General features: G+C 44.6%; 2 protein-coding genes across 5 annotated transcripts; one reads left to right on the top strand and one right to left on the bottom strand.

Moving 5' to 3' along the window:
* The first annotated feature begins 16124 nt into the window (after positions 1-16124).
* LOC311139037 (keratin, type II cytoskeletal 8-like) lies at positions 16125-22807 on the top strand. 4 transcript variants are annotated; one of them, XM_084173880.1, is made up of 10 exons: positions 16125-16221; positions 16406-16901; positions 18701-18909; positions 19041-19101; positions 19238-19333; positions 19507-19671; positions 19828-19953; positions 20154-20374; positions 20497-20552; positions 20705-22807. In XM_084173880.1, the coding sequence occupies exons 2-10, from the start codon at positions 16446-16448 to the stop codon at positions 20899-20901; spliced, it is 1587 nt and encodes a 528-aa protein (XP_084030006.1). In that variant the 5' UTR covers positions 16125-16221; positions 16406-16445; the 3' UTR covers positions 20902-22807. The 4 variants fall into 4 exon arrangements, with proteins under 4 accessions (XP_084030006.1, XP_084030007.1, XP_084030008.1 ...); XM_084173881.1 differs by having other exon boundaries at positions 16128-16250; XM_084173882.1 differs by lacking the exon at positions 16125-16221 and having other exon boundaries at positions 16363-16530; positions 16723-16901.
* Positions 22808-23142: 335 nt separating this feature from the next.
* On the bottom strand, positions 23143-38144 carry LOC311139039 (scavenger receptor cysteine-rich domain-containing protein SCART1). Its single transcript, XM_084173885.1, has 7 exons — positions 38097-38144; positions 28852-29154; positions 25471-25791; positions 24681-25022; positions 24114-24238; positions 23652-23832; positions 23143-23446 (listed from the first exon to the last, which is right to left on the bottom strand). The coding sequence occupies exons 3-7, from the start codon at positions 25631-25633 to the stop codon at positions 23214-23216; spliced, it is 1044 nt and encodes a 347-aa protein (XP_084030011.1). The 5' UTR covers positions 25634-25791; positions 28852-29154; positions 38097-38144; the 3' UTR covers positions 23143-23213.
* Positions 38145-72089: the final 33945 nt, after the last annotated feature.

Here is a 72089-nt window from a genome sequence, read left to right as displayed (position 1 = left end):
CATTCATCCACCTCTGGCCTGCTAGCCCCCCTACCTCTACGGAAGCACAGTTCCCGCTCAGCCCAGTCAAAGCTATTCGCTGCTCTGGCACCACAATGGTGGAACAAGCTCCCCCACGATGCCAGGACAGCGGAGTCACTGACCACCCTACCTCTTCAAGGAATACCTGGAGTAGTATAATAGTAATCCTTCTACCCCCCCCCCCCCCTTTACTACCACTGCCTTTTGTCTAAACTAACACCTGACTTATTTCACCTGCTAGCACTGACTTGTTTCAAGAAATGTACTTATTGTGATCGAGATGTAGTTGTCCCTGATTGCACTGACTTTGCTCACAGCTGCTTGTTTTAAGAAGTGTACTCATTGTGATAAAGATGTGGTTGTCCCATTGGCTATCCTAAGTTGAATGCACCAATTTGTAAGTCGCTCTGGATAAGAGCGTCTGCTAAATGACTTAAATGTAAATGTATATTGTTGGTTAAGTTGAGGTTTGCAGGCTGAGGGCAGCCCACTGTACTCACAATGGCTCTGGCACTACCCCAAGACGCAGCCATTGTAATTGTGAAATTTGTTTTTGCTAAACAGGAAAGAGTCTTATTTCTGTACATTTGGTAATACATACAGATATTGCAAATTGCAGTTGGTGTGGCCTTTTCCTGTAAACCAGAGGACTCTAAATCAATGTGTCAACCTTGCCTTCTGATGATGCTGCTGATTATTATCATTTTAGGGTTTAGAGTTAGGGAGTTCTTCTGGACAGGGCAAGAGTAATTGGAGCATTTTGGGCCACTACGTATTTGTTCATCTTTGTCTTGGGGACCCACAGGGTGTGTTCCAGTGAGGTCCTAACACATCTGATTCCACTCATCAAACCCACCTCAAAAATCATGTGATGAGGTGTTGATTAAGGTGTCAGGCGCAGGAGGGTAAATCACAGAATAACTGGCTTTAATCCGCAAAATACAGGTTTACGCAGAAATGTGTCAAACACACTCCAGGGCACAAAACAGGTGCACTGGAAAATACAAGGCACACGGGGAAAATACTCCAGTCGATACACAATACACGAGCTCCACCGAGCTTCACTAACCTCCACAAACAAACAATCACCCACACAGACAAGGAAGCAGAGGGAACACTTATACCATGACTAATGAGGGAATAAGGACCAGGTGTGTGTGATTGAAGACAAGACAAATGGAGTGATGATAAATGGATCGGCAGTAGCTTGTAAGCCGGTGACGCCGAACGCCGAAACCTACCCGAACAAGGAGGGGAGGCAGCCTCGGCGGAAGTCGTGACAGATCATTATTGGATGTGGACAATGGTAATTGTAAAAATGGCGTACGTTACACTGAGAATGAAAAGCTGCTAGCTACAGCATATTTGGTAACTTGCCCTAAAGTACATGCCTAAAGTAACATATTAACACCTCCAAAGTGGAATTTACGGAGTGGCAAATGTGTTATACTCTATCTATTGAATTTTGACTGAAGGCAATACAGTAACAATGCCAAATACTACAATACTTCTACAAGTACCTTTATGGTACAATTTACACTATATATACGTACTGAAGAGCTCAGTGACTTTCAACGCGGCACCATCATAGGATGCCACCTTTCCAACAAGTCAGTTTGTCAAATTTCTGCCCTGCTAGAGCTGACCCGGTCAACTGTAAGTTGTGTTATTGAGAAGTGGAAACATGTAGGAGCAACAACGACTCAGCCGCGAAGTGGTAGGCCACACAAGCTCACAGAACGGGACTGGCGAGTGCTGAAGCGCGTAGCGCGTAAAAATTGTCTGTCCTTGGTTGCAACACTCACTACCGAGTTCAAAACTGCCTCTGGAAACAACGTCAGCACAATAACTGTTTGTCGGGAGCTTCATTAAATGAATTTCCATGGCCGAGCAGCCGCACACAAGCCTATGATCACCATGCGCAAAGCCAAGCGTCGGCTGGAGTGGTGTAAAGCTCGCCGCCATTGGACTCTGGAGCTCTTGAACAGCTTTCTGTTCCAAAGATTTATGGAAAAGCAACCAATTATTTTGTAAGTTAATAATAATAATAAGTAAGTTCCACCAATTTAACCACTTCAGAACAAAAACTTTGCATGGACAGTTCGTTATACAATATGCCACTTCATTTATGTCACGATCGTCTCGGAAAGGAGTTGTAGACCAAGGCACAGCGTGTGAAATAAACATGACTTTATTTAATTAACGTCCTAACCAAAACAAAACACGATTCGTGAAGTCCACGGTTAAACACAACGACATGGAACAAAAACCCACAAACACAAGGTGAAAACAGACAGTTTAAATATGGCTCCCAATCAGAGACAACGAGCCAACAGCTGACACTCGTTACCTCTGATTGGGAGTCACTCAAACAAGGAAATACAATAACCTGAAACAACCCAACCAAGAAACAGAACACAAAGAAACGAACACACCCTGGCTCAACATACAGAGTCCCGGAGCCAGAGCGTGACAGTACCCCCCCCTAAAGGCGCGGACTGCGACCGCGCCTCAATAAGGGCTAAACAAGGGAGGGCTGGGCGGGCATACCTCCTCGGCGGCGGGTCTGGCCCTGGCCTTGCCCACCACCCTCCAAACAACCCCCCATAGCGCCCCTGGTCCGGTCTGACCCCACTGGCTGGATCTGGACTGGACAATGACGGAGCGGATTGCTTACGCTCCGTTGTGGAGCAGCTGACCGGTCTTACCAGGCTGACGACTCGCACCCCGGGCTTGGTGCGAGTAGCAGGAACGGGCTGAACCAGGCTGACGACTCGCACCCCGGGATTGGTGCGAGTGGCAGTAACAGACCGGGCCGGGCTGGCGACTCGCACTCCTGGCTTGGTGCGAGTGGCAGGAACAGACCGGACCTGGCTGACGATGCGCCCCCTTGGCTTGGTGCGTGGAGCAGCGACGGGCCGGACCTGGCTGACGATGCGCCCCCTTGGCTTGGTGCGTGGAGCAGCGACGGGCCGGACCTGGCTGACGACTCGTACCCCTGACTTGGTGCGAGTGGCCGGAACTGGCCGGGCCGAGCTGGCGACGCACACCGTAGGTTTGGTGCGTGGAGCAGGGACATGCCGGGCTGGGCTGGCGACGCACACCGTAGGCTTTGTGCGTGGAGCAGGGACAGGCCGGGCTGGGCTGGCGACGCACACCGTAGGCTTTGTGCGTGGAGCAGGGACAGGCCGGGCTGTGCTGGCGACGCACACCGTAGGCTTTGTGCGTGGAGCAGGGACAGGCCGAGCTGGACTGGCGACGCACCCCGTAGGCTTGGTGGGAATGGCAGGAACAGGCCGGGCTGGGCTGACGACGCGCACCACTGACTTGGTGGGAATGGCAGGAACAGGCCGGGCTGGGCTGACGACGCGCACCACTGACTTGGTGGGAATGGCAGGAACAGGCCGGGCTGGGCTGACGACGCGCACCACTGACTTGGTGGGAATGGCAGGAACAGGCCGGGCTGACGACGCGTACCACTGACTTGGTGGGAATGGCAGGAACAGGCCGGACCGTACTGGGGACACACACCACTGGCTCCACGCAGGGATCAGGAACGGGCCGGACCGGACTGGTAACACACCCCAGTACCTCTCGCCGTGCCTCCACACTTTCCCTCTCCTCTGTGCCCAGTGGCCCCCATAACCTGGCGGCCTTCTCTGCCAACGCTTTGCACCACTCTACCCCGTACACCTGCTGCCCCGACGTCGTGAGCCCCCCCCTAAAAATGTCCTGGGGGACTCTCCCCGCGGCCAAGGCCTCTCTCCCTCTTGCCATACTATCAATCATCTCCTGCCACGTCCATCCTCTCTCCTCGTCAGGCTAGGTGGTTTTTTTTGTCACGATCGTCTCGGAAAGGAGTTGTAGACCAAGGCGCAGCGTGTGAAATAAACATGACTTTATTTAATTAACGTCCTAACCAAAACAAAACACGATTCGTGAAGTCCACGGTTAAACACAACGACATGGAACAAAAACCCACAAACACAAGGTGAAAACAGACAGTTTAAATATGGCTCCCAATCAGAGACAACGAGCCAACAGCTGACACTCGTTACCTCTGATTGGGAGTCACTCAAACAAGGAAATACAATAACCTGAAACAACCCAACCAAGAAACAGAACACAAAGAAACGAACACACCCTGGCTCAACATACAGAGTCCCGGAGCCAGAGCGTGACAATTTAGGCATTGACCAATTTAAGTAGCATTTAAAAGGCACACTAACTGTGCTTTACTATATTTTCTGTAGCCTAAATGGCGTAGAGGTAATGTCCCGTGTTGCTCAGTTGATAGAGCAAGGTGCTTGCAATGCCAGGGTTGCAGGTCCAATTCACACAGGGAACCAACATGAAAAAAGTAAAGAAATATATGTGAATAAGAGCCTATGCTAAATGACGAAAATGTCATGTTTGAGCATTACTTAAAGTGAATGCTAACATCCCAGGGCTGCGTAACATTTGGAGTATGCATAGGCCTGCCTGTTTGTAACTTCTTGTCCGCTCACTTCACAAACAATATTGGTACTGGTGAGGATGATGTCAAGTAGGTTAGTTCAATATTGGTTTTGCTACACATGTCAATGTTAAAATATGCCCGACTCAGCATTTGGGCATTAAAGATGCTCCCACCAAACTTCATATCAGGCAGGTACCTTCTTGACCATTGAAGCAATGGCTCTTGATTGTCACCATACTGTCAATTATGTATTAGTGTGGTATCTCTTGTTTTGTATTGAATTAAATCTCTAGCAAAAGGTCCCAGGATTACTTGATGCAAAAACATACGGAAATCCAACATTCAAATCATTTGTTACAGCTATAACACTATAACTAAAACATGTTGGTTTCGTCATTGTATTAACAGGCGAAACCCACTTCATTTTTGTAATGCAACGCTACAAAATGTCATTCATACACCTACAGTGCATTCGGAAAGTATTCAGAGCCCTTGACTTTTTCCACATTTTGCTACGTTACAGCCTTATTCTAAGATGGATTAAATAGTTAGTTTTCCTCATTTATCTACACACAATACCACATAATGACAAAGAAAAAAAAGGTTTTTAGATTTTTTTGCAAATGTATAAAAAATAGAAAACGGAAATATCACATTTACATAAGTATTCAGACCCTTTACTCAGTACTTTGTTGAAGCACCTTTGGCAGCGATTACAACCTTGAGTCTTCTTGGGTATGACGCTACAAGCTTGGCACACCTGTATTTGGGAAGTTTCTCCCATTCTTCTCTGCAGATCCTCTCAAGCTCTGTCAGGTTGGATGGGGAGCGTCGCTGCACAGCTATTTTCAGGTCTCTCCAGAGATGTTTGATTGGGTTCAAGACCGGGCTCTGGCTGGGCCACTCAAGGACATTCAGAGACTTGTCCCGAAGCCACTCCTGCGTTGTCTTAGCTGTGTGCTTAGGGTCATTGTTCTGTTGGAAGGTGAACCTTCGCTCCAGTCTGAGCGCTCTGGAACAGGTTTTCATCAAGGATCTCGCTGTACTTTGCTCTGTTCATCTTTCCCTCGATCCTGACTAGTCTCCCAGTCCCTGCCGCTGAAAAACATCCCACACAGCATGAAGCTGCCACCACCATGCTTCACCATAGGGATGGTGCCAGGTTTCATCCATACGTGATGCTTGGCGTTCAGGCCAAAGATTTCAATCTTGGTTTTATCAGACCAGAGAATCTTGTTCCTCATGGTCTGAGTACTTTAGGTGCCTTTTGGCAAACTCCAAGCGGGCTGTAATGCACCTTTTACTGAGGAGTGGCTTCCGTCTGGCCACTCTACCATAAAGACCTGATTGGTGGAGTGCTGCTGAGATGGCGTCCTTCTGGAAGGTTCTCCCATCTCCACAGAGGAACTCTGGAGCTCTGTCAGAGTGACCATCGGGTTCTTGGTCACCTCCCTGACCAAGGCCCTTCTCCCCCAATTTTTTAATTTGGCAGGGCGGCCAGCTCTAGGAAGAGTCTTGGTGGTTCCAAACTTCTTCCATTTAAGAATGATGGAGGCCACTGCGTTCTTGGGGACCTTCAATGCTGCAGAAATGTGTTGGTATCCTTCCCTAGATATGTGCCTGGACAGAATCCTGTCTCTGAGCTCTACGGACAATTCCTTCGACCTCATGGCTTTGTTTTTGCTCTGACATGCACTGTCAATTGTGGGACCTTATATAGACACGTATGTGCCTTTCCAAATCAAGTCCAATCAATTGAATTTACCACAGGTGGACTCCAATCAAGTTGAAGAAACATCTCAAGGATGATCAATGAAAACAGGATGCATCTGAGCTAAATTTTGAGTCTCATAGCAAAGGGTCTGAATACTTATGTAAATAAGGTATTTGTGTTTTTTATTTTTTAATACATTTGCAAAAATGTCTAAAAACCTGTTTTCGCTTTGTCATTATGGGGTATTGTGTGTAGATTTATGAGGATTTTTATTTATTTAATCCATTTCAGAACAAGGCTGTAACGGAACAAAATGTGGAAAAAGTCAAGGGGTCTAAATACTTTCCGAATGAGCTGTATTACTATCACATTAATACTAACTCTTCCGAGACCTGATTTGCCTGCTGTAACTTTCCCTTTCACTCACTCACATAATGAACATGCCTTGGCTGGTGTGCATGAGTATACTGTCTGTAGATAGGGGTGGTCAGGGTGTTGCGGAGGTGAGGAATGATGGTAGCTGATTTGAAGACTGTACTCTCCCTGTCACGCACCCTGGTGTGTAGCCACCCATAACACAGGTTACTGCCAAGAAAGCAAATAGGGTAGCCCATGTGTCAACATAGAGTAGAGTGGAGTATTTATTATCCCCGAGTGGCAATTCATTTTACAGCACATAGTAAAAACAATGGACATATGACAATAAATAGGTAGATTATATATTGTAAACTGTCATCAAAACAGTAAATGTCATGGAACGTACCATTTGGATAATGAACTGCACCCCATTTTTGACCTACAGTATTGACATTTAAATATGCTCAGGAAGGTACTTAGGCACCATAACTGTTAAGCACTGAAGCTGAACACCACCATTCAGAACAGGTCAGGAAATTATTGTGGGGATACTGACAGTCAGAGAAACAGACAGGCAGAGACTTCTACCATACTATACCTGTTCCATTCACACCAGAATGTGTGCACATAGCTAGGCCACAAGGTGTATATCAAACATAATCCGCTTCCCCCACCCAGTTTTTACATACCAGAGTGCAAAAAAGGCTAGCAGTGAGTGACTCATTTTGCTTGTTAGACACACCAACATGCATGCCTGCATGTACACAAGCGCACATTCTCGCACACGTATAGGTTGATGTTAATCAATGGATTTTTATCCGAATCACACACTGACTACATATCCCAGACTAGATTAGACGTACTTTGTGTGTATACTAGCCTTAGTGTTCTTGTTTTGATGATCAATATTAGAAATGAGTACAGTTGGAGGCTGGTTATTTTCATGGGACGCTTATGACAAAAAGATGCACATCTCATTCGATTGTATGACATACCTAATCATTGGTGTTTTGGCTTGGGTGTGCCACTGTTTAGGTATTCCCAGATTAGGTGTAAAAGAGACTCAAAGAGATGACATAGATAGCAACGTAAAACCAAGTCCTGAAACCAGCATCCACAAAACATCACAAACAACGTATTTGCGTGACAAGACTGCCAGACTGACTTAATATTAATGATTTATCATTTTGAATTACTCATCCAGTATCTTGGGACACTAATACACTACTATAAACGTATTGTGTTTTTAGGTGCAATAATATCGTGACAGTGGCACTGATACAGTATGTGAAAAGTTTTGTTCCAAAACGCTATATCCACCCCAAAGAATTCATCAGAAATGATTGTGTCACGCTCTGGCTCCGGGACTTTGTATGTTGAGCCAGGGTGTGTTCGTTTCGTTGTGTTCTGTTTGGTTGGGTTTGTCTATGGTGTTGTTTCCTTGTTTGGTCGTGTGACTCCCAATCAGTGGTAACGAGTGTCAGCTGTCGGCTCGTTATCTCTGATTGGGAGCCATATTTAAACTGTGTGTTTTCACCTTGTGTTTGTGGGTTTTTGTTCCATGTTCTGTCAGTGTTACAGAGGACTTCACGTATCGTCATTGTTTGTTGTTTTGGTATTGAGTACTTTAATTTAATAAAGTCATGTTCGTATCGCACGCTGCGCCTTGGTCCACTCATTTCGTAGACGATCGTGACAGAAAAACCCACCTTAAAAGGACCAAGCAGCGTGTCCAGGAATCGGCAGCCTGGACGTGGGAGCAGCGTCGGAGGGTCGAGAGGCAACCCCAAAATTTTTTTAGGGGGGGGCACACGGCAGGGGCGACTGGGCAGCAGGAGGCTGCCACAGGGCGATTAGGTGAGGAGGCCACCAGGTTAAGGGAGCTACTGGCGAAGAGGGAGCAGGAGTTAATGTTGCAGAGGATGGAGCTATTAGAGGCGATTAGGGAAAAGGTGAGAAATGAGGCACGGCGAGAGGAACTCGGTAGGCAGCTGAGGGAGCGGAGGGTTATGATGAAACCCAGTCCCGCTCCTCACACCAAGCAAGTGGTGTGCGTCACCAGTCCGGTCCGGCCCGTTCCTGCTTCCCACACTAAGTGTACGGTGCACGTCGCCAGCCCGGTCCGGCTCGTTCCTGCTTCCCGCACTAAGTGTACGGTGCGCATCGCCAGCCCAGCCCGGCCTGTTCCTGCCTCTCGCATCAAGCCTACGGTGTGCGTCGCCAGCCCAGCCCGACCTGTTCCTGCTCCACGTACAAAGCCTACGGTGTACGTCGCCAGCCCAGCCCGGCCTGTTCCTGCTCCTCGCACAAAACCTACGGTGTGCGTCGCCAGCCCAGCCCGGCCTGTTCCTGCTCCACGTACAAAGCCTACGGTGTGCGTGGCCAGCCCAGCTCGACCTGTTCCTGCTCCACGTACAAAGCCTACGGTGTACGTCACCAGCCCAGCCCGGCCTGTTCCTGCTCCTCGCACAAAACCTACGGTGTGCGTCGCCAGCCCAGCCCGGCCTGTTCCTGCTCCACGTACAAAGCCTACGGTGTGCGTGGCCAGCCCAGCCCGACCTGTTCCTGCTCCACGCACCAGGCCTACGGTGTGCGTCGTCAGCCCAGCCCAGCCGGTCCCTGCTCCACGCACCAGGTCCACGGTGTGCGTCGTCAGCCCAGCTCGGCCTGTCCCTGCTCCACGCACCAGGCCCACGGTGTGCGTCGTCAGCCCAGCCCAGCCGGTCCCTGCTCCACGCACCAGGCCCACGGTGTGCGTCGTCAGCCCAGCTCGGCCTGTCCCTGCTCCACGCACTAGGCCCACGGTGTGCGTCGTCAGCCCAGCTCGGCCTGTCCCTGCTCCACGCACCAGGCCCACGGGGTGCGTCGTCAGCCCAGCCCGGCCGGTCCCTGCTCCACGCACCAGGTCCACGGTGTGCGTCGCCAGCCCAGCCCGGCCTGTTCCTGCTACTCGCACCAAGCCAAGGGTGCGAGTCGTCAGCCTGGTCCAGCCCGTTCCTGCTACTCGCACCAAGCCAGGTGTACGAGTCGTCGGCCTGGTCCAGCCCGTTCCTGCTACTCGCACCAAGCCAGGGGTACGAGTCGTCGGCCTGGTCCAGCCCGTTCCTGCTACTCGCACCAAGCCAAGGGTGCGAGTCGTCAGCCTGGTTCAGCTCGTCCCTGCTACTCGCACCAAGCCAAGGGTGCGAGTCGTCAGCCTGGTCCAGCCCGTTCCTGCTACTCGCACCAAGCCAGGGGTACGAGTCGTCGGCCTGGTCCAGCCCGTTCCTGCTACTCGCACCAAGCCAAGGGTGCGAGTCGTCAGCCTGGTTCAGCTCGTCCCTGCTACTCGCACCAAGCCAAGGGTGCGAGCCGTCAGCCTGATCCAGCCCACTCCTGCTACTCGCACCAAGCCAGGGATGCGAGTCGTCAGCCTGGTGAGGCCCGTTCCGGCTCCACGCATCAAGCCTAGGGTGCGTATCGTCAGCCAGGTCCGGTCCGTTCCTGCCTCACGCGCCAAGCCAGGGGTGCGCGTCGTCAGTCCAGATCCTACCAGCTGGGTCAGATCGGACCGGGGGCGCTACGGGGGGATTGAAGAAGGGTGGTGGTCAAGCCCGGAGCCGGAGCCGCCTCCGAGGAGTAATGCCCACCCAGCCCTCCCCTGTTTGGGGTTTTTGAGGCGCGGTCGCAGTCCGCGCCTTTAGGGGGGGGTACTGTCACGCTCTGGCTCCGGGACTTTGTATGTTGAGCCAGGGTGTGTTCGTTTCGTTGTGTTCTGTTTGGTTGGGTTTGTCTATGGTGTTGTTTCCTTGTTTGGTCGTGTGACTCCCAATCAGTGGTAACGAGTGTCAGCTGTCGGCTCGTTATCTCTGATTGGGAGCCATATTTAAACTGTGTGTTTTCACCTTGTGTTTGTGGGTTTTTGTTCCATGTTCTGTCAGTGTTACATAGGACTTCACGTATCGTCATTGTTTGTTGTTTTGGTATTGAGTACTTTAATTTAATAAAGTCATGTTCGTATCGCACGCTGCGCCTTGGTCCACTCATTTCGTAGACGATCGTGACAGATTGCTTATGGGTACCTTCTTGTGTGTGTAAAATATTACTGTTCTCAGATTTTTAATTCAGAGATTTTAGATTAAATGGGTTTTAAAATGGGTTTTGTTGCAAAATGCTATATATCCATTGTTTAGCTGGAATGGAATGTTCGTATCCTGTATATTTGACTGTGATATGTGGTTGTCTCACCTAGCTATCTTAAGATGAATGCACTAACTGTAAGTCGCTCTGGATAAGAGCATCTGATAAATTCCAAAAATGTTTTACATACAGATATCATATTACTGTAATGATTACGTTTGAAAACATATACAGTATATTTTTTATATTGATGTCACAAATGTGTCATTTGACTGTGTAAAACCTAGCAGTACTACTTATTTCTATGAGAGTGAGGCGGATACATAGCGTTTTGCATCAAAACATGATTATTTGTCTCTCTGAAATGAAACCATCAAGTGATTGATTTTAAACAAATACATGTCTGTCATTGAACAACCCCATGCACCAATGCATTGTTGTTGCATTGTCGAGAAGGAACCTGCAAGTAAGCATTTAGTTCAACGATATATACCATGCGTATTCTGTACATACGACTAATAAAACTTGAAACTTGAAACAACCCCATGCCATGATTAGATGGTGAAAATACATACCAATGGCTTTCATAAGTTCCTTAAACAGTAAAAGCTGAAATGGATATATAGCATTTTGGAATGAAACCCTTCATGCTACTCTGTTTATTATCTATCCTGATTGCCTAGTCACTTCTACCCCTACCAACATGTCACTGGAGGTTGGTGGCACCTTAATTGGGGGTAACATGCTTGTGGTAATGACTGGAGCGGAATTAGTGTAATGGTATTAAATACATACATTTTTTTTTGTTGCTAATTTGCATTGTTGGGAAAGGGCTCATAAGTAAGCATTTCACAGTAAAGTCTACACCTGTTGTATTCGGCGCATATGACAAACAATGTATTTATTTATTTGAATTGACATAGCTTTCAGTTTGCCATGCTGCATTGGCATTTAAACAAAGAGTGTCGCTGGCAATCAATAATTCAGTACTGTAATGTTTCGCACCAAAGAGTGACACCTGCAAAGGCAAGAGTCATCGCAAAGATTGATAGCTGAAACTAGGATTTGATCTAATTTTTAGGTATTTCTTAGTCATGGTTTTCAGGTGTTTGATGCCATTCTATTCGCTCCATTCAGGCCATTATCAGTATGTATCATATTATCAATATGTACATATTATCTCAATTACCTCAACTACCTCGTACCCCTCCACATTGGCTCAGTACCGGTACTCCTTGTATATAGTCTCGTTATTGTTATTTTATTGTTACTATTTCCTTTGACACTTTTTAATTAGTAACAAAGAATGAGCAAGGAGGATCACTTTTTAAAACAAAGGAGGGGAGAGAAAAGGAGGAGATTATTGTAAAAATGAATGGTTAAGAGAGTACTTTTCTCCCCTAAGGGACTCAATCACTCATTCACTCTAACTGTTCCAAAGGAAGGCTTATGTGTACTCGTGTTCTTGGCAAGCGTCCCTGTTTTCTTTGCAACATTTTTTCTGGCAGACATCTTTTCTCTTTATTAAGCGCTCATAGTTTTCACAATAGATATTGTTTTCTTGTTGCATTTTATTTCTGTTTGGGAAGGGAGAGCTAAGACTCACTAATGATAGGTATATGTATCCAACACACCAAAGCAAAACTAAAGCAAGTCAGGACACGGACACTACCTTTTTTTGTCTTCTTAATGGTGCATGATGGCCTAAGACACTTTTGGCTCCACAATAATTCATACACAATTCACACATATCTATTGTAAGCCTACATGCATGCACACATACAGTACACCCATACAACCAGTAGATACACCCACCCATTGTAAAACACACACACAGACTATTACTCTCGTGTATGGCTTTATTACAGTATAACAAACTGCTCTTAGGCACAACACCTGAATTCCGTTCTTTGATTCCCTGAAAGGCCAAGCCCATCTCTGCCTTGACCTGCCGAAACTCACCCTCACACCCTCTCCTCTGTGTGTGTGTCATTGGGCTAGAAAATCCCAGACAATCACAGGATCACCACAACAGACAGAAACTACACCCTGTCAGATTGATGAGCATGACTTCATCTTTTTCTTTTTTCTTACCTCCCATATCTCTTACTCTCTTTCTTTCTTCCCATATCTTACTGACTTTCTCTCTCTTTTTACCTCTTTCTATACTTTTCTTCTCTGTGTCACTCAGGCTTTCATTTTTTCCCTTTCTTTTTCTATTTCGCTCTCTCTTTACATGCATTTCCTTCCTCTTACTGTATGTAGCCCTGGAGGTGAACTCTTCTACCCACTAGGCTTGTCAGACCATTATGATATACAGTGTTATATACAGTGCAGCCATTACAACCACCTTTCTTTTCTCTATACTATAGCTCTGATTCCATCATACATTCTTTAGTATTGACCTAATGGAGAGATAAATTAGCATGTGTTTGTGTGTGTGTGTGTGTGTAATGTACAATATGTAAGATGTATGTTTATACCATGGCATTGTTGAATACTTGTTTCTGATTGTCTTGAAGGGCATTCTAGAGCGTGCATTATTTAAGTGATGACAGAGAAGCCGGTGTTTGGAGGATATATTGGCACGGGTGTAGTTAGGCCCGAGATGAAGTCACGTTATATTTGCAAGGTCGAATTCAGTGGCTATGGTTCATTCTTCCATGTGCTATGTTTGAGCTGCTTCTGAAAGCAAAAGTCACATTGAAAATATGATTTGCATTGTTGAATTAGATTTTCATAATGGCAAGCTAGGACTGATGGTTTGTTTGGTTACCACGGCGATGACTGTAGCTCTCTAGTAAACTTGCTAGTTACTTCAATGGATGTTGAACACGTTTCTAGCGGCAAATGTGTTAAATGATGGTATGAAAGGGATAATCAACTAGGGCCTCTACGCGTTCTCTAGAAAATAATGCAACTCCTTGGAAGGTCACTCCGCTAGCATGTTGTGGAACACACCTTCCACAACTGTGTTGGGACAGGTTGATGAGTCAGAGTTTACTCACACACACACACACCCACCCACTCACTCACTCACTCACTGGCAGTAAATGATGTGACTTTTACCAAAAGAGGTCCTGCAGGCCGCAAAGAGTCAGGAATCTAGCATACATCACTGGCCCTGTTGTACCATCATTAAGTTTGCCGACGACACAACAGTGGTAGGCCTGATCACCGACAACGATGAGACAGCCTATAGGGAGGAGGTCAGATGACCTGGCAGTGTGGTGCCAGGCTAACAACCTCTCCCTCAACATGATCAAGACAAAGGACATGATCGTGGACTACAGGAAAAGGAGGGCCAAGCACGCCCCCATTCTCATCGACGGGGCTGTAGTGGAGCAGGTTAAGAGCTTCAAGTTCCTTGGTGTCCACATCACCAACGAACTGTCATAGTCCAAACACAGCAAGACAGTCATGAAGAGGGCACGACAACGCCTATTCCCCCTCAGGAGACTGAAAAGATTTGGCATGGGTCCTCAGAACCTCAAAAAGTTATACAGATGCACCATCGAGAGAATTCTGACTGGTTGCATCACCGCCTGGTATGGCAACTGCTCAGCCTTCGACCGCAAGGCAGTACAGAGGGTAGTGCGTACGGCCCAGTACATCGCTGGGGCCAAGCTTCCTGCCATCCAGGACCTCTATACCAGGCGGTGTCAGAGGAAGGACCTCAAAATTGCCAAAGACTCCAGCCACCCTATTCACAGACTGTTCTCTCTGCTACCGCACGGCAAGTGGTATCGGAGCGCCAAGTCTAGGTCCAAAAGGCTTCTTAACAGCTTCTACCCCTAAGCCATAAGACTCCTGAACAGCTAACTAAATGGCTACCCGGACTATTTGCCTTGAACCCCCCCCCCCCCATTTTTACACTGCTGCTACTCTCTGTTTATTATCTATGCATAGTCACTTTACCTCTACCTACATGTAAATATTACCTCAATTACCTCGACTAACCTGTGCCCCCACACATTGGCTATGTACCGGTACCCCCTGTATATAGCCTCGTTACTGTTGTTTTATTGTTGCTCTTTAATAAAAAAATCTATTTATATTTTCTTCTATTTTTCTTTTTTTTAAACTTTAGTTTATTTGGTAAATACTTTCTTAACACTTATTTTTCTTAAAACTGCATTGCTGGTTAAGGGCTTGTGAGTAAGCATTTCACTGTAAGGTCTACACCTGTTGTATTCGGCGCATGCGACAAATAAAATGTGATTTCATTTGATTTCATTTGTACTGTTTCTATCATATGTTTTCAATGCACTTTAAATAAAGTTTGGTTTGATTGAATATGTCTTGATTTCAAATTCAATTAATCACTCAATCAACCTAAGGAACGAGTCAGGAGTCGCACAACACACTGTCTATGAGATATAACTCATGCATCAACATCTGTTGCCAAGAAGAGTCATGCACATGTCTGGTCAACATTGCTATGAGACAAAGTTCGCAGACACTTTCTCACACACATTCACAAAATTCAAGAGACAGAGCTAAAATTCCCCTCACTGAAAGTAGGTGTATACTGTATGTTGAAAATAAATTGTAGAGTTTCCAATTGCCAAAGGAGTACAGTATACTGGCAATTATATCACTGGAACCTAAGGCATCAACTTGTCTGTCATTAAAATCATCCACTGGGTGTGGTGAACTAAAGTTGGCATGATCAAAGCGAGTAAGCGATTATACTACTGAAAGAGGTTGTAATATACGTAATTCATTCATGTGCAAGACTGTACTCCAAAGATTGTGAACTTGGCCACGCTGTAGACATGTATAAACTTTAATATATGCATTTGCCCTAAGCAAATCCTTCTGTGCCAGCCTCTTCAAGCCTCTTTCGCTCCCCCTAAGGCTCTGCATCAGTAGACTGATAGTATAACAGCTTATGTCAGAGACTAGGGTAGTTTTGTATAGTGACTGAAAATAACAAGTACATGCACCTAGGCTTTACATGTGGTTTGGGTCAATCTAATGAGCCACTCTGCTGCAGGTCCGACAAACATTGGATATGTGTGACTGTGTGTGTGTATGCATATGGGTGTGTGTTGTGTCTATACAGTAGGCTTGCCTTTTCATATAGGGTATGTTTATTTAAGTTATGTAAACACATCAAAATGTCCACCATACATAGTGAAGACATAGTGACACAACAATAAAGTATCTCAAAGTAACCACATTTTACTGCATTTCTCCTTCACTTTCTCATAGCTCTGTAACTACTCTCGTAGCTCTGTAAGCTAGTGCACATTCATTCTCTTGAAGAGACCTCTCGTAAAATGCAATTATTCCCAAAGGTTAAAAGACTCACCCTACTTGTCTACTCACATTCACCCCCCCCCCCCCCCCCTCTCTCTCTCCACAACTCTCTCTCTCTCTCTCTCCCCTTTAGCCAGAATCAGGGTGTGTCATGGGCTTATCTCCTCTCAATCCTTCTCTACCAGTCTGACAGGACGGGCCACTCCTGCCAGCCACAGCCTCAGAGAACCAAGGGAGAGGAAGGAGGAGGGAAAGAAAGAGAAGGGGGAAAGAGAGAGAAGTGCAGGTAAAAGTGGGTGTGTCAACCTGTTCCAGGTAAATGCTCCTCCCCTTGGCTCAAGAGTAGGATAAAATCCGTCCGGCGTCAGCCAGATCGTCACTTGAGGGACTTGACTCTCCTTTTGAAGCCTCCTTGTCCTCTGTCCTTCTTCTGTTGCTCTCTACCTCTCTCTGTTTTTTCGAGAATTCAGGCTTGTAAAGCAGAGTCAACTCCACCCTAAAGTTTCAACCATGAGCTTCAGCAGGACAAGCTACTCCAGCGGCGGCAGCAGCATGGGCGGCAGCAGCATGAGCGGCGGCATGGGCGGCGGCATGGGTGGCGGCACCAGCATTCGCAGGAGCTTCACCAGCCAGTCAATGATTGCCCCCGGATCCACCAGGATGAGCAGCGGATCTGTCCGCCGTTCTGGCGCCGGGTTCGGTGGTGGCATGGGCATGGGCGGAGGCAGCAGCTTCGGCTACAGCAGCAGCAGCAGTGCAGGTGGCTACGGTGGTGGTCTCGGTGCAGGATTCGGTGGTGGTATGGGTGGTGGATTTGTTTGCGCCCCCATCACAGCTGTCACAACCAACCAGAGCCTGCTGGCCCCCCTGAACCTGGAAATCGACCCCAACATCCAGGTGGTCCGCACCCACGAGAAGGAGCAGATCAAGACCCTCAACAACCGCTTCGCTTCCTTCATCGATAAGGTCAGTTCCTGTTAACCCTATGTGACTCCACCTCGCCTGCACTACAAACACTGAGCATTCACATTGATATCGATTGCATTCTATCTTACTGTATATACTGTAATGAGCAACATAAGTACCAGTACACGTTTCCATTGACTTTCTCATACACTGAATTTATTCTTAAAGAAAGTGAACTTAAAGCCTGTGTTCAGAATGATATTATGGTGCTTTGCTCGTGTAGAGCTATACTATTTGCAGGCTTCCTTGTCAGACTGTTGTTAAGTAACCAAATAGATATTTGACATTGACTACCAGGACATGATGAGATACTTGTATTTTGTATCACTATGCAATGATCACAATCAATGGAGTTAACCAGAAAGGTGACAAATACAAGCGTTTGCTCTCACCTCACATATTAGCATCCTAATATAAAAGGATTCCCTGGCTGTATATAGCTGAGAAAAGCTGATTTCAATATGCAGGCATGTTTCATTTTCTGCTGACAAAGCCCTTATGTCACAACTCCCCTTATGAGCTCAAGAATATTACACTCTGGTTCAAAGAAAGAGAAAGATAGGACGCCAAGGCAGCTATGAATCTTATCTCTAATGCTGCATCCGTCAACTGTGCAGAAGCTGTTTCTGACTCTGCCCCTGTGTTTAACTTTCACAAAAGGACTCCACCCAGGAGTTGCAAAAAAAAAAAAAAAGATAGCCCATGGCCTTGTCAGGGCCTGTGACTGTAGTGGACTCTGTGGCTGCTATCTAAACAAGGGTGGAGACCCGTCTCTCACCCCATGACTCACCCCATCTCATACCTGCGGGGTGTGGTCATGTGGACCTAGCCACAGAGTCCAAAGTCTATGCCTGTCGCTGTTGTTCTGGGAGATGAGTATGTTGGGTGCAGTTGCAGTAAATCAACTTTCCCTACTGTCTTTTCCAAGTGAAGATGAACTCCATGTTTCCACCAGCCTATAGGTATTTTCACCTGCACACCCCCTATATGCCTTGCTTGAGGTAGAGAATAAATTAAATCCCCTTAATTGGCAGAGAGTCAACTCTCACAAGCAAGGCAAACAACAAAGTAAACACCCCTTCAAAGCTGCTTTTGTCTTCAGTGGTTTATCTGCCACACCTAGTTCTTTATGGCTGGAATGAATGCGTGGCCTTCACAGTGAAATGGAGCAAAAGAGATATGAGAGATAGGTAAAACATTTCAAGCCATACACAGTGAGCCTCTCCTAGGCAGAGAAAGTCTGGATATGCTTTGGGATGCCGATAAACACTCTTACACTTGCCTACAATCTTTTGTTTTGAGAGTGAACAATGAGAGCTACACATCTCAGGGCAGATTATCGATGGGATCAGGTTTCATCTTGCCTCCCAGGATGTAAGCTTCTCAGACTGGATGTATACCCATAGATTACCATATGTCATCATCAGTTAAATGAACAATGTCTTGGACAGGGAGTGGCTGTTCAAGCCCAACCCTGTGATGCTATCTACACAGCTATGCAGGTACTGGTGTGGCTTTTACTGCAAGTCCACTACAAGGTCGACATCAGTGAAGTTATTTTTTTGCCACACCATTGGAGCCCAATTCTTTCTACTCCCTTTTAAAAATTGACAGAACTTTTTTTTGATCACCAAGTCTACTCAGAAGAAAGGCTGACAACTGAATTTGAATTTAGAGTCTATAAAGCCTTATTTATGGATCCATCCATCTATCCATCCATCGCCCATCATCATTCATTAATGAACACATTCATCCATTTATTCACTCACTCACTGACCATTTCCCTTTTGTCCCTGCAGGTGCGTTTCCTGGAGCAGCAGAACAAGATGCTGGAGACCAAGTGGAGCCTCCTGCAGGACCAGACCACCACCCGCTCCAACATCGACGCCATGTTTGAGGCCTACATCTCCAACCTGCGCAGACAGCTTGACGGCCTGGGCAACGAGAAGATGAAGCTGGAGTCGGACCTGCACAACATGCAGGGTCTGGTTGAGGACTTCAAGAACAAGTAAGTGTCGATATGTCGGATGTGCATCAAAAGTAGCCATATTAGTATAAGCAATAACCTTTAACCTCAGTGTAAGAAGCAACCCAGAGTGATGACTTTGCATGAAATATTGCCCTTTGCTTTGTCACCAGGTATGAAGATGAAATCAACAAGCGTGCCTCAGTGGAGAACGAGTTTGTCCTGCTGAAGAAGGTGTGCAGGATATAACATGATGTCTCGTCATAACTCATGTCAGAGTTAGAACCAATTTCAATTCCATTCCATTAACTCCTCTCTCCCTCCCTCTCCCTCCCTCTCTCTCTCTCTCTCTCTCTCTCTCTCTCTCCAGGATGTTGATGGTGCCTACATGAACAAGGTGGAGCTGGAGGCCAAGGTTGACGCTCTTCAGGATGAGATCAACTTCCTCAGGGCCGTCTACGAGGCGGTACGAACCATTCATTAACTTTTTCAACATTCATTAACTTTTTCACATTTACCATACAACACATAAGTCTTCCATATCTGAATCTTGGAGAGCTTCAACACTACATGATAGTCAGTGAATCAGATGCGGGCTGAAATCTAAAGGCTTCTCTCCATCCTATCTTGGTTCTTCAGGAGCTGCGTGAGCTGCAGGGCCAGATCAAGGACACCTCTGTCGTGGTGGAGATGGACAACAGCCGTAACCTGGACATGGACTCCATCGTGGCCGAAGTGCGCGCTCAGTACGAGGACATCGCCAACCGCAGCAGAGCTGAGGCCGAGACCTGGTACAAGCAGAAGGTAAGCCAAGTCCAGGTTTCAAGAGCAAGGTCAAAAGACATGAACATAGTTTACCAGGACATGTTCAGGCAAAATAAGCAACATTTCTGTGAGCGCTTCCTCAATCTTCACCTCCCTCATTTTAATTTTCTTAAATTTCTTCCTCACTTTTCTCAGTATGAGGAGATGCAGAGCTCTGCTGGACAGTATGGCGAGGACCTCCGCTCAACCAAGACTGAGATCGCCGAGCTGAACCGCATGATTTCTCGTCTCCAGAATGAGATTGAGTCTGTCAAGGGACAGGTGAGGGTGCCATCTCATTTTAGAACCTCCTTTATGAGGATTGTCTGTAAATGGCTGATGTCCAAGCAAGATGGTTCATAGCACTAGTGTATTACCATTAGCCGCTAATCCATGTTTCTACAGTGGATACAGGCTAATGTCAATGAGCAGTTTGCTAATATTCGAGGTTAATGCTAATGCACCATTCTCTTTTACCACAGCGGGCCAACCTTGAGGCTCAGATTGCTGAGGCAGAGGAGCGTGGTGAGATGGCGGTGAAGGACGCCAAGCTCCGCATCAAGGACCTGGAGGATGCCCTCCAGAGAGCCAAGCAGGACATGGCCCGCCAGGTGCGTGAGTACCAAGAGCTGATGAACGTCAAGCTGGCCCTGGACATTGAGATTGCCACCTACAGGAAGCTGCTGGAAGGAGAGGAAAGCAGGTGAGTTAAAGCTGGATAGTTGAGACGTTAGCCTCTTAGCTTAGCATGTTATCAATACCAGTTAGCATCTTTTATCAACTTTCCAACCAAACTTCAATAACATTGGTGTTATCTATTCACAGAATATCCTCCGGTGGTGCATCTGCAACAATCCACGTGCAGCAGACCTCTGGCGGCAGTAAGTACCATTTTGATTTAATTTCTAATTGTCTCACCAGCTTTTACGTTATGCTGAGGAATACACATGGAGTTTGCCATGCATCATTGAAACCGAAATATCCTCTAGCTTTACAGCAGATTAAACTGATCCCACTCTCTCTCTGTACGCAGACTACTCCGGCGCAAGCTCAGGTGGATTCGGCTATGGCGGTGGCAGCGGAAGCTACGGCGGTGGCAGCAGCTTTGGCGGCGGCAGCAGCTTTGGCGGCGGCAGCAGCTACGGCGGTGGCAGCAGCAGCTACGGCAGTGGCGGAGGTGCCACCATCACCAAGTCCGTGACATCCACCAGCTCCAGCAGACGTTACTAGTGTCCTTCAACTCTCCACCCAAACCAGACTTATACCAATCCACGATGGTACGCAGTACTCTTAGTCACAGCAATATCCCTGTTGAGTTAAAAGTGATGGGGGAACATCTAGCAAACCTGATGATTTACAATGAGATTGATGAAATGTATTTACGTTTCTTTTTCAATCCCTCACAAGACAGAAAGATAAGAAGAAGAATACGGAAGTTGAATTACAGTGCCTTGATAGTGGTTCACTGGAAAACAATGAATGTATCAATGTGTTAATCCAGGCTCAATAGCTGTTCTCCCCTCATTCACATCTACTCTTTACCATAATTAGCAGGTAACCCAGAATGTAAAAGTGCCAGGTCCTCACAAGGCCTAAATTCCTAATTTTCTGCACTGACGATTAAAGGAATAGAAAAAGGAAAAAAAGAAGAAAAACATTTTAAGATCTTGAGGGAAAAGTTTAAACCAACCATAAAGAAAGCTTGCTAGGGATCCTCCTTGTATCTTTGTCAGCTTGTATGTTGCATCTAAATGCATCAGTGGTTGTTGGGCATATTGTTCTAGTGTCACACTCATAGGCGGCAGTGCCATGGTCATAATCAATCAACTATGGACACTTGCTGATTTGGCAGCTGAACGGAGAAAACCCTCCCACCCTTGTGGGAATACCCTCATATTCCTTTAAGGGGATTTATGAATGCTATGAAAGCAATTACATAATGTGTTCACGTAAACAAAAATAGGCCTTGTTACTAACACATGGCCTGTCTCTTTCATAGTGTACTGAAGTAGCCATACAGAAGCACCTGTAGTCAATCTTCACTCGCATAACTCTAAAGGAAATACATTTTTCTCAGAAGTTTACATTCTGTAAATAGTTTTCTTCTATGCTTGGTTTTGATTTTTATGACCATTAGAAGGAAACCAGATTTATTTGTGAAAGTTTTCTCAACAACCTACGTAATTTGTGACAATTGACTTTTTAACACCAAAAAGAACAAATTGAATAAATCTGCGATCTAAAATCACTGTCTGCTGTCTCTTTTACTATTTTTTCTTTTTTAATGTTTGCCTTTTTTCAGAATTTTGTGTGCTTCACATGCGTCTCTGGCACCATCTAGCACCTCCTTTGATCAAATGAAACTACAATGTTGAGCATTTTGGAATTTCAGAGTATTAAACCACATTAAACTGATAACTGCGTATTCATAAAATACTGATCATTTGACAAATACAACAAGCACTCAAAAACCCAGTTAGTTATCAGTCATTGTCTTATGAAGGGACACAACACTCAAACACATAATTAAAGACAACATCCAATGTTTTATTTCACATTCATTTCATATACAACAATTGAGTTTGATTGAACTATTTATGACTTCCTCGCCTACTCAAGACAGTCTTATTAGATTGCAATAAAGAAGCATAATCACAGACATATGAATGATTCCTCATGAAACTAGAACAAAAAAAGACCATAGAAGCATCCTTTGGAGGAAGGATTGTTGACATATATTTGACACTTGTGTCTTAAAATATAACTGGGAAATAATTAATTGAAGTTAGAATATTTGTGACATTTAGGCCTTACCCAGGCCTCCTTTAAGACTCCATAATGTTTAATCTGTAGGTGCTACAAAGCAAAAGTTGGCGTCATATGAAGCTTTACCACTTGCTCTGTAATATGAGTAGTATTTTGATTTCAATAACACATTTCTAATATAAATGTATAAATATTGAAAAATACATTACAGAGTGGGATCTCTGCTACTTTTAGAGTTATGATCCAATTTGTAAGCATTACCAACAGAGTGAACATGAAAACTGATTTAACAAATTGTCGCCCTCTGTGCTGGTGATTTGCAGGATGTACAAGGAGGGCTGTGATTGGTTACATTGCCTACAATGCCAATTTCTCTGTATAAAATGGGCCATAACTTTAAGACCAGCAGAGATCCCACTCTGGAACTTCGATATGCTCGTAGAGTAAATGTAATGAAAATCCCAAAAATCATTGTATTTTTTTTGTTCTAGTTTCATGAGGAATCCCTTATAGGGCAAATCACAAATGTCACCCTACTCCCCCCTGAGCACAGACGTAAATTAAGCGTCATTCCACGTTGGTTCAACATAATTTAATTTAAATGACATGGAAACAACGTTGATTCAACCAGTCTGTGCCTAGTGGGTCCCTTTATTGTGCACAACATCTTCACCATAGTCACATGACTGGTAGAAAGTAGGGCACTATATAGGGTTTAGGGTGAAGTTTCAGACAGGTCCATACATTTAATTGAATTGTAAATACACAAAAACGATCTACTGCACAGGGGTTGTATGGAGGTTTTCGGAGAGAGCTTCCTGCATGTTTCTGGACACTCCCTCCATTCCTGGTGCCTCTGGGCCAGCTGTGGACACCCCCTGAGAAGTGACAGCATTTGTTGTCTCCCCCTTCTGGACACGATAGACACACATATACACTAATATGGCCACTCCAGATACGGTTGTGAGGAGAGCTGTGATGATGAGTCCAACATTTGGTTTGTGCCATTCTGTTGAAAGGGAAGAGAGAACACAACAGTTACAGTGAACTGCGAGCATTGGGTATGGAGTGTAAGATCATTCAGACACAGTCATTATGTGGATTGCACTGTAGTACTCGATTACAGTACAGAGGAGGGGAGAGGCAGACATACTGTGATTACCTATATATAGATGGAGTTGCTTTTAGTAAAGCAAGAAAACGTAGGTACTCACTGCTCACGAAGATCCTCACTGAGGACCCAGTCTGTTCAGACTCTATAATTCTACAGGCATACTCCCCTGATATGACAGGGGCATGAAGCATGGTCCTCAACTCCTCTCCTGAGGCGATTGGCTCATTGTCGATTATGTTAATGTACGACTCTGTGGAGACCCTCGTCAAGTACATGGAAAGCTGAGGAAAATGATGTGAAGAAACATCACCAATGGAAATGTTGTTGACATATACAGTACTTGCATACACCCAGTAGCATTTTAGGGTTCATAGGTCAGATCAGTGGGCATGGTTGATATGCATAATAATTACTTCATAATAGGATGATACATCAATGCATTATCACTTATCTACCTACAACATATTTGGCTGGCTATCAAAAAAACTTTGAAGCCATTTTTCTCAGTTTCACTGTTAGCGAAGTTACTGTAGGGCAGTATTGTAAGGAGCTACAGTATTACCTTTTCCGTACCAAACCAAGGGGCATTGAACATGCAGGACAATTCCAACGAGTGCTCATCACTGATGTCGACTCTAGATACCTCTCTGTAGCCTGTGACTGAGATCTTGGGAGTTGGCAGAGCATCTACAGGCAGAGGGAGAGGATTTGAGATTGGAAAAATAGTACAGAAAACAAGACCTTAGGCTCTTACTGTGAGAAAAATCCATACAAAATATAAAAAGCAACAAATCTTCAAAATACAAGTATCTGGTCAAAACAGTGTCACAAAACATTAGGTAACACCCTTACAGAGTGTTTCCCAATCCTGCGGACCCAAAGGGTTGGATTCAAAACCAACAATAACACACCTGATTCAACTTATCAAAAGCTCGATGAGTAGTTTTTAAGTTGAATCCGCTGAGTTAGTGCTGGGCTATCAACAAACATGTGCAGACCTTTGGGTCCCCAGGACCAGGATTGGGAAAAACCCTGCCCTGATGGCAATTTAATAACCAACAACCTGTTAAAGAGTAGTACAGCATTAACACCAACCAACACATCTTGATGAAGAATGCACTCTACCCACCTGAGCAAACCATTTTCACCCCCTTCCTAAAGCTACAAAGGGGCTGCACCTCATCAATCTGACACTCCCTGAGTCGTCCCTCGCTTCCTCTGCACAATATGGACCCCATGGAGAAGTCATCAACCTTACGGTTGTAGTCTTGCTTCGTCGAGACGGAAAATAGTGTCCCACAGCCCAGCTCTCGACAAACCACGCTACCCATTGCCCGGTTCCAGCTTTCTAACTGTTGGACAGAAACTCTGTCTTGGCACACAGGGCCCCAGCTGCCTCTGACCTGCACCTCCAGTTGTCCCAGACACTCGGAGCCCTGATACTGGGGCACAAGACGGATAGGGGCCTCCTCTGTGAGAAGCAGGGTGGAGGGTCAGAGGACATATTACATATTCAACAGGTTACTTTTTAGTTAGTCATTTTAATCTGGTCATATACAGTATAAAAAATAAAGAAGAAAAGTCACATGCATATACTGTTTGCTCACAACAATTTACTAGATAAACCGACGTTTCGACTCACAGTGCCTTCTTGAAGAGGGCACTGAGTGCCAAAACATTTGTTTACCTATTAAATATACAGGTGTCGACTTTCTTTCGTATTTTTATACAGTTTACTCTCCTTTAGTTAACACCTCTACAAACAGTTTTTGGGTGTGCGTCAGCTCATGCTTTTTACTGGACTCTGGTCATATTCAGTGCCTGCAGACTGCCAACACATTACGTTACATTACAGTACAACACAGCATCATTACTGTAGGCCAATTGACTATTATCTCTTCCTGAGCTCATACACTGACCTGCAATAGCTGGGAGGGGACTGGAGGGAGGAGAGAGGTAAATATGCTGGTTGAAGTCCACAATCTCCAGTCTGCAGACAAACTCAAAGGTTTCTGTGCCGTCCACTAGCCACCTGCTCAGTGTTATGGAATCGTGGATGTCAAGCAGGGCCGCTAACCCCATAAGCTTAAAGATCTCATTTCCCACAGTAACAGGCAGCTCTCTGTAGTAAAGGGCCAGGGTTCTGTTGGGGAAGTGGGTGGTAGTTTGGCAGTTCACGGTGTAGTTTCCTCCAATGGGTATGAAGGCGGGCACAACCAAATTCGGCGCTGGGAGAGAGGCTGTTCGAGTGGAGAGGACAGATGGAGAGAGATAAGAGGGTGAGAGAGATAGGACAGTGAATGTCATACATTTATTGATGGACAGTTCTCTCTTTAAGTCTTCATCTCTTGGCTATTTGTTCCTTTGTAGGTTTCAGTAATCATAATGACTTAGGGATCGATTCAAGCCGTATTGCGACAACCCCTGATGGCCACTAGATTATTGCCAACTGATCTCTCGTTAAACCATCAATACGAGGTAAAATCACCCGCACAGCTGATCTCAATTGCAACCATTATCCACCACCAATTTACCGCCCGATAAAGGCGCTTGCAGACGGGCCACGGTCAATGGCAATTGAACCGTGAGAAAATCTGCCTACCGTGTGTAGAGACCAGCGGTCCTGGTTGTTGTCAGCTCGAATGCTGTCATTAAAACATTGTTTGATTGGTTGATGAATTCTGCTCATTGGTCAACGATGTGCATCGGCCGCACAAGACTTCAGCTAATTTAATCTTTTGGCGCCCCGAGCACCGATCCAGCAGTGCCGCTCACGGGGGCGAGCACCCTGAACTGTGCCGCTTGCAAAACTACTTGCGTTTTGCTGCCTGACTTCCTACTCCCATTAAGTCTATGAGACCTTCGCCAGTTACCGCGGCTCGTCTATAAGTGCCTTAACACGGACGTCGGTGTTATCGTTCATCAGGGACACTGGACATAATGACGAGAAGCTTGTGCCTCTGGCCTAACAATAGGGTTTGTTGTCCACAGAGTGGAACGGCTGGCTGCCCCCGTCTATTCCTTTCTTTGGATTGGTGGATACATCTCGTTATTTTAATACTTTTTTGAATATTCAAAGGGTGTTGACGTCAACCGCCTGTATTCAATGGAGAGTGAGATGCTTGTCTCATAAATATGCACAGTCTCGAATTCCGATATAAAGTGCTTTTTCTCAAAGTTGCCGGGATGTCACGTGCATCACACTTACACTCAACGGCCAGTTTATTAGGCACACCACCCCGTTCACGAAAACGGATCGCTCCTACAGAAAGTGAGTCACGTGGCTTGCTATATAAAGCAGGCAGACAGGCATCGAGGCATTCAGTTACTGTTCGATTGAACGTTAAAATGGGCAAAACAAGTGATCTAAGCAACTTTGAGCATGGTATGATTGTCGGTGCCAGGCACACCAGACCCAGTATCTCAGAAACGGCCACCCGCCTGGGCTTTTCACACATGACAGTGTCTAGGGTTTACCGAGAATGGTGCGACAAACAAAAAACATCCAGTCAGAGGCAGTCCTGGAAAACAGCTTGTTGATGAGAAAGGTCGAAGGAGAATGGCAAGAATCGTGCAAGCTAACGGGCGGGCCACAAACAGACAAATAACGGTGCAGTACAACAGTGTTGTGCAGAACGACAGCTCGGAACACACAACTCGTTGATCCTTGACGGAATGGGCTATTGCAGCAGATGACTACACCGGGTTCCACTCTTATCAGCTAAAAACAAGAAGAAGCGGCTCCAGTGGGCACACGATCACGAACACTGGACAATTGAGGAGAGGAAAAACATTGCCTAGAACATGACAGCAAGATCAGTTTATTTGAGTGGCCTGAGCAGTCCCCAGACCTCAACCCAATAGAACATATTTGGGATGGGGTGGAATGGGTTGTTTGCAGCATGAATGTACTGCCGTCCAATCTGCAGCAACTGCGTAATACCATTGTGTCAGCATGGACCAACATCCCTGTGCAACATTTCCGACACCTTGTAGAATGCCCCAAATAATTCAGGCTGTTCTGGGTCCGACCCGGTACTAGATTGTACCTAATAAACTGTCCGGTGAGTGAATATCAGTACACTCGTAACAACCTAAGCATTACGAAACTTCTACTAGATCAAATAAGCCTGACGTTTCAAAATAGCAATTCATTTTTTTTATTGACTAAATTCGACATTCTCTCATTGCCCCCCATACGAAAACTCCCCACTAGCTTAATGATTAATGATCTGCTTAACATGGACAGCTTTTGGGCGGAGTAAACCCTCTCGCTTCACATCTTCCTCTGTCTTTTAGTCCTATTTGCAACCAACATTTTTCAAGACAATTTTGCCCTCTGGTAGGTATCATCATCGGACCATTTTAATCTTGATATTTGAGCAGACTAACGGCGATGTATCTATTTGACAGTCATTCCATAGCCCTACAACTGAATGACAATGAGCCATACCTTACACATTTTATGTATGGCAGAAATCATGGTGTAGGACTAATTCTGCAGGAGTAGTGAATACAGACAATGAACATTTCCGCTGTCTTGTATCAAGCTTGACACCATAACAGCATCAGATCAGCTGGCCTGCTAGTTTTATTCCGCTGTTTTTTCGTTGCAACCAAGTAATTTTTTGCCTAGCTACCCAGACTCCTTGCTCCGGCCAAATGCTACGCCACGCCCACAGCATTAGTTTCTTCTCTGGATCTGAGTACACCCCCGACCCTTCCCCAAATGCGAACACATTTGGGGCCGTCTGATTGGTCCAGAAACCGATGGGTTGGGCCAAAGCCAGAACACACGTGGGTAAAGCGGCAGTTTGAAAATCTGTCATTGGCTTAGATACTCTGATTGGTTAGAGATGGTTTTACACTGCTGATACTCACTGTTTATTATCTATGCATAGCCACTTTACCCCTACCTACATGTACAAATTACCTCGACTAACCTGTACCCCCTCACATTGACTCGGTACCGGTACCCCCTTTATATAGCCTCGTTATTTTATTGTGTTACTTTTTATTGTCTTTTTTACTTTAGTTTATTTAGTAAATATTTTCTTAACCCTATTTCTTGAACTGCAATGTTGGTTAAGGTCTTGTAAGTAAGGTCTACACCTGTTGTATTCGTCGCAATATATTTTAGCCTCTTGGGGAGGCTAAAAGATGCATAGTTCAGCCATTATCCGAGAGGAAGTTGTATATCTGTTATATATTTTTTATTTTTTTTAAGTGAAGAGGGGCATCTGTTAAACATTACATGATGATCTGTAATAAGAGAGTTAGAGACATTACGACACACTTACAGATGGTGAGGTTGGCTGGATTGCTTGTTCCCGACACGTCTCCAGTACTGGTGGCATTGTACCAGCATACGTAGATCCCCTCATTGGCTGCAATGGCTTTCGTGGTGAACCTGACATTGTCTCTGGATTGTATAGTGAGGGAATCTATCGCAGAGAGGGATTGGTTGTCCCAGCCAAAAGAGACAGTTACTGGAAAGCGAACATTTATCGGAAGAGTGCATATCAGCTCCACGTCTGAGAAAAGTTCGATGTTGCGGCCAGAACTGGAGCGGTGGAAAGAGAGGGAGGGGGCTGGAAGAGGGCCTGTGGAACAGTGAGGAAATGTGTTCGATACTTTTCAATTTATTCTGTACCAGACCTTATTAAGACCCCGTCCTCCCCGCCTATCACACGCACACCTTGTTTTTTAATACATCATATTGCCTATGGGTTACACAGTGCCATGCAAAAGTACTTGGTTGCACCATTGTCACATTTCATAGAGTTAGATGGATCCAGCCTTGCAAAACTTTTATGAAACCAGGAAATGTCAGAACACCCCTTTACACTGATGCTTGCTACATAGGTTACCACACTACAGATCTCCATCACAACACATGACTTGTGAAGAGGATGTTGCTTTATAGAAGGACATTCTGATACAATGCAAAGTATACCACATTCTTAAGGGAAACTGTTACAACCTGTTTCCCTGTGTGTTATAGTTAGGGCCAGGGGTGTAATCATTACTCCAAACAGTTGCAAAACGTTCCTTTTTGCAACGAAAACTAGCGTATCTATTGGACAGGTTCAGCAAACAGGGAGGGATCTACCTGAATCTGAGTAATGACTACACCCTAGTTGTTATTATTTTCTCCTGAGTGGCGCAGTGGTCTAAGGCGCCGCATCGCAGTGTGCCACTAGAGATCCTGGTTCGAATCCAGGCTCTGTCGCAGCCGGCTGTGACCGGGAGACTCATGGGCGGCGCACAATTGGCCCAGCGTCGTCCAGGGTAGGGGAGGGAATGGCCGGCAGGGATGTAGCTCAGTTGATAGAGCATGGCGTTTGCAATGCCAGGGTTGTGGGTTCGATTCCCACGGGGGGCCAGTATAAAAAAATAATATGTATTCACTAACTGTAAGTCGCTCTGGATAAGAGCGTCTGCTAAATGACAAAAATTTAAAATGTAATTTAAATTTTGTTGTTGTTGTATTTCCATCATTCTCCACTAGGTTTGCTACAGGTATAAAATCCTAGGAAATGTTATTTAATTGACACAAGCTGTCTCCAATCAATCAATGAATATCTGATTGTGCATGAGTGTTTGGTGGGGGGATCGCCTAAGCCAGTGGAGGTGTAGCTTTACGAATCTTAATTGCACAAATTATTTGGAAAGGAATACTATTTGTAGAGGAGTGATTCTTCACCTCACTTTTCTCAAGCTGATCCTCTCCCAAAAAATGTGGGGTCAATTAGGGGCAGTTTAAGGCAGTGTTTCCCAAACTGTAGATTTACATAATAATAAATAATAATTTATTAAACTTCTATAGTGCTTTTCATTACACATATTTTTTTTGAAGCGCTGGAAAAAGCTAAACAAACCAGAATAAAATAAAACTGCTATAGGTTAAAGTAGGTCTGGACAGTGTTGAAAGTTTTGAGCGTTTCAAGCATCCACAGATGGCACTACAGTCAAAATGGAACCACGAGGCTTGAGCAGAGAGAGGTCAACAGGGGGAGATGAGCAGGTCCTCCGAAGGTAGGCCGGCAGCACAGTTCACTCTCCATTGAAGGTGTCTCACCTTGCCGTCCCCGCCATCTGACTGCCTCTTCTCCGTAGCAGTTGACTCTCAGGTCTTGTAGCGTAAAACGAGAAGTTTGTTTTTGAGCTCTCCAGTCTCCACTCACTCAGGATATTATGATGGCATCCCACTCATAACTTACTTCGGAGGAAACTTCCCGAGTGAAGAAGACATCACTGCCAGCTTGCCATGCATAAGTCCTCCTCATTGGGTCAGGAGACCGTAGAAACAACAAAACATAGGCTGGGGGTATTCAAATCAAAATACAACATTAGCTAGCCAGCCTGGTAGTATCGCTACCTAGCTATCTTGAGAAAGCTGATTTGTCATAAATTCACAGGCAGGAAACAAATAGCTGCAATCCAGACTTAATCTACACATAAAATTAAGTAAAAAGATAAACAAATAACACTTAAAAAGTATTAAATATTTACCAAATGTACAGGAGCGCTCTGCCTAGGCGACCTCATGGTGCAATGGTAACGATGGAACAATCAAATACATGTATTGTGTTGGTGTGTTGAAAACAGGCCCCCAGTGTCCGATCTCGAGCGTGAAGTCACAAGCTCTGCTTGTAGCAACCTAGCGGTGCCAAAAGCCCTGATCTGCCCTAGAAAGCCTATGTAAATTGAAATTATTTAAGATACTCTTTGAAGAGGTATGGTGTCAGATGTTTTGGGGAAATGGGCAGGGACTCTGCTGTCCTAGCTTCAGGGGGAAGCTGGTTCCACCATTGGGGTGCCAGGGCAGAGCTTGGACTGGGCTGAGCAGGAGCTGCCCTCCCGTAGGGGTGGGAGGGTCACGAGACCAGAGGTGGCAGAATGGAGTACTCAGGTTGGGGTTTAGGGATTGAGCAAAGCCTGAAGGGAGGGACAGTTCTGCTTGCTGCTCTGTAGGCAAGTACGATGGTCTTGTAGTGGATGCGAGCTTTGACTGGAAGCCAGTGGAGTGTGTGGAGGAATGGGGTGACATGGGAGAATTTGAGAAGGTTGAACACCAGGCGGGCTGCAGCATTCTGGATAAGTTGCCGGGGTTTGATGGCACAAGTGCCTGGATTAAGACCTGCGCAGCTTCCTGTGTGAGGTAGGGTCATACTCTATGGATGTTTTAGAGCATGAACCTGCAGGAGCGAGTCACTGCTTAGATGTTTGAAGAGAACGACAGGGTGTTGTCCAGTGTAACGCCAAGGTTCTTTGCACTCTGGGAGAGATCCTCTCCACATCACCTGGTAGGAGTGGCCTGCCAGGTAGGATGCAATCCAAGAGTGTGCAGAGCCTGAGATGCCCAGCCCTGAGAGGGTGGAGAGGAGGATCTGATAGTTCACGGTGTTGAAGGCAGCGGATAGATCTAGGAGGATGAGAACAGAGGAGATAGAGTCAACTTTGGCAGTGCGGAGAGCCTCCGTTACACAGAGAAGAGCAGTCTCGGTTGATTGACTCGTCTTGAAGCCTGACTGGTTAGAGTCAAGAAGATCGCTCTGAGAAAGATAGCGAGAGAGTTGGTCAGAGACAGCACGCTCAAGTGTTTTGGAAAGAAAAGAGGGGAGCGACTCGGGCCATTTTGAAGTAAGAGGGGATGCAGCCAATGGTCAAGGTTGAGTAGATGAGGGAAGTGAGGAATGGGAGGTCTCCAGAGGTGGACTGGAGAAGAGAGGAGGGAATTGGGTCGAGCGGGCAGGTTCTCGGGCCGCCCGATCTCACTGGTCGCAAGATTTCATCTGGAGAGAGAGGGGAAAAAGAGGTCAAGGTGTAGGGTAGTTCTCTGTGAGTGGGACCAGTGGATTTAATAGGCTGAGTGAATGTCGTCAACCTTCTTTTCAAAGTGGTTGACAAAGTCGTCCACAGAGAGGGAGGAGGGAGGGGGTGGAGGATTAAGGAGGGAGGATAGTGGAAAAGAGTTTCCTAGGGTTAAAGGCAGAAGCTGGAAATGTAGAGTGATAGAAAGTGGCTTTAGCAGTGGATACAGACCTTTTTTTTGTGTGCATTTTATTCATTTAGCAAACACTCTTATCCAGAGCAACTAGGGTTAAGTGGCTTGCTTAAGGGCACGTAAACAGATTTTTCACCTAGTTGGCTCGGGGATTCAAACCAGCAACATTTCAGTTACTGGCCCAACACTCTTAACCACTAGGCTACTTGCCAGGATAGAAAGTGGCTTTAGCAGTGGATACAGAGGAAGAGAAAGTAGAGAGGAGGGAGTTAAAGGATGATATGTCTTCCGGAAATTTAGTTTTCCGCAATTTTCGCTCAGCTGCCCGCAGCCCTGTTCTGTAAGCTCGCAATGAGTCGCGGGGCTGAGCCGGCCGGAAGGAAAGGAGACAATGGGGGTCATAGGATGCGGAAAGGGAGGATAGTAGGGTTGAAGACGCAGAATCAGGAGACAGAATGGAGAGATGATAGGATAGAAGAGGAGAGAGTAGTGGGAGAGAGAGATTGCGACGGCGCATGACCACCTGGTTAACGGCTGAGTGGCTAGGTTTGGAGGAGTGATCAGAGACCTGGAGGGGGGTTGCTGTGAGATTAGTAGGCGAGCAGCCTCTAGTAAAGACGAGGTCAAGCGTATTGTCTGCCTTGTGAGTGGGAGGGGACTGGGAAAGTGTGTGGTCAAAAGAGGCAAGGAGGGGAAAGAAAGAGTTGGAAAGATTATGAATTGAAGGCAGACATCGAGAGGTTGAAGTCGCCCAGTATGAAGAGCGGTGAGCCATCGTCATGAAATGATCTTATCAAGGTGTCAAGCTCATTGAGGAACTCTCTAAGGGCACCTAGTTTGCGATAGATTACAATAATGTTAAGCTTGAGTGGACAAGCTTGGAGTGACAGCATGGAATTCAAATCAGGAGATGGACAGGTGAGTGAGGGAGAAAATAGAAAATCTCCACTTAGGAGAAATGAGCAGCCCTGTGCCACCACCGCGATGACCAGATGCTCTCGGACTATGAGAAAAAACGTAGTCAGATGAAGAGAGAGCAGCAGTGTTCTCTGGGGTGATCCATGTCTCTGTCAGGTCCAAAATGTCTAGGGACTGAAGGGCACCATAGGCTGAGATGAACTCTGTATTCTTGACCGCAGATCGGCAGTTCCAAATGCTGCCGGAGACCAGGAATTCCACATGGGTTGTGCGCGCAGGGTACACTAAATTAGAAGGGTTGCCGCCAAGGGGTGGGGAGCGTCTGTAAAGCCTACAGGGAGTGGAGCAAACTGGGATAGAAACACACACATAGTTGCCAAAACTACAAAAGAGATAAATGAGATAATCTGAAAATAACTAGGTAAAATACTAAGGTAATAGAGTGGTGTGGAGACTTTCTCTCTTTCCTTCCTCTAATAACTTGTCAGAACCGCCTTTGTTTCGGCGACGGTCTTAGTTTTGATGACGAGACCGCCGCTGACACTGATTACCAAAACCACAACTGTCACAAATTACCTTGCCACTTAGTCCTGGTTGATGTGTCAACAATCAACTGCAAGTTATGAGCAGTCAGCAGTTCACACACCAAGTAGGATGCTCGGAAGACAGGCAGAACTTAAAGTAGATGGTCCTAGCTCGCAAAAAGACAGTACTAGACAACATGTGTGTAGGTTTTAAGTAGTAGGTACCCAAAAGCTCAGTAGTTACACAGTAGTCATTAAGGGAGAATTATATAGTGATTTGTGTAGGAAATAAGTAGTGTTCACCAGTAGTGAAAAGTCCCAATTTATCACTCATTACTTCTTAATTTACTACACATCTCAATAGCAATCAAGTGGTAAACCTGTAGGTTTTATGTAGATATTGTGTAGTAGTGATGAGTAGTAATTCAGTAGTACCTTTTCATGAGGGGCGGTCGCTGCTCCCCCCCGAATTCGCCACAATATACTTCCAGGGTTGGTTTCACTGACTCCCCTTAAACTTCCCCTAATTGACCAATTTTTAGAGTCCGTTGGAGAGGACTAGCTTGATCAAAGTGAGGTGTAGAATCACTGATCTACAAATAGTATTCCCTGCCAAATAATAGGCTTTGTGCAATTAAGAAAAAGATGTTGGATAAATGAAGTTCACTCAGGCCGTTTACCATATATATTTTTGGGCAGTTCCAGTTTATATTATAACTTTTATTTATATTCTTACTTCTAATTTGTATTCTATTTTCTATTATTATTTATAATATTATTATCATTGCATTGTTGGAAAGAGGTCTCAAGGTTAAGAATTTCACTGTAGTCTTTTACACTTGTGCTTATGGCGAATAAACATTTATAACTTGAAACTTAACTGGGTGTGTCTCCCATAGATGGGATTCGCTGAAAACGTCACTCAAAAGATGTGCGCGCATTGATGGGGCCGGAAGCCGTGCATTGTTATGATTCTGAACGGTCAGATAGCTAGCAACAATGACAAGAAGCTGCCATTTGGGGAATCGTAGGTGGCTCGTTTCAGCTAGTTTTATCTTGTTCCTGGTACCATGTCTTGTTTCGAGGTGTTTTGACTTATTTCATGTCAATGCTAATATCGCTATAATTCACTAGCTAGCTAACCAGCAACTGTAACAATGTATTTGAGAGACAACAAGTGCTCATTGTGCAATAGTTGCCCCATAGTTGCGCTCCCATTGGTTTTGTTGCTAAACAACCAACCAGTCTATGAAATAGCAGTTGGGTCTGGTCTACTTAGTTAAATGACTTTTATTCAATCAGAAACAAAACTGCTAAAAAGCTGAGTGGGGTGTCTCGCTTCCTCTTCCGTCTCTGAATAAGATTCGTAGAACTACGCGTCCCCTGGTTTAAGGCGTCCACATACATAGGTTTGGTTTGCACCTAGCAGACCTCTGCTAGGCAAAGCGAACATCTGTGCTCGCATAATCCCTAAAGAGCTTCACTTGGAAAACGAGAAAAAAGTGTCAATATTACTATTGTTTGTCCCTCTTGAGCCATAACATAGCCATAACACTTCCTCAAAATAGTCAGAATTAATCTAAGATAAATCAAGAAATCTGTCATTAATTTTGACGTTTTTGCCAAGGAGGTCTTTTCGCACAATTTGACATCTAACTAAGATGTTCGGTGCAGCATTTCTAAAGTGAAAACATTTGCATGAAAACTAGTTGTCTCTCGTTGAATGACAAAAAAACACTTAATTGAAGAATCCCGTACATAGTTTCCACTCCTACTGTTGACCTATCACCAACAGAGGGGAGTAGACTTAGGATACCGAACTTCAACTTGCCTCAAGAAAGCCGAAAAACCCTGCAGAAGACCAAAACGCACAGAAATGTCACAAAAATGTGTCATAATACAGTTGAAGTCGGAAGTTTACATACACCTTAGCCAAATACATTTAAACTCAGTTTTTAACAATTCCTGACATTTAATCCTAGTAAAAATTCCCTGTCTTAGGTCAGATAGGATCACCACTTTATTTTAAGAATGTGAAATGTCAGAATAATAGTAGAGAGAATGATTGATTTCAGACTTTATTTCTTTCATCACATTCCCAGTGTGTCAGAAGTTTACATACACTCAATTAGTATTTGGTAGCATTGCCTTTAAATTGTTTAACTTGGGTCAAATGTTTCTGGAAGCCTTCCACAAGCTTCCCACAATAAGTTGGGTGAATTTTGGCCCATTCCTCCTGACAGAGCTGGTGTAACTGAGTCAGGTTTGTAGGCCTCCTTGCTCACACACACTTTTTCAGTTCTGCCCACACATTTTCTATAGGATTGAGGTCAGGGCTTTGTGATGGCCACTCCAATACCTTCACTTTGTTGTCCTTAAGCTATTTTGACACAACTTTGGACGTATACTTGGGGTCGTTGTCCATTTGGAAGACCCATTTGCGACCAAGCTTTAACTTCCTGACTGATGTCTTGAGATGTTGCTTCAATATATCCACATAATTTTCCTTCCTCAAGATGCCATCTATTTTGTGAAGTGCACCAGTCCCTCCTGCAGCAAAGCACCCCCACAGCATGATGCTGCCACCCCCGTGCTTCACGGTTCTTCGGCTTGCAAGGCACCCCCTTTTTCCTCCAAACATAACGATGGTCATTATGGCCAAACAGTTATATTTTTGTTTCATCAGACCAGAGGACATTTCTCCAAAAAGTACGATCTTTGTCCCCATGTGCAGTTGCAAACCGTAGTCTGGCTTTTTTATGGCGGTTTTGGAGCAGTGGCTTCTTCCTTGCTGAGCGGCCTTTCAGGTTATGTCGATATAGGACTTGTTTTACTGTGGATATAGATCATTTTGTACCTGTTTCCTCCAGCATCTTATAATAATAATAATAATAATAATAATAATAATATGCCATTTAGCAGACGCTTTTATCCAAAGCGACTTACAGTCATGCGTGCATAAATTTTTACGTATGGGTGGTCCCGGGGATCGAACCCACTACCTTGGCGTTACAAGCGCCGTGCTCTACCAGCTGAGCTACAGAGGACCACACAAGGTCCTTTGCTGTAGTTCTGGGCTTGATTTGCACTTTTCGCACCAAAATCCGTTTATCTCTATGAGACAGAACAAGTCTCCTTCCTGAGCGGTATGACGGCTGTGTGGTGCGATGGTGTTTATACTTGCGTACTATTGTTTGTACAGATGAACGTGGTACCTTCAGGCATTTGGAAATTGCTCCCAAGGATGAACCAGACTTGATTTTCCCATGATGGCAAGCAAAGAGGCACTGAGTTTGAAGGTACGCCTTGAAATACATCCACAGGTACACCTCCAATTGACTCAAATTATGGCAATTAGCCTATCAGAATCTTCTAAAGCCATGACATCATTTTCTGGAATTTTCCAAGCTGATTAAAGGCACAGTCAACTTAGTGTATGTAAACTTCTGACCCACTGAAATTGTGATACAGTGAATTATAAGTGAAATAATCTTTCTGTAAACAATTGTTGGAAAAATTACTTGTGTCATGCACAAAGTAGATGTCCTAACAGACTTGCCAAAACTCTAGTTTTTTAACAAGAAATTTGTGGAATGGTTGAAAAACAAGTTTTAATGACTCCAACCTAAGTGTATGTAAACTTCCGACTTCAACTGTATATGCGCAAACTGTTTCGACTGGGAAGCATACGGTAAGCTTTAGGCGATCCCCCACCAAACACTCACTCACAACCAGACATTGATTGATTGGAGACAGCTTGTGTCAATTAAATAACATTTCATAGGATGTTATACCTGCAGCAAACCTAGTGGATAATGCTGTTCTAAAAATAACCCACATAAATCTACCAAAACAACTGGCCCTACTTATAGTGTACTGTATGTCTGCTGTCTGATTACTGTATCAGCTACATTACATAACATGTTTTTCAGTGATACTCTACTAATTATGCATAACATATAATACATAATGCGCCTTATTCACTCTCAAGTCGGGAACATAGATTAATTTACAGGGGGTACAACTGTGTATGGAGAGAAACAACTAGTTTTAACAAGCACATTTGGAAATATGCAAGAGAGAGCATGCTTACCCTGAGTCCAAACCACCCTGGCTGATTGCCCAAGCCACAAGATGGTGAGTACTGGATGAGAAGGAGAGAAAGGGACATTTTAGTGTTATGTAACTGCTCCAACTTCCCTCCCCACAACTTCCTGATAGTGAATATTATTTCAACCATACACTGACTGTAACATACACTATCGGTCAGAAGTTTTAGAACACCTACTCATTCAAGGGTTTTTCTTTCTTTTTTACTATATCTACATTGTAGAATAATAGTGAAGACATCAAAACTATGAAATAACATATGGAATCATGTAGTAACCAAAAAAGTGTTAAACAAAATAAACTATATTTGAGATTTGAGATTCTTCAAATAGCCACCCTTTGCCTTGATTACAGCTTTGCACACTCTTGGCGTTCTCTTAACCAGCTTCACCTGGAATGCTTTTCCAACAGTCTTGAAGGAGTTCCCACATATGCTGAGCACTTGTTGGCTGCTTTTCCTTCACTCTGCAGTCCGACTCATCCCAAACCATCTCAATTGTGTTGAGGTCGGGGGATTGTGGTGGTCAGGTCATCTGATGCAGCACTCCATCACTCTCCTTCTTGGTAAAATAGCCCTTACACAGCCTGGAGGTATGTTGGGTCATTGTCCTGTTGAAAAACAAATGATAGTCCCACTAAGCTCAAACCAGATGGGATGGCGTATTGCTGCAGAATGCTGTGGTAGCCATGCTGGTTAAGTGTGCCTTGAATTCTAAATAAATCACAGACAGTGTCACCAGCAAAGCACCCCCACACCATAACACCTCCTCCTCCATGCTTTACGGTGTGAAATACACAAGCAGAGATAATCCGTTCACCCAAACCGCGTCTCACAAAGATACGGCGGTTGGAACCAAAAGTCTCCAATTTGGACTCCAGACCAAAGGACACATTTCCACCGGTCTAATGTCGTGTTTCTTGGCCCAAGAAAGTCTCTTCTTATTATTGGTGTCTTTTAGTAGTGTTTTTTTTTGCAGCAATTCGACCTTGAAGGCCTGATTCACACAGTCTCCTCTGAACAGTTGATGTTGAGATGTGTCTGTTACTTGAACTCTGTGAAGCATTTATTTGGGCTGCAATTTCTGAGGCTGGTAACCCTAATGAACTTATCCTCTGCAGCAGAGGTAACTCTGGGTCTTCCATTCCTGTGGCGGTCCTCATGAGAGCCAGTTTCATCATAGCGCTTGATGGTTTTTGCTACTGCACTTGAAGAAACTTTCAAAGTTCTTGAAATGTTCCATATTGACTGACTTTGTCTTAAAGTAATGATGGACTGTCATTTCTCTTTGCTTATTTGTGCTGTTCTTGACATAATATGGACTTGGTCTTTTAGCAAATAGGGCTATCTTCTGTATCTATCTTCAAATGCATTAAGAAGGAAATAAATTCCACAAATTAACTTTGAAGAAGGCACACCTGTTAATTGAAATGCATTCCAGGTGACTACCTCATGAAGCTGGTTGAGAGAATGCCAAGAGTGTGCAAAGCTGTCATCAAGCCAAAGGCTGGCTATTGGGTTACTACATGATTCCATATGGGTTATTTCGTAGTTTTGATGTCTTCATTATTATTCTACAATGTAGAAAATAGTAAAAATTAAGAAAAACCCTTGAATGAGTAGGTGTTCTCAAACCTTTGACCGGTAGTGTATATACTGACTACACCTATTTGTTGAATATTTAAAAAAATATTTAAAGAACTGTGAGGTCCAAAATATTTGGACAGTGACACATCTTTTGTTGTTTTGTCTCTGTATTCCAGCACTTTGGAATAATAATAATTTGAAATAATACAGTGCAGACTGTCAGCTTTAATTTGAGAGTATATACACTACCGGTCAAAGGTTTGAGAACACCTACTCATTCAAGGGTTTTTCTTAATTTTTACTATTTTCTACATTGTAGAATAATAATGAAGACATCAAAACTACGAAATAACCCATATGGAATCATTTCACATCGGGTGAACCATTTAGAAATTAGAGCACTTTTTGTACATAGTCCCCCCCATTATAGGGAACCAAAACTCTTTGGACAATTCACTTAAATACAGTGGGGAGAACAAGTATTTGATACACTGCCAATTTTGCAGGTTTTCCTACTTACAAAGCATGTAGAGGTCTGTAATTTTTATCATAGGTACACTTCAACTTTGAGAGACGGAATCAAAAAAAAAAATCCAGAAAATCACATTGTATGATTTGTAAGTAATTAATTTGCATTTTATTGCATGACATAAGTATTTGATACATCAGAAAAGCAAAACGTAATATTTGGTACAGAAACCTTTGTTTGCAATTACAGAGATCATACGTTTCCTGTAGGTCTTGACCAGGTTTGCACACACTGCAGCAGGGATTTTGGCCCACTCCTCCATACAGACCTTCTCCAGATCCTTCAGGTTTTGGGGCTGTCGCTGGGCAATACGGACTTTCAGCTCCCTCCAAAGATTTTCTATTGGGTTCAGGTCTGGAGACTGGCTAGGCCACTCCAGAACCTTGAGATGCTTCTTACGGAGCCACTCCTTAGTTGCCCTGGCTGTGTGTTTCGGGTTGTTGTCATGCTGGAAGACCCAGCCACGACCCATCTTCAATGCTCTTACTGAGGGAAGGAGGTTGTTGGCCAAGATCTCGCGATACATGGCCCCATCCATCCACCCCTCAATACGGTGCAGTCGTCCTGTCCCCTTTGCAGAAAAGCATCCCAAAAGAATGATGTTTCCACCTCCATGCTTTTTGGTTGGGATGGTGTTCTTGGGGTTGTAATCATCCTTCTTCTTCCTCCAAACACTGCGAGTGGAGTTTAGACCAAATAGCTCTGTTTTTGTCTCATCAGACCACATGACTTTCTCCCATTCCTCCTCTGGATCATCCAGATGGTCATTGGCAAACTTCAGACGGGCCTGGACATGCGCTGGCTTGAGCAGGGGGACCTTGCGTGCGCTGCAGGATTTTAATCCATGACGGCGTAGTGTGTTACTAATGGTTTTCTTTGAGAATGTGGTCCCAGCTCTCTTCAGGTCATTGACCAGGTCCTGCCATGTAGTTATGGGCTGATCCCTCACCTTCCTCATGATCATTGATGCCCCACAAGGTGAGATCTTGCATGGAGCCCCAGACCGAGGGTGATTGACCGTCATCTTGAACTTCTTCCATTTTCTAATAATTGCGCCAACAGTTGTTGCCAACTCACCAAGCTGCTTGCCTATTGTCCTGTAGCCCATCCCAGCCTTATGCAGGACTACAATTTTATCCCTGATGTCCTTACACAGCTCACTGGTCTTGGCCATTGTGGAGAGGTTGGAGTCTGTTTGATTGAGTGTGTGGACAGGTGTCTTTTATACAGGTAACGAGTTCAAACAGGTGCAGTTAATACAGGTAATGAGTGGAGAACAGGAGGGCTTCTTAAAGAAAAACGAATAGGTCTGTGAGAGCCGGAATTCTTACTGGTTGGTAGGTGATCAAATACTTATGTCATGCAATAAAATGCAAATTAATTACTTAAAAATCATACAATGTGATTTTCTGGATTTTGGTTTTAGATTCCGTCTCTCACAGTTGAAGTGTACCTATGATAAAAATTACAGACCTCTACATGCTTTGTAAGTAGGAAAACCTGCAACATTGGCAGTGTATCAAATACTTGTTCTCCCCACTGTATGTGTATTAAAATAGTCAAAAGTTTAGTATTTGGTCCCCGTATTCCTAGCACACAATGACTACATCAAGCTTGTGACTCTGCAAACTTAAAGAGGCACAAAGACCATTCCCCCAAGACATGCTAACCTTCCACCATTACAAATAACATGGAATGATAGCATTTGTAGGGGGGTATGATATTTATGGCTCTAACTTTCTCACTCATCATTATTCACGATTAATTCAGGATTAACTGTAATCATGGTAGCAGCCACATTATTGTAGAGGTGTTCAGAAACATATTCTGTTCTTATTTACAATAAAAGTGATTCCAGAATTACACAATACAATATTTACCATTAATTTCTGTTGGGCACAAAATAATCAGAATCACAGCAAAAATAAACTGCAAATACATCTAACAAGTTTGTAGAGTCACAAGCTTGATGTAGTCATTGCATGCTAGGAATATGGGACCAAATACTAACTTTTTACTCTTTTAATACACATACCTGTATATTAAAGTGAATTTGTCCAAATACTTTGGTTCCCTATAATGGGGGGCTATGTACAAAAAATTCTGTAATTTCTAAACGGTTCACCAGATACGGATGAAAATACCCTCAAATTAAAGCTGACAGTCTGCACTTTGTATCATTTCAAATCAAAAGTGCTGGAGTACAGAGCCAAAACAACAAAACATGTGTCACTGTCCAAATACTTTTGGACCTCATTGTATATAAAACTTGTCATTATTTAAAGATATTAAAAATAAGTGTAGCTTTGTAAATTAAGTGCAGACAAAGAATAATTGGGTGCCAACAAAGTTATTTTGTCCTGTTTATGTTCTTGCTGTAAGACAGTACATGTACAATGTATGTGTTCTTATGTAGGGGAAATAAGTATCTGTAAATATGAATGCATTGAAAGCTGACATTTTTATATTAAATCAAACCATTTACAAAAGAATTAAAGTTTACAAAATTATAAATGCGAACATTTGAATTCGTCAAGTCCTTAGCATTGTGGTTAATTGTTTAAAAAATGCATGTCCATCCATATAAATGTCAGTTTATTACAAATACATAGATATATTGACATACATAAAAACCTTACCTGTTACGCTGAGCATCGACATAGTGAATGAAACTGACGAGAATAATTGGTCCATAAATTCCAGAAAATGGGGAAGATATTAACTTCCTACTCAAAATGTCAGTACTTTACATAATACTAGAAAGTTAGTTATTCACAGAGTTAGCGCTGTTGGAGGAATCGAATAACAGATTAATTCAGCACGTATTGTATTTTGAAGCCAGTGTAACATCTTTACACTTGTTTATCCAGTCATTGATCATTGTAACTAGAATGGTTTAGAATTTAGAGTTATATTAGTTTGACTTTCTTGTCAAGAAATATTCACATCTGATGATGGGATTTTACAAAATGTTGGTACAATTATATATGTTGAAAAAAGTTTTTTATGGATATGATGATTTTACTAATTGATAATTCTATTCACAACTCTATACTGTAGCCCCTGGGTAAGGCTTCTGTGGATTATTCCGTTTCTCATTGTTTTCCACAAGAGGGCAGTGTTGTTCTGCTTTTCTTTGAGAGCTTCTCTGTGTCGATATGATAGCACAGCAACTCACATTTGGACTAAAATACCACAACTTGCATCGGGCCTACAAAGTACTTATTCAACACTAAGTAAGGAATCAAAAAAGTAATACACTGAACTGTCTGAACAAAACAATATCCCCATTGCAATTTGTAACACAGTTGAGATGTAGACTGTACAATTCTTTGTTTTTGTAATGCAAAAGAGTGAATTAAAGTCCTATAAATCTTCTCATCCTAGCTAGGAGTGAAAATAAGAAATAGATATAGCAATATGTGGCTCGCTATATGTGAATATTGCTATACGTAAAACTACCTTGAAGTCATTTGAATGCAGGGAGCTTTTGGGGTTTTGTCATTCAGTCACAGGCATACTGCCTGTGGTCAACAGAAAAAATGCTTTGGCATTTCAATAATTATTCTCATAAACAATGGTTGGCTTTGAAGAGCAACCATTGCCAAGGGGACTCATTGGTAGGCTTTTTCTATGGCCAACTGTACATTTGAGACAGAAAGATCTTGATTGAAACAGCCGAGGATGGGGAAAAAGAGAAATAGTGTATCTGGCTTTGTCATTGTGGATTCTGTATGTGAGTGTTATTGTCTACACCCGTGTATGTAGGGTGTGCCTGGCTGTCTTTGTGTCCGTACTGTATATATATATATATATACATTGTAGAAAAAATACTATTAAACAACTCAAGTAAACACCCTTTTACCTCTGCAGTTATTGTCAATGTTTTGGCCAAATAACTTTTTCAAGAAATACTCCAAGGAGACCTGTGGGCAGAGGAAAACACAGCATGGGCCCCAGGCCCTTTGCTCATTAATAGATTGCTCAAGCCTTTACCTGACAAGAGGTCTGCAGCAGGCAGCTCTCCATCAGCCTCTCCCCCAATTGAGCTGCCTGCCCTCGCCAGTGGCTGGTGAGTGTGAGTGTGAGTGTGAGTGTGAGTGTGAATGTGAGTGTGAGTGTGAGTGTGTGTGTGTGTCTGTGAGTGGTACAGTGTGTACTGGTGTTTGCTTGTAGGTTGTCCTGCATTCACATGAGCTAGTTACAACAGTGTGTGTGTGGATGCATATGGACCATCAGGGGAATGGGACTGGCTCGATCAGTGCTTAGACTAGTTCAGGAAATCATCAAATATTTACTGCATCTCTTTTATCCCTTCCCTTGGCTTCTAAGGAATCGTTGAGACCAAGAGAGATGAAGTTTCTCTGTAGAAATATAAAGGCATAGTTCGCAGATTTAGGTCTCTTTCTTAGACAATAAAGGGCTGTGTGTATGAAAGTAAGTTGAATTTGGTTAGTTAGGTGATGTTATATTGATATAGTGTCTATCTCAAACCCAAGAACACATGCCAGAACGGACCACATTCCATAAAAACACAATACGCAGGTGAATATCAAAAACTATAAAGGACAAAAAAAGCAAGACAGAACAGAACAGACAACAAAATCTGATTATTCTGATAGAACCACAAGACAACAAATGGCACAGGGAGAATATACTATTCACAGTGTAGGCCTACCGGCCTTATATGCATAAGAGGGAACTATCCCCCTGGGCACACACTGGTTGAATCAACGTTGTTTCAATGTAATTTGTCAACGTATTGTGATGTGGAATCAACGTGGTAAATACACTGGATTTGAAATAAGTCTTCAACCAGTACTGTTTTCATCTCATTTCAACCAGCATTGTAAACATTGAAATTAGGGTAAAACTTCAACTTAAATACATTGACTTAACCTGACTAACAAGTTGTTACATCAATTGAATTTCAACATAATCATCAGAACTATGTATACGTTGAAATTGCATTGAAGTTCCACATAGAAACGTTAAAAATATTTTTCATCCTATTTTCAATATATACACTGCTCAAAAAAATTAAGGGAACACTAAAATAACACATCCTAGATCTGAATGAATAAAATAATCTTATTAAATACTTTTTTCTTTACATAGTTGAATGTGCTGACAACAAAATCACACAGAAATTATCAATGGAAATCAAATTTATCAACCCATGGAGGTCTGGATTTGGAGTCACCCTCAAAATTAAAGTGGAAAACCACACTACAGGCTGATCCAACTTTGATGTAATGTCCTTAAAACCAGTCAAAATGAGGATCAGTAGTGTGTGTGGCCTCCATGTGCCTGTATGACCTCCCTACAACGCCTGGGCATGCTCCTGATGAGGTGGCGGATGGTCTCCTGAGGGATCTCCTCCCAGACCTGGACTAAAGCATCTGCCAACTCCTGGACAGTCTGTGGTGCAACGTGGCGTTGGTGGATGGAGCGAGACATGATGTCCCAGATGTGCTCAATTGGATTCAGGTCTGGGGAACGGGCGGGCCAGTCCATAGCATCAATGCCTTCCTCTTGCAGGAACTGCTGACACACTCCAGCCACATGAGGTCTAGCATTGTCTTGCATTAGGAGGAACCCAGGGGCAACCGCACCAGCATATGGTCTCACAAGGGGTCTGAGGATCTCATAATAATAATAATAATAATAATAATAAGCCATTTAGCAGACGCTTTTATCCAAAGCAACTTACAGTCATGCGTGCATACATTTATTTTGTGTATGGGTGGTCCCGGGGATCGAACCCACTACCCTGGCGTTACACGCGCAGTGCCCTACCTGCTGAGCTACAGAGGACCACATCTCGGTACCTAATGGCAGTCAGGCTACCTCTGGCGAGCACATAGAGGGCTGTGCGGCCCCCCAAAGAAATGCCACCCCACACCATGACTGACCCACCGCCAAACCGGTCATGCTGGAGGATATTGCAGGCAGCAGAACGTTCTCCACGGCGTCTCCAGACTCTGTCACGTCTGTCACATGTGCTCAGTGTGAACCTGCTTTCATCTGTGAAGAGCACAGGGTGCCAGTGGCGAATTTGCCAATCTTGGGGTTCTCTGGCAAATGCCAAACGTCCTGCACGGTGTTGGGCTGTAAGCACAACCCCCACCTGTGGACGTCGAGCCCTCATACCACCCTCATGGAGTCTGTTTCTGACTGTTTGAGCAGACACATGCACATTTGTGGCCTGCTGGAGGTCATTTTGCAGGGCTCTGGCAGTGCTCCTCCTGCTCCTCCTTGCACAAAGGCGGAGGTAGCGGTCCTGCTGCTGGGTGTTGCTCTCCTACGGCCTCCTCCACGTCTCCTGATGTACTGGCCTGTCTCCTGGTAGTGCCTCCATGCTCTGGACACTACGCTGACAGACACAGCAAACCATCTTGCCACAGCTCGCATTGATGTGCAATCCTGGATGAGCTGCACTACCAGAGCCACTTGTGTGGGTTGTAAACTCCGTCTCATGCTACCACTAGAGTGAAAGCACTGCCAGCATTCAAAAGTGACCAAAACATCAGCCAGGAAGCATAGGAACTGAGAAGTGGTCTGTGGTCACCACCTGCAGAACCACTCCTTTATTGGGGGTGTCTTGCAAATTGCCTATAATTTCCACCTGTTGTCTATTCCATTTGCACAACAGCATGTGAAATTTATTGTCAATCAGTGTTGCTTCCTAAGTGGACAGTTTGATTTCACAGAAATGTGATTGACTTGGAGTTACATTGTGTTGTTTAAGTGTTCCCTTTTTTTTTTGAGCAGTGTATATTGGGTTGTTGAAATACATTATATATTTGATTAGACATATTTTATTTTACTTTCTTTCAATGATGATAGTAAAATTGTATATTTGAATCAACGTCATTGTTTCAACGTCATGCCATGAACCTAAATAAAGAGGTATATTGAAATAAAATGTGAAGCCACTGTCCAACGATTCCTGCCTGAACAGTGACTCTTACTGTTATATGAGGGGTAATGCACTTCAGTGAGAACGAGTCTACCATCCAGATGCCTATCTCTATATACTGTCACGGATACAGCCGAGGCTGCCCCTCCTCCTTGCTCGGGCAGGCTTCGGCGTTCCTCGTCACCGGAGTACTAGCTGCCACCGATCGATGTTTCTGTGTCACACTAGTCCTGTCTTTATTATTCAGACTTGTTACTCATTAGGCTTATTGGTTTCCCTATATTACCTCTGTTTTCCCTGCTGGGTTTGTGCGTGATTGTTCGTTGTTACGTCGTCTGTTGAGCTGTTGTTTTGCTCTTCCCTGCGTGGAGGGTTTGCTATGGTTTACTTTGTGTTTAGTAAAGCCATACTTTTCTCAGTTCTGTGTCCTGTGCCTGATTCTGTTTCACCACTTCACCCAGACGCTGACATATACCGTGCTTAGCTTTGGAAACAAGCTGTGTCCTTTTCAGCTAACATATCATGTCGATACATTTACACATTGATCAGCTTCCATACTCATTTGCGTAGACTACCTACAGTAAATACAAAGCATACGGAGACCAGCTGGCAAGTGTCTTCACAGACATTTTCAATCTATCCTTGTCCCAGTCTATAATCCCAACATGTTTCAAGCTGATCACCAGTGTCCCTGTTCCCAAAAGCTCCAAGGTAACCTGCCTAAATGACTATCACCCTGTAGCACTCACATCTGTAATTATGAAGTGGTTTGAAAGGCTGGTCATGACACACATCAACACAATCAAAACCCTTGACCCACTCCAATTCGCATACCGCCACAACAGATCCACAGATAACGCAATCTCAATTGCACTTCACACTGCCCTCTCCCACCTGGCCAAGAGGGGAAAACAGTAACTACGTGAGAATGCTGTTCATAGACTACAGCTAAGTGTTCAACACCATAGTCCCCTCCAAGCTCATCACCAAGTTAGGAGTCCTGGGACTGAACTCCTCCCTCAGCAACTGGATCCCGGACTTCCTGACGGGCCCACCCCAGGAGGTGAGGGTAGGCAACAACACTTCCGCTATGCTGACCCTCAACACGGGGGTTCCTCAGAGGTGTGTGCTTAGTCCCCTCCTGTACTCCCTGTTCACCCATGACTGCATGGCCATGCTCAACTCCAACACCATCATCAAGTTTGCTGAGCACACGTTGGTGGTTGGCCTGATCACCGACGGTGATGAGTCAGCCTACAGGGAGGAGATCAGAGACTTAGCAGTGTGGTGCCAGGACAACAACCTCTCCCTCAATGTCAGTAAGACCAAGGAGCTGATCGTGGACTAAAGGAGAAAGAGGGGAGAGCACGCCCCCATCCACATCGATGGGGCTGTTGTGGAGTGGGTTGACAACTTCAAGTTCCTTGGCGCCCACATCACTAAGGACCTAACCTGGTCCAAACACACCCGCACAGTCGTGAAGAGGCCACGACAGCGCCTCTTTCCCCTCGGGAGCCTGAAAGGATTCTCAAGAAGTTCTACAGCTGCACCATCGAGAGCATCTTAACTGGCTGCATCACTGCTTGGTATGGCAAATGCCCTTGATTGCAAAGCACTACAGAGGGTGGTGTGGTCAGCCCAGTACCTCACTGGGGCCGAGCTCCCTGCCATCCAAGACCTCTAGAGGACTGTTCACTCTGCTACCGTCTGGCAAATGGTCCCGTAGCATTGGCTCTCGGACCAACAGGCTCCGAGACAGCTTCTACCCCCAAGCCATAAGACTGCTAAATAGCCAGACTGCTAAATAGTAAATTAATGGTACCCAAACTATCTGCACTGACTTTATCTTGCACTGACCCAACTTATGCTCACTAGACTATATGTACAGTGGGGAGAACAAGTATTTGATACACTGCCGATTTTGCAGGTTTTCCTACTTACAAAGCATGTAGAGGTCTGTAATTTTTATCATAGGTACACTTCAACTGTGAGAGACGGAATCTAAAACAAAAATCCAGAAAATCACATTGTATGATTTTTAAGTTATTAATTTGCATTTTATTGCATGACATAAGTATTTGATACATCAGAAAAGAAGAACTTAATATTTGGTACAGAAACCTTTGTTTGCAATTACAGAGATCATACGTTTCCTGTAGGTCTTGACCAGGTTTGCACACACTGAAACAGGGATTTTGGCCCGCTCCTCCATACAGACCTTCTCCAGATCCTTCAGGTTTTGGGGCTGTCGCTGGGCAATACGGACTTTCAGCTCCCTCCAAAGATGTTCTATTGGGTTCAGGTCTGGAGACTGGCTAGGCCACTCCAGGACCTTGAGATGCTTCTTACGGAGCCACTCCTTAGTTGCCCTGGCTGTGTGTTTCGGGTCGTTGTCATGCTGGAAGACCAACCACAACCCATCTTCAATGCTCTTACTGAGGGAAGGAGGTTGTTGGCCAAGATCTCGCGATACATGGCCCCATCCATCCTCCCCTCAATACGGTGCAGTCGTCCTGTCCCCTTTGCAGAAAAGCATCCCCAAAGAATGATGTTTCCACCTCCATGCTTCACGGTTGGGATGGTGTTCTTGGGGTTGTACTCATCCTTCTTCTTCCTCCAAACACAGCGAGTGGAGTTTAGACCAAAAAGCTCTATTTTTGTCTCATCAGACCACATTACCTTCTCCCATTCCTCCTCTGGATCATCCAGATGGTCATTGGCAAACTTCAGATGGGCCTGGACATGCGCTGGCTTGAGCAGGGGGACCTTGCGTGCGCTGCAGGATTTTAATCCATGACGGCGTAGTGTGTTACTAATGGTTTTCTTTGAGACTGTGGTCCCAGCTCTCTTCAGGTCATTGACCAGGTCCTGCCGTGTAGTTCTGGGCTGATCCCTCACCTTCCTCATGATCATTGATGCCCCACGAGGTGAGATCTTGCATGGAGCCCCAGACCGAGGGTGATCGACCGTCATCTTGAACTTCTTCCATTTTCTAATAATTGTGCCAACAGTTGTTGCCTTCTCACCAAGCTGCTTGCCTATTGTCCTGTAGCCCATCCCAGCCTTGTGCAGGTCTACACTTTTATCCCTGATGTCCTTACACAGCTCTCTGGTCTTGGCCATTGTGGAGAGGTTGGAGTCTGTTTGATTGAGTGTGTGGACAGGTGTCTTTTATATAGGTAACAAGTTCAAACAGGTGCAGTTAATACAGGTAATGAGTGGAGAACAGGAGGGCTTCTTAAAGAAAAACTAACAGGTCTGTGAGAGCCAGAATTATTACTGGTTGGTAGGTGATCAAATACTTATGTAATGCAATAAAATGCAAATTAATTACTTAAAAATCATACAATGTGATTTTCTGGATTTTTGTTTTAGATTCCGTCTCTCACAGTTAAAGTGTACCTATGATAAAAATTACAGACCTCTACATGCTTTGTAAGTAGGAAAATCTGCAAAATCGGCAGTGTATCAAATACTTGTTCTCCCCACTTTATATTCAAACCATATACACATTCACAAACACTACATTGACACTCCCACACGAAAGCCACACACATTCACATACATTACATACGCACACACACATAACACACACACAGACACAACATAAACACACATACATACACATTACACGCACGCACACTCACACTTTTACACTAATCATTTGCTGCTGATACTCTGTTTTTTATTTCACTCTTATTATTATCTGTCTGGATGCCTAGTCACTTTACACTACCTTCATGTACATATTTACCTCAAATACCTAGTACCTTTGCACTGGTACTCCCTGTATATACAGTAGCTCCATTCTTGTGTATTTTATTTTATTCCTTGTGTTACTATTTTTTAACTCTGCATTGTTGGGAAATGCTCGTAAACTGTTGTATTTGACGCATGTGACAAATAAAATTTGATTTGATAACATTAAATAGTTGAAAGTAACTCCTCTAACATTTCTTACACAAGCTGTATGTGAAAGTACATTTGGAGTGAGGTTGGGTTTATGTAATCTACATTGACATCTGATTTGCTCAACAAAGGACACCACCATTTCAACGTGTTGCTAGGTATACTATCATTCATGGTTGATTGGATCTTTGGAAGTTTATAAGTAGTTAGGGACTGTACGTTATTTATATTGAGGGATACCTGGAGAAAATCTGACCTCTCTGAAATGAAAATGGATGGCCCTCCCTTCAGTAAAATATGTCTTTTCCCGACCCTCTCTGAACGCTTGAAAAATAAACAAGTGATCCTCCCCTATACCTAAAATAATAATTAAAACAAAGTGGATAGCAGAAAACATGCGTACCATTTACCCTCACTCCTAGGACAGACCAGAGCCTTTTAGAAATTGCAAATATTAGAAGCTGTTCATTGTTTTGTAATGATTACATAGCAAAGTAGACAGAAGGTTGTAGATTTGCAGACCACCGCGGACAAGGGTACGGGTGAAAATATATCCATTGTAATAAAAGCACTGTGTTCGGAAAGTATTCAGACCCCTTGACATTTTCCACATTTAGTTACGTTACAGCCTTATTCTAAAATGGATTAAATAGTTTTTTTCCCTCATCAATCTACACACAATACCCCATAATGTAACAGATTTTATAGGGCCCTACTGATGTTATATATTGAGAAGGATTAGAATAGTGTTTTCATAGCCTAATAAACATATTTTGTATATTTTACTTGCGTTTTCTCTTTTTCTGGTCATAACTTCTAATCTACATTGTTATACTGTAATGGCATTCAAAAACATGAAACAAAGGATCAAATGATGTAGGCCTATGCACTTCAAGCCCAGCTTGTCCAGGAAATGAAGAGAGAAGACAGACTGTATGATTACCTGGCCACTGCCCTTTGCAGTCCTTTTAACGGGTTGTGTGATTTAATTACCGATACCATTGAGTGACTTTGCTCTTGTGCCATAAAGTGCGTGGGAAGGACGCAATCTAAAAATGAGAAGAGAAAGCTTGCCTATGAAGTCATTAACATTCACAGTGATGTACTCTCACTGTGGAAATTATGGGGCCCTGTCATTGCGCACGGCCTTCCTCCCACCTGCCCTTCTTAAAATACAATCCCTGCTCCTCATTTTTACAGGCCTGCTATAATGTGGTATTAAAATGCAAAGGCTTTTATTGAGTCAACTTATTTCAGACGTCTGTTTAATTTAATTTAATGTCTAGTGAAATGACAATTCGGGCTCGTACAATTACCTTATTTTCGTGTAATGGTTATGAATTAAGAGCCAGGCATTTTTGTGCAGTTGAGTCTGTTTCTGCGGTAACATGGACTTTAACAACGTGATGAAACTTTGTTGCTCCCTGCTGAAACAAGCAAGGTGTTGTACCAAATGAGTCTTCGGTTGCCTAGGCAATGCCCCTTTCCCTGCAGCAGCAGCACAAATAGAAATATAATGAATAGAACGAGCTTGGCACCTCTAAAACTGGCAATTTGACTGGTAAACTCATTGGTACACACGCAATGGCTGCCTGGTATTATGATGCAATCATTTCCATGGTAATGTCGAATATTCATTCAAATGATGTTAACTGATGTGGCTCATACCATGGGATGTATTTTTTGTAATGTCAGTTGAGGAATCAACAAATCACAGCACATATTGATGGGTAAACTTCCTGCTTTTACTTCCTGCTTTGCTTTTCCTCTCCTAGCAACCAATTCCATAAGCAGCAGCACTTAAGAGGAGCTCCTCCTTAAATTGCAATTTTTTGTTAAATGATTTTATTATATGTGAACAGTTTAGTTATTTTAGTGCATTGCTGTGTTTTACACATCTATAGGAATTGGAAGATATTTTTCTTTTGTGGAAATAGTTTGGTGAGATTTTGAGAGATTGATCGACTTGGTACTGTAGCTCAGTTGGTAGAGCATGGCGCTTGCAACGCCAGGGTTGTGGGTTTGATTCCCACAGGGGACCAGTATGAAAATGTATGCACTCACTAACTGTAAGTTAGGATGGCTCACAGTTCTGGGTGACTTTAACCTCCCTACGTCTACCTTTGACTCATTTCTCTCTGCCTCCTTCTTTCCACTCCTCTCCTCTTTTGACCTCACCCTCTCACCGTCTCCCCCTACTCACAAGGCAGGCAATACGCTTGACCTCATCTTTACTAGATGCTGTTCTTCTACTAATCTCACTGCAACTCCCCTCCAAGTCTCCGACCACTACTTTGTATCCTTTTCTCTCTCGCTCTCCTCCAACACTACTCACTCTGCCCCTACTCAGATGGTAATGCACCGTCGCAACCTTCGCTCTCTCTCTCCCGCTTCTCTCTCCTCTTCCATCCTATCATCTCTTCCTTCTGCTCAATCCTTCTCCCTCCAATCTCCTGATTCTGCCTCCTCAACCCTCCTCTCCTCCCTTTCTGCATCCTTTGACTCTCTATGTCCCCTATCCTCCCGGCCGGCTCGGTCCTCCCCTCCTGCTCCGTGGCTTGACGACTCATTGCGAGCTCACAGAACAGGGCTCCGGGCAGCCGAGCGGAAATGGAGGAAAACTAGACTCCCTGCCGACCTGTCATCTTTTCACTCCCTCCTCCCTTCTTCCTCTGTTTCTGCTGCTAAAGCCACTTTCTACCACTCTAAATTTCAAGCCTCTGCCTCTAACCCTAGGAAGCTCTTTGCCACCTTCTCCTCCCTGCTGAATCCTCCTCCCCCTCCCTCCTCCCTCTCTGTGGATGACTTCGTCAACCATTTTGAAAAGAAGGTTGACGACATCCGATCCTCATTTATTAAGTCAAATGACACCGCTGGTCCTGCTCACACTGCCCTACCCTATGCTTTGACTTCTTTCTCCTCTCTCTCTCCAGATGAAATCTTGCGACTTGTGACGGCCGGCCACCCAACAACCTGCCCGCTTGACCCTATCCCCTCCTCTCTTCTCCAGACCATTTCCGGAGACCTTCTCCCTTACCTCACCTCGCTCATCAACTCATCCTTGACCACTGGCTATGTCCCTTCCATCTTCAAGAGAGCGAGAGTTGCACCCCTTCTCAAAAAACCTACACTCGATCCCTCCGATGTCAACAACTACAGACCAGTATCCCTTCTTTCTTTTCTCTCCAAAATTCTTGAGCGTGCCGTCTTTAGCCAACTCTCTTGTTATCTCTCTCAGAATGACCTTCTTGATCCAAACCAGTCAGGTTTCAAGACTGGTCATTCAACTGAGACTGCTCTTCTCTGTGTCATGGAGGCTCTCCGCACTGCTAAAGCTAACTCTCTCTCATTTGCTCTTATCCTTCTAGACCTATCTTCTGCCTTTGATACTGTGAACCATCAGTTCCTCCTCTCCACCCTCTCCGAGTTGGGCATCTCCGGCACGGCTCACTCTTGGATTGCGTCCTACCTGACAGGTCGCTCCTACCAGGTGGTGTGGCGAGAATCTGTCTCCGCACCACGTGCTCTCAGCACTGGTGTCCCCCAGGGCTCAGTTCTAGGCCCTCTCCTATTCTCTCTATACACCAAGTCACTTGGCTCTGTCATATCCTCACATGGTCTCTCCTATCATTGCTACGCAGACAACACACAATTAATCTTCTCCTTTCCCCCTTCTGATAACCAGGTGGCGAATCACATCTCTGCATGTCTGGCAGACATATAAGTGTGGATGATGGATCACCACCTCAAGCTGAACCTCGGCAAGACGGAGCTGCTCTTCCTCCCGAGGAAGGACTGCCCGCTCCATGATCTCGCCATCACGGTTGACAACTCCATTGTGTCCTCCTCCCAGAGTGCAAAGAACCTTGGCGTGACCCTGGACAACACCCTGTCGTTCTCCGCTAACATCAAAGCGGTGACCCGATCCTGTAGGTTCATGCTCTACAACATTCGCAGAGTACGACCCTACCTTACACAGGAAGCGGCACAGGTCCTAATCCAGGCACTTGTCATCTCCCATCTGGATTACTGCAACTCGCTGTTGGCTGGGCTCCCTGCCTGTGCCATTAAACCCCTACAACTCATCCAGAACGCTGCAGCCCGTCTGGTGTTCAACCTTCCCAAGTTCTCTCACGTCACCCCGCTCCTCCGCACACTCCACTTGCTTCCAGTTGAAGTCTGCATCTGCTACAAGACCATGGTGCTTGCCTACGGAGCTGTGAGGGGAACGGCACCTCCGTACCTTCAGGCTCTGATCAGTCCCTACACCCAAACGAGGGCATTGCGTTCATCCACCTCTGGCCTGCTGGCCCCCCTACCTCTGCGGAAGCACAGTTCCCGCTCAGCCCAGTCAAAACTGTTCGCTGCTCTGGCACCCCAATGGTGGAACAAGCTCCCTCACGACGCCAGGACAGCGGAGTCACTCACCACCTTCCGGAGACACTTGAACCCCCACCTCTTTAAGGAATACCTGGGATAGGATAAAAGTAATCCTTCTACCCTACCCCTACCCACCCAAAAAAAAAAATATAAAACAAATATATATATATATATTTTTTAATGGATATATTGTAAAGTGGTTGTCCCACTGGCTATCATAAGGTGAATGCACCAATTTGTAAGTCGCTCTGGATAAGAGCGTCTGCTAAATGACGAAAATGTAAATGTACTTGCAAGGCTCATCTGCTGAATCATCAGGCAACACAAGGAAGGAATGGAATTGGGGGACTATAAACCCAACAAGGACAAAAAGAATGGTGCATTCGCAAATTCACTTTAGCCAGTTAGCTTGGGTGCTTGACTGCCTTTGTGAGTCCTCTGTAGCTCAGTTGGTAGAGCATGGCGCTTGCAACGCCAGGGTTGTGGGTTCGTTTCCCATGGGGGGCCAATATGAAAATGTATGCACTCACTAACTGTAAGTCGCTCTGGAGCGTCTGCTAAATGACTAAAATGTAAATGTGAGGTCATCAACCCTACTCCTTGGCCAGAGCGTCCAGTGTGCACTCCGAGAGCGAAACGCTCTGAATTTACAAAAGGACAATCTGACGGCCAGAGCGCACTCCAGAGTGAATTTTAACGAACACACAGGAGAATTAGGACATAGTCATAGCTGTGGGAAGTAGTTTGGGGGTGGGTGTGCTGCGTTTTTTCGCCAATGAGGGTGGGGGTCATCAGTTCAGGTAAACCTAGGGTATGGCAAAGTGGGTTGTGTAGAAATACACCCACCAGTTGAAGCTCATTTACTGTACTTCTACACAATTTTAAAACTCTAAAATGCTATTTGGAGAACAGCAAAAACAAAAACAAATGTCCCCCAGACATTATCACCACAATATAAGCTCTGTGGAATGGCGTGTACAATGTACTCCTCAACTTCATCATACATAGGTTACATTGACTCATTCAGTCTGCTTGTGGAACAGTGCAAACAGTGCAACATGAAATGGAAGCATAATACACGCTATCAAGGCCGACTTCAAATACCGACATCAATGTGAAAGTAACCGGAGCATAAAACAGCTCACTGCGAATGCAAACTATGCCAGATAAATCCTACACATGCATTGAAATAAAAGGCATACATCAAAGGAATTACTTAGGCCTACAATGGACAATTACGCATTAAGACAAACAAACTCAACCAAGGAATGAAGAAAAAGCTACACATTAAGGCCACGCCTGTGATTCAGCACCGCTGAATGGACAGCGCTTCGGTACAGGTAGGCATAGTGGAGCTCCATGGGGTGTGGCTGAATGGACAGCGTCTCTGTCTTGTAGCCAGTTCGAATTAGGCTATTCAGTTTGTGGCCAGTTAGACATTTTCTGGCCACAGTTGAGTAGCCTACAATGCTTATATGAAAAGCATAACTGGCACGCAGATCTTTAGACATTGTAGGATCGGTTGTAAAAAATTTGCAGACACTAGGCTATATGAAGTCACCCTTGTGGAACGGTGCATACAGTGTACTATGACAGTGTCATTGTCTCGTGAGCTTCCCACCAAAATTGTTGCTCTGCATTCATAGCTGATCCTTACAATGTGTACGCCCAGCTCATTTTTGTATTTGCCTGTCTGCATTATTCGCCAGGGAAGAGAAACATTCTGCGAAAATTTAAGCATTGCATCAACAAGGTGATTCGGAGAATATTGAAACATTTTATATAAACAAGACTGCTCCAAGAATATTAATATATGGAACATAGTTGCCAACGCGGAGGCGGCCCGTGAAACATTTTCCCCGGACCAGCTTGTCTCTGTGTGATATTATTGTGTTTCCTACGCAGCATCTGGGCGTTCATTATATACAAAAAAAACAGCTCTACATCCACACTATAGCTAAATAACTTCGCAATATTTAATTACGTTTTGCCAGCATGATTGATCTGTTATAATATCTCATTTTAAATCAGGAAGATGGACAACCAAGACTGATAGAGTGAGAGGTGGAAATGCATTATACTAGAGGCAGGTAGGCTACAGGTAGGGATGCAGGCAGAGGATGATGATGTAGCCCTACAGCAAGAAGTAAAACAAAGTTAGGCCAAGTTAGGTACACATTTGTTATAACCTACAATTCTTATTGTCTTTGAAGGCAAAAACAAGACATGTATTTTTGGGAAATGCTCTAAATAGCAAGTTGTTCAGTTGATTATTTTCATACCAATAGGCCTACATGAAACCAAAATTGCACTAGCCTAATGGGTGAATAAATTAACATAACAATTTGGCTGACAGCTATCACAACTTATATTTTAATAGCAATAAAACAGTTTCGAATGGTCACCAAAAAGGTGGGCAACCCATCACCCAATTCCCAATTAAATTAAACCCTGGCTATCATATTACAACAAGGGTTACTAGGCCAAGTTCAAATGCCGACATCAAATTCAATGCATGGAACCGCTAATACGGGACTGGTAAAGGCCTGTACTTTTGTGAACAAATGTATTCCCCCCAGAATGCCTCTCTCACACATGAAACCTGCAGTACCACAGCATCTTATATAGGAGATCAGCCTGGTGCGTCAGCATAGGAATGAGATCCGGGAGCTGCAGTGTGAATGAAAAATGAAAAATGTTAAGGAGCACAACCAGGCTCTCAGGATCGAACTTAGAGACTTAGAGAGGAACTGTCCAGCACATTCAACACCAGCCATTTGCAGGACCTGCAGAAGGAGCTACATGAGCTAAGGCAGGAATTTCTCAGCCACCACCATCCACTCTACAAAGAGTACCACAAAAACCCAGGACCAAGCCAACAGCTGAATCAGAACCCACAAATCAGGCGCTCCTTTAGACCTGCATCCGGTGGCCCTTCACAGAGACTGGAGTACAGCCAGCAACACTGCCCCACACACCACCCTCCACCACTTCTCTCCCAGGAACTGCATGCAGATACACTGAGCTATGCCCAAGCCGAATGCAGTAAAAGAGGCACCACGCAGAGTTTGAAGCATCGCCGGCCACACTGCCCCCCACACTGCCCCCCACACCACCTAAAACCTCCCTCCCATGCTACCAGACCAGGCCCGCCTCAGCACAGCTCTATCAGACCCGGCCCAACACAGCACAGCTCAACCAGACCCGACCCGGCCCATCACAGCACAGCTCTACTAGACCCGGCCTGCCTCAGCACAGCTCTACCAGACCAGGCCCACCTCAACTCAGCCCAGCTCTACACAGCACCGACCACTACCCTGGGCCTGGCAAAACACTGTTGAGGGTAGTGCACCACATGATGCAGTCGACACCATGTATCATTCACAACATCAGCCTACATATGCTGAGAGTTTGGAGCTTCGACAGCCACAGTGCCCTCCACACAACCCTCGTCAATTTCCCCCACAACCTCCCTACCAGGCTAGTTTTGGTTACCCTTCCTACTCCCATCTGGGACACTCCTGCCCCCCATGGGATCCCCAACCCTGCAACAGGAGCCACACCAAAACCTCCTGTGCACACCCAGAATGGAGCATTGGCAGCCACTCTGGTCCCCTGTAGCAGCTCCACTCCTTTGGCGGGAGTTTCATCTGGGTGGACTGAGCTCTGATCTCCCAGTTCTCTCCCCAGCCCCTGCATCCAGCGACTTGAGGGAGGTCTGTCAAATGCTCAGTCTGCTCTGGTCTCATGTGGTTGACCAGGGACTTGGCAAAGTCTCAGCTCACTCAACAAATAGCTTTAGATGACCCTATGCATGTTATCTCTTATGGGAATGAGCTTAATACCCCCTATGACTTTAAATCTTGTAGGGGTCTTGTCTAATTCACCTAAATGTGCAAAGTATGATTTAAAAAATGGACACAATTGACATTTGGGTACAGGACTCATGTCCTGATATTCTGGTACTCTCAGAAACATGGTTAATTGGTTCTGTCTTTGAGAAAGACATCATAGTAAATGATTATAATATATTTAGATGTGACAGATTACAGAAAGGGGGAGGAGTGGCCATATATGTAAAATCAAATTTCATGGCATCCCAATCTTTCAATATTTCTGTTCCCAAGAAATCTGAGCTCCTGGTTTTAGATGTGTCCATAAACCAGAATACACATTTATTTGTTGCTGGTATTTACTGCCCCCCTGCTGCCATTGCGGATATTATAGGTGCTATAGCTGAATGTTTAGTACCTTTTCTGGCCTCGGAGTTGGTCGTTTTAGGGGAGTTGAATCTGGATTGTCCATACCCAGCCTCAGATCAATTTAACAGTATGTGCATTGATTTTAATCTGACTCAATTTATCTCAAAACCCACATGGCTAAATGTGAAAAACCCTGTTAACTCTTTATTGATTGATTTAATTCTTACTAATAACCCCATGAATATTTGTCTAGTGGAGTATTTGCATATGATCTCAGTGATCATTGTCCCATAGTATGTAATGTAACTGACTCTATAGTGGACTGGCAGTCTTTCAGACAATTGAGAAACAGATATCTCGATTAATAAAACTAAATCAAGTAACTTTTTAAGCTCTATCTCTGACTCTATCTCCGTATTAGAGATACGAAACAGCAAAATACTAATCCTCGTTTAATTAAGAAAATACATTTTAAAATGTTTTCTGCTCAAGGGTTTTTATATTACATTTAATGCCACTGTCTCCTGTATTCCTGACCCTGAGTTGGCTCTAGAAAATGTCTCCTCCATATTTACTCCTCTGGCAGATAAACATGCCCCTTTTTAAACAATTCAGAGTCAAAGATAGATCGAACTCGTGGTTTTATTCGGAATTATCTGAGCTCATTCAGAGGAGAAATCAAGCCTGGGCCAAAGCAAGGAAAACTGACTCTACAGTGGACTGGCAGTCTTTCAGACAATTGAGAAACAGATATCTCGATTAAGAAAGCTAAATCAAGTAACTTTTTAAGCTCTATCTCTGACTCTGCTGGTGATCGTTCAAAATGTTGGAAATCAGTAAATGCACTGAAGCATAAAAATTCCTCTTCCCTGCCTAAGCAAGCTCTGTCTGACTCTGGCATCCTAACTGAGAAGAATGGGATAAGTGATGTTTTTAATCATAATTTTATCTCTGCAGGCTTTTCATTTGAGAGAAACGGTGGTGTAGTTAACCCTGGTCAGTCAATCGACTGCTCTTCCCTCCGCCAGCCTCTAGCTGACTTGACGGTTAACCCGTCAAGTTCTAGTGAATCTTTGTTTTCATTTAAACATTTTTACTATCTGTGATGTTGTAGATGCCTTGCTTAAGACTGATGTTAAAACCTCCACTGGAGCTGATATTCTTGATCCATATTTGCTGCAGCTCTCAGCCACCCTGATCGCTGAATCATTAACCCATATTTTTTACCTGATGATTATAACTGGTCCAATCCCCAAGGTTTGAAAGGCAGCCCATGTACTCTCCCTTCACAAAGGTGGTGACCCTTGTGACCTAAATAATTATCGGCCTATTTATAAACTTTGTTGCCAAGCTAAAATATTAAAATCTTTGATTAATTCTCAGCTAAGATCTTTCTTATCTTTGAAATGTATTCTAAATGTACATCAGTCGGGTTTTAGACCAGGTCATAGCACTATCTTTGCTGCATCCCTAGTTCTAAATGATGTGGTGAACTGTATAGACAAAAGGCAACATTGTGTTGCCCTCTTCATTGACCTGTCAAAGGCTTTCGATACTGTTGATCACTCACTGCTAATTCAAAGGCTTTCCTCAATTGACCTAGACCAGGCTGCATGTAACTGGTTTAAAAATGACTTGACAGACAGAACTCAATATACAGTGGGGAAAAAAAGTATTTGGTCAGCCACCAATTGTGCAAGTTCTCCCACTTAAAAAGATGAGAGAGGCCTGTAATTTTCATCATAGGTACACGTCAACTATGACAGACAAATTGAGGAAAAAAATTCCAGAAAATCACATTGTAGGATTTTTAATGAATTTATTTGCAAATTATGGTGGAAAATAAGTATTTGGTCACCTACAAACAAGCAAGATTTCTGGCTCTCACAGACCTGTAACTTCTTCTTTAAGAGGCTCCTCTGTCCTCCACTCATTACCTGTATTAATGGCACCTGTTTGAACTTGTTATCAGTATAAAAGACACCTGCCCACAAGCTCAAACAGTCACACTCCAAACTCCACTATGGCCAAGACCAAAGAGCTGTCAAAGGACACCAGAAACAAAATTGTAGACCTGCACCAGGCTGGGAAGACTGAATCTGCAATAGGTAAGCAGCTTGGTTTGAAGAAATCAACTGTGGGAGCAATTATTAGGAAATGGAAGGCATACAAGACCACTGATAATCTCCCTCGATCTGGGGCTCCACGAAAGATCTCACCCCGTGGGGTCAAAATGATCACAAGACCGGTGAGCAAAAATCCCAGAACCACACGGGGGGACCTAGTGAATGACCTGCAGAGAGCTGGGACCAAAGTAACAAAGCCTACCATCAGTAACACACTACGCCGCCAGGGACTTAAATCCTGCAGTGCCAGACGTGTCCCCCTGCTTAAGCCAGTACATGTCCAGGCGCGTGCTAGAGTGCATTTGGATGATCCAGAAGAGGATTGGGAGAATGTCATATGGTCAGATGAAACCAAAATAGAACTTTTTGGTAAAAACTCAACTCGTCGTGTTTGGAGGACAAAGAATGCTGAGTTGCATCCAAAGAACACCATACCTACTGTGAAGCATGGGGGTGGAAACATCATGCTTTGGGGCTGTTTTTCTGCAAAGGGACCAGGACGACTGATTCGTGTAAAGGAAAGAATGAATGGGGCCATGTATGGTGAGATTTTGAGTGAAAACCTCCTTCCATCAGCAAGGGCATTGAAGATGAAACGTGGCTGGGTCTTTCAGTATGACAATGATCCCAAACACACCGCCCGGGCAACGAAGGAGTGGCTTCGTAAGAAGCATTTCAAGGTCCTGGAATGGCCTAGCCAGTCTCCAGATCTCAACCCCATAGAAAATCTTTGGAGGGAGTTGAAAGTCCGTGTTGCCCAGCGACAGCCCCAAAACATCACTGCTCTAGAGGAGATCTGCATGGAGGAATGGGCCAAAATACCAGCAACAGTGTGTGAAAACCTTGTGAAGACTTACAGAAAACGTTTGACCTGTGTCATTGCCAACAAAGGGTATATAACAAAGTATTGAGAAACTTTTGTTATTGACCAAATACTTATTTTCCACCATAATTTGCAAATAAATTCATAAAAAATCATACAATGTGATTTTCTGGATTTTTTTTCCTCATTTTGTCTGTCATAGTTGACGTGTACCTATGATGAAAATGACAGGCCTCTCTCATCTTTTTAAGTGGGAGAACTTGCACAATTGGTGGCTGACTAAATACTTTTTTCCCCACTGTATATCTACTGATGGTGTTAAATCAAGTTTCCTGGATATTACGAAAGTTGTCCCAGAGGGGCCAATTCTGAGTCCTGTACTCTTTACTGTTTACATTAACAATATCGACTTGTCTGTAAAAACATGTGACCTGCACTTGCCGATGATACTGTTGTGTATGCTATTGCCCCACGGTTGACCAGGCTCTATCTGAACTACAGTCTACCTTCATTGTATTACAGAAATACTTTATTGACCTGAAATTAGTACTGAATGCAGGTAAAACTAAGTATTTGTTGTTCTCTAGAGCGCATAAAAAATAAGTCTGATTTAAGCATATGTACTTTAGTGTCCATATTAAACGTGTCTGTGCTTACAAATATCTGGGCATCTGGATAGATGAAATGCCGTCTTTTAAAAAGCATATTGATGAGTTAGTTAAGAAGCTGAGAATAAAAATGGGCTTCTTCTTTAGAAATAGGTCCTGCCTCTCGCTAAATAGTAGAAAGCAGATTATTCAGTCGACGTTCCTACCAGTCCTAGACTATGGCGCCATCATCTATATGAACATAGCTGCCACTTCATTAAAGCCGTTAGATGCAGTTTATCATATTACGGGCGACAATATTAGTACTCATCACTGAATTCTCTACCAGATAGTTGGTTGGCCCTCTTTGATGTCACGTAGGTTGATACATTGCTATGCTTCCATTTATAAAGCACTTTTACAAAAAGTCCCACTATACATAACATTATTACTAAACTTTCGACATATGAGTTATCACACCCGGTCTCAGGGATGGCTAACTCTGGAAATTCCTTGGGTCTCTACTGAGTTAGGTAAATCAGCTTTTAGTTTTCTTGCACCTTATTTGTCGAACAATCTTCAAAATGTTCTTACATTTCATGTTTTGTTGCCTCTAGGGCAATTCTGAAAGCTGATTGAGGACCTTATTACTGAAGAATGTGTTTTTTTTATGACCGTGTTTTTCTTTCTTTCTGCTTGCATTTTGTATTTATATTTTGATGTGTTCTATTCATTCTATTTCTATGGCAGCACATGCAGTCAGGAGCGGAAGAGAGGAGACAATGTGTGTCTATAAAAAATGTATAAATAATTATATTAGAACGGTTAGTTGTGGCGTGTGATTTGGAAGGAGTCAGGCGCAGGAGGGTAAATCACAGAATAAAGGTTTATTCCATATATATGTCGATACAAAGTACAAGGAGCTCTACCGAGCTCATATAACCTCCACAATAAACAATCACACACAAAGACAAGGGGGCAGAGGGAACACTTATACAGGTACTGATGAGGGGAATTGAAACCAGGCGTGTGTAATAAACAAGACAAAACAAATGGAATGATGAGATGAGGTGCGGCAGTGGCTAGAAGGCCTGTGACGACGAACGCCGAAGTCTGCCCGAACAAGGAGAGGAGGCAGCTTCAGAGGAAGTCATGACAGTACACCCCCCCCCCCCCCCCCCCCCCAGACGTTCCATGACCGAGACCCCCAGACGTTCCATGAACGCTTTCCAGATCCTGGATGTGAACTGGGGACCCCGGTCAGACAGTATGTCCTCTGGCACCCCGTAGTGCCGTAAGACGTGAGTAAACAGGGCCTCTGCCGTCTGCAGGGCCGTGGGGAGACCGGGCAGAGGAAGGAGGTGGCAGGCTTTTGAAAAGCGGTCCACAACGACCAGGATGGTGATGTTACCCTGAGAGAGGGGAAGATCAGTTAGAAAGTCAATACAAAGGTGGGACCATGGCCGTTGTGGAACTGGTAAGGGCTGTAACTTACCTGCTGGGAGGTGCCTAGGTGCCTTTCTCTGGGCGCACACCGAGCAGTAGGAGACATACACCCTCACGTCCTTTGCCAAGGTAGGCCACCAGTACTTTCCGGTCAGGCAGCGCACTGTACGACCGATACCTGGGTGACCAGAGGAGGGAGACGTGTGGGCCCAATAGATCAGACGGTCACGGACAAGAGACGGCACGTACTGCAGCCCAGCTGGACACTGAGGTGGAGATAGCTCTGTGCGTACCGCCCGCTCTATGTCCGCGTCCATCGCCCATACTACCGGCGCCACAATGCAGGAGGCCGGGAGTTTGGGGGTGTTGTCTATGGGCCTCTCCTCTGTGTCGTACAGTCGTGACAGTGTGTCTGCCTTCACGTTCTTCGTACCTGGGATGTATGACAGAGTAAACTCAAACCGGGTGAAGAATAGGGCCCAACTGGCCTGGCGAGGGTTCAGCCTCCTCGCTGCCCGGATGTACTCCAGGTTATGGTGGTCCGTCCACTGTCAGGGCTCTGACTACAGCCAACAGCTCCCGATCACCAACATTGTAGTTCTGCTCCGCCGGGCTGAGCTTCTTGGAGAAGAAGGCATAAGGGCAGAGCTTGGGTGGCATGCCCGAGCATTGAGACAGGACAGCGCCTATCCCTACCTCGGACGCATCCACCTCCACTACGAACGGTAGTGATTGATCGGGATGGGCCAGTACCGGGGATGAGATGAACAGAACCCTCAGGTTACTGAAGGCCTTGTCAGCCTCAGCAGACCAGCTGAGCCGGGACGGCCCACCCTTCAACAGAGATTTGATGGGAGCTGCGACCTTGCCAAAGCCCCGGATAAACCTCCGATAGTAGTTGGCAAAGCCAATAAAGCGCTGCACCTCCTTTACCGTGGTTGGAGTCGGCCAATTACGCACGGCTGAAATGCAATCTCCCTCCATCTCCACACCTGAGGTGATAATGCTGTATCCGAGGAAGGAGATGGACTGCTGGAAAAACAAACACTTCTCTGCCTTGGCATAAAGGTCATTTTCCAACAGTCGGCCTAGAACTTTGCAAACCAGGGACACATGCTCGGCACGCATAGCGGAATACACCAGAATGTCATCGATGTAGACAACTACACCGTGACCAAGCATGTCCCGAAACACCTCATTCACAAAGGACTGGAAAACAGATGGAACATTGATCAAACCATATGGCATCACCATGTATTCATAATGCCCCGTGGTTGTGCTGAATGCTGTCTTCCATTCGTCCCCCTCTCGGAAACTCACCAGGTTATATGCACTCCGGAGATCTAATTTTGTGAAAAACAGCGCCCCATGCATTGATTCGATCACAGATGGGATGAGGGGCAGAGGATAACTATAACAGATTGTCCCCTTGTTCAATGCTCGGTAATCAATGCACGTGCGCAGACCTCCGTCTTTCTTCTTCACAAAAAAGAAACATGAGGAGGCGGGCAAAGTGGAGGGACGTATGAACCCCTGGCGCAGGGACTTGGAGACGTATGTCTCCATCGCCTCCGTTTCAGCCTTTCAACAGGGGATATACATGACTCCTGGGAGGCACAGCATCTACTCGTAGGTTTATCGTGCAATCCCCCCAGCCCCGATGAGGTGATAATTTGGTCGCCTGCGTTTTGGAAAACGCGTGCGCCAAATCGTTGTATTCGGGGGTGGGGGGGGGGGATGCGCACGGTGTAAGAAGTGTCTGGACTTTCCACCGTGGTTGCACCAACGGAAACAGCTAGGCACCTACCCTGAAATTCTCGCGACCACCCTGTGAGAACCCTCTGCAGCCATGAAAAGGTGGGGTTGTGTAGTGCTAACCAGGGAAGACCCAACACAACAGGGAAATCGGGGCACAAAATAACATTAAATGTGACGTGCTCTCTATGGGTCCTTTGAGTAACCATCGTAAAAGGTGCTGTAACTTACCTAACGAACCCTGACCCTAATGGTTGACTGTCAAGTGTTTTAATGGGCAGTGGAGTGGATAGGGGAACCAATGGAATACCTGTCCATAAAGTTCCCACCTGCGCCTGAATCGACCAGTGCCTTACACTGGGAAACTACAGGGTAGTCAGGGATGGTGACGTGTATGGTGCAGTGTGCAGCAGAGGGCTCTGACCGAGTGTGGGTTTGCGCTACCTGGGGTGATGCGAGAGTGCCCTGCCTGCCGCCTCCAGACCCAGAAGAACCCTGACGACAGCGTGCAGTATAATGTCCTCTTCTGCCACAAGCTGTCCTCCTCCGTTCTCCCGGATCACGGACTCTGAGTTGAGGGGGGGGGGGGGGGGTGAAATGGGCAAGCCACTCCCAGGACGTCCTCTAGCAGCCAGCAGGTTGTCCAACCGGATGGCCATGTCCACCAGCTGCTCGAAGGTGGCATCCCGGCAGGCTAGCTCCCTTTGGACGTCCTCTCGCAGGCTGCACCGAAATCCGTCGACCAGGGCCCGCTCGTTCCATCCGGACCCAGCCGCTAGGGTTCCGAAACTCCAGGGCGAAGTCCTGCGCGGTCCTCGTCTCCTGCCTCAGTTGGACCAGACGCACGCCCGCCTCTCGTCCTTCGGGTGGGTGGTCGAAGACTGCCCGGAAGAGGCGAGCGAACTCCCCGTAGTTGTCCAACGCGGTTCCTCCTTCTCTCCAGACCGCGTTGGCCCACTCCAGGGCTTTCTCCGAGAGGCAGGAGATGAGGGTGGACACTGTCTCCCACTCCGATGGAGCCGGGCTGATGTTCACGAAGTAGAGGTCCAGCTGAAGGAGGAATACCTGGCAGCGGGCAGCCGTCCCGTCAAACTCCCTTGGTTAGGATAGATAAATCCCTCGGGGTGATGGAGTGTGGGTGGCCAGATCCGGTTGCTCAGCTGGTCCCGACAGGTCGGGTCCTCTCCTCTCCAGGCGTTGGACGACCTGGAGAACCCGATCCATCTCTTCTCCCAAGCTGTCTAGCATCCTGGAATGCTTGTGGACCCGTGCCACGACTCCAGGCATGGGCTCTTCTCCTGCTGACTCCATGGCGGTTGTGTGTGATTCTGTGGCATGTGATTTGGAAGGAGTCAGGCGCTGGAGGGTAAATCACATAATAAAGGTTTATTCCGTATACAGTTGAAGTCGGAAGTTCACATACACTTAGGTTGGAGTCATTAAAACTTGTTTTTCAACCACTCCACACATTTCTTGTTAACAAACTGTAGTTTTCGCAAGTCGGTTAGGACATCCACTTTGTGCATGACACAAGTACTTTTTCCAACAATTATTTACAGACAGATTATTTAACTTAAAATTCACTGTATCACAATTCTAGTGGGTCAGAAGTTTACATACACTAAGTTGACTGTGCCTTTAATCAGCTTGGAAAATTCCACAAAATGATGTCATGTCTTTAGAAGCTTCTGATAGGCTAATTGACATCATTTGAGTCAATTGGAGGTGTACCTGTGGATGTATTTCAAGGCCTACCTTCAAACTCAGTGCCTCTTTGCTTGACATCATGGGAAAATCAAAAGAAATCAGCCAAGACCTCAGAAAAAATGTTGTAGACCTCCACAAGTCTGGTTCATCCTTGGGAGCAATTTCCAAATGCCTGAAGGTACCACGTTCATCTGTACAAACAATAGTACGCAAGTATAAACACCATGGGACCACGCAGCCATCATACCGCTCAGGAAGGAGACGCATTCTGTCTCCTAGAGATGAACATACTTTGGTGCGAAAAGTACAAATCAATCCCAGAACAACAGCAAAGGCCCTTGTGAAGATGCTGGAGGAAACAGCTACAAAAGTATCTGTATCCACAGTAAAACGAGTCCTATATCGAAATAACCTGAATGGCCGCTCAGCAAGGAAGAAGCCACTGCTCCAAAACCGCCATAAAAAAGCCAGACTACGGTTTGCAACTGCACATGGGGACAAAGATTGTACCTTTTGGAGAAATGTCCTCTGGTCTGATGAAATAAATATAGAACTGTTTGGCCATAATGACCATTGTTATGTTTGGAGGAAAAAGGGGGTTGCTTGCTAGCCTAAGAACACCATCCCAACCGTGAAGCATGGGGGTGGCAGCATCATGCTGTGGGGGTGCTTTGCTGCAGGAGGGACTGGTGCACTTCACAAAATAGATGGCATCATGATGAAGGAAAATTATGTGGATATATTGAAGCAACATCTCAAGACATCAGTCAGGATGTTGAAGCTTGGTCGCAAATGGGTCTTCCAAATGGACAATGACCCCAAGCATACTTCCAAAGTTGTGGCAAAATGGCTTAAGGACAACAAAGTCAAGGTATTGGAGTGGCCATCACAAAGCCCAGACCTCAACCCTATAGAAAATGTGTGGGCAGAACTGAAAAAGCGTGTGTGAGGAAGGAGGCCTACAAACCTGACACAGTTACACCAGCTCTGTCAGGAGGAATGGGCCAAAATTCACCCAACTTATTGTGGGAAGCTTGTGGAAGGCTTCCAGAAACATTTGACCCAAGATAAACAATTGAAAGGCAATGCTACCAAATACTAATTGAGTGTATGTAAACTTCTGACCCACTGGGAATGTGATGAAATAAATAAAAGCTGAAAGAAATAATTCTCTCTACTATTATTCTGACATTTCACATTCTTAAAATAAAGTGGTCATCCTAACTGACCTAAAACAGGGAATTTTTCTTCAAATTTTTTTTGGATTAAATGTCAGGAATTGTGAAAAACTGAGTTTACATGTATTTGGCTAAGGTGTATGTAAACTTCCGACTTCAACTGTATATGTCGATACAAAGTACAAGGAGCTCCACCGAGCTCATATAACCTCCACAATAAACAATCACACACATTGACAAGGGGGCAGAGGGAACACTTATACAGGTACTGATGAGGGGAATTGAAACCAGGTGTGTGTAATAAACAAGACAAAACAAATGGAATGATGAGATGAGGAGCGGCAGTGGCTAGAAGGCCGGTGACGACGAACGCCGAAGCCTGCCCGAACAAGGAGAGGAGGCAGCTTCGGAGGAAGTCGTGACATTATTACATTGACCGTGGTCATTTGGCTGCCAATTACCTTCATCCAAAATTCCATGACGGCCACAGTCCTAAAGACAATGTTGTGAGTTTTTAAAGGGGAGAAGCTCATTTTCATGGGAGCCGGGTATCTACAAGATCGTGTTAAATAAAATAAAAAGTTGCTTGTTTATGAATAACATTACTTACTGGCTGTCTGGCAACCTGCCAACATTACAGGCACATTTCGTCTTTGCCACTCCCTGGTGAGTAAACATTGAAACCGAGTAGGTCTCGTCCCTGTCCCGACATGGGCGTAAACCCGAGACCTTCTGTACAACAACCTTTCGCACTCATGAAGCAGCATTCTAACCAATAGCTCTACCAAAACCATGGTATAACAGAGACACTACTTCAAGTCTCAGGAACGGTGATATTATATATACACAAATTTGTTTACATCCCTGTTAGTGAGTATTTATTCTTCGCCAAGATAATCCATCCACCTGACAGGTGTGCCATATCAAGAAGCTGATTAAACAGCTTAACCAATACACAGGTGCACCTTGTGCTGGGGACAATAAAAGGCCACTTTAAAATGTGCAGTTTTGTCACACAACACAATGCCACAGATGTCTCAAGTTTTGATGGAGAGTGCAATTAGCATGCTGACTTCAGGAATGTCCAACAGAGCTTTTGCCAGAGAATTTAATGTTAATCTCTACCATAAACCGCCTCCAGCATCGTTTTAGAGAATTTGACAGTATGTTCAACCGGCCTCACAACCGCAGACCATGTGTAACCACGCCAGCTCAGGACCTCCACATCCGGCTTCTTCATCTGCGGCATCGTCTGAGGGGGTAGGGGGTGCTGAGGACTATTTCTGTATGTCTGTAATAAAGCCTTTTTGTGGGGAAAATCTAATTCTGATTGGCTGGGCCTGGCTCCCCAGTGGGTGGGCCTGGCTCCCAAGTGGATGGGCCTATGCCCTCCCAGGCCCACCCATGGCTGCAACCCTGCCCAGTCATGTGAAATCCATATATTAGGGTCCTAATGAATTTATTTCAATTGACTGATTTCCTTCTATGAACTGTAACTCAGTAAAATCTTTGACATTGTTGCATGTTGCGTTTATATTTTTGTTCAGTATATTTTTTGCCGGCATAGTTAGAAAAATAGGAAACAACAAGCATTCAGTTCAATGTGTCTCAATTGCATTCACAAAAGGTACCATACTTGCATAGTTATAGAAACCTAAAACAACAGGCTTTCAGTTCAAGGTGTCTCAATTGCATGTGTCAGTTTGTAAAGCAGGCTAACCCTCCCTGCCTGACCAGTGAGAATGAATATGCTTACTGATTTTAACTAATGACAATAACGGCATTGCTAAGATGCTAACATGCTAAGCTGCACAGCTAGCAAATGCTAAAACCAACATGGAGAGCTAGCAGCTCCTTCCATTGTAGAGAGATAACATTCTTAACAAACGGAATTTCGACTCAAAATTTCGATTAAGTTCACAGGAAACATATTTCATTACTTTTTACTAGACAGCGATATTAACACACTTTTAATGAACACATTTGAAGAGCAGAAAGTCACCTACCTCCACCAATGTGAGCAGAAGGGCAGAAAAAGTAGCCTACAACTGGTAAGTCAACAGGTTCATGGAGATGGAGTGAACCATTCCGCAGTTTTAACTTATTTTCTAAATTGTATTATATTTTCTTATACCAACTCTGTTAAACTCAGATTACAGATACATACAGTATTTACATTGAATATCTAAATAATCAACACAATCTCACACTCAATTTGTGCAAATATTTACAAAAAGTATTTCAGCACATTTTGTGCGCTTTTTTGCATTTGTGTGTGGCTTAATTAGTGTGAAAAGACACAGATTTTTGCGCAACTTAATTCATAGGAAAAGACACACATTTTTGTGCGACTTCATTCACAGGAAAATACATATTCGGAACAATCTTTTGAAAGTTATTAGAGCAATGCATGAAGGGCAATGGTGTTCTACACTGCCTTTTTTTTGTGTCACACATTTATTTACTGTATATATTTTTAAATACGTGTTAACAACCCAATATTGCTCATCAATCAGGTTGTCACCGAAATAATGATAATATAATAGTACCCTTACGTTGTTATTTTTTTAAATTAATGCCAATACTGTTTTCTATACTTTGGGATACTGGTGCACTTGTAGTCAGAAAGGCCCTTTTTTTCATGTAGGCAACAGTAGGCCTACACGATTTTCTTCATAAAGCATTTCATATTTTGTTGAGCCTATATTACACCATTTTCTTCAAATGGATTTAATACAAGGCTCCACTATTTTGCGTACATTACACCATTTCTTTCATAATGTATTTTATACAAGGATATGTCGGATTTTATGAGGGTTGCCAGATT

The sequence above is a fragment of the Coregonus lavaretus genome (genome assembly GCF_964263955.1).
Source record: "Coregonus lavaretus genome assembly, chromosome: 12".
NCBI classification, from domain to species: Eukaryota; Metazoa; Chordata; class Actinopteri; order Salmoniformes; family Salmonidae; genus Coregonus; species Coregonus lavaretus.
This window is presented reverse-complemented; position numbering and strand designations above follow the sequence as displayed.

What these genes read in the sequence shown, in the direction of transcription:
- LOC311139039 (XM_084173885.1), bottom strand. Translation starts at nt 25,633, where the DNA reads ATGGGGTTAGCGGCCCTGCTTGACATCCACGATTCCATAACACTGAGC. An exon ending in TCCCCTCCCAGCTATTGCAG is followed by an intron (nt 25,023 to 25,470) that starts GTCAGTGTATGA and finishes TGCTTCTCACAG; the next exon opens with AGGAGGCCCCTATCCGTCTT. An exon ending in CTTGGTTTGGTACGGAAAAG is followed by an intron (nt 23,833 to 24,113) that starts GTAATACTGTAG and finishes CATTTTCCTCAG; the next exon opens with CTTTCCATGTACTTGACGAG.
- LOC311139037 (XM_084173880.1), top strand. Translation starts at nt 16,446, where the DNA reads ATGAGCTTCAGCAGGACAAGCTACTCCAGCGGCGGCAGCAGCATGGGC. An exon ending in TTGAGTCTGTCAAGGGACAG is followed by an intron (nt 19,954 to 20,153) that starts GTGAGGGTGCCA and finishes CTTTTACCACAG; the next exon opens with CGGGCCAACCTTGAGGCTCA. An exon ending in CTGGAAGGAGAGGAAAGCAG is followed by an intron (nt 20,375 to 20,496) that starts GTGAGTTAAAGC and finishes ATCTATTCACAG; the next exon opens with AATATCCTCCGGTGGTGCAT.